General features: G+C 34.2%; 1 protein-coding gene across 1 annotated transcript; it reads left to right on the top strand.

Moving 5' to 3' along the window:
• Window positions 1–11826: 11826 nt before the first annotated feature.
• On the top strand, window positions 11827–60665 carry LOC128553183 (uncharacterized; the record flags this gene model as incomplete). The annotated part of the gene is given in 11 exon segments (XM_053534301.1): window positions 11827–12164; window positions 27128–27340; window positions 28664–28827; window positions 48076–48135; window positions 48948–49590; window positions 50923–51201; window positions 53006–53269; window positions 53798–54076; window positions 54835–55388; window positions 56083–56259; window positions 60549–60665. Coding segments are annotated over 10 exon segments (2580 nt in total), but the record flags the coding sequence as incomplete, so codon positions are not given.
• Between the last annotated feature and the right edge of the window lie 2868 nt (window positions 60666–63533).

Below are 63533 nucleotides of genomic sequence, written 5' to 3' on the forward strand. Positions count from 1 at the left end.
CTGCTTGGTTTGTAAATCTGTATTTAAAAAAACAAAGCAATATGAAGTACCCAATTTCCTTATCGAATCTTCAAAGTTTAGAGGGAATATTGCAGTTGTTTTGTCTACTTTATCCTGCAGTTGAATCACCGTCCACCATTTTGAAATATGGAAATTTACCAGGTCACTTAGGTCATTATGGGATTTCCTGTGTACAGTATTCTAAAAATACAACAGCAAACACGGATGGAAAACATTCTTTTAATATGATTGGTTGCTCTGGTATAAATTCATGTGACGTCATTTGCATTGTTTATAGGTTGGAATGTTGGGAAATCCCAAGACGGGTAACTTGTAGGCAAATAGGCTGACATAGAAGTGGGACGGGTATACCCGTCTTGTAGGCAGTGAAAGGGATAATGAATTAAAATGTGTTTATGTATTGTAATATGTGCTGGACTATTGTTCATATTAGACAATTGTGTATTTACCTAACCTTGTTTTTATCATACTTTCAGATCATGTGTTGGGATAAAGCAAGTCGTATCAGAAAGGTCTTACGGGAAACAGAATCAAAGTCTTGTCGTAGAGCGTATGATAGGAAAGTATAATGTACGGATAGAGAATCTTTTCATGAACAGAAACGACAATGATGAAGAAGATTGTTTCATACGCAGTATCCGTATGCTTCCAGATGGTAGCATTCTTCTTCCTGATTATAGTAACAGAAAGCTGAAGAAACTTGACAGTTCGTACAACGTCGTCAGTCACTGTCTTTGTAACAATAAGTACAATAGTTGGACTGCCATGTGTTATATTGGTGACGATAGAGCTGTTGTCGGTAATGAGACTGGTATAATTCAGTATGTGAATGTATCAGGCGAGATGAAGCTTGAGCATGAGGTACAGCTTGACCACAGATGTTACGGTCTGGCTTGTCATGGTGATACACTCTATGTCATAGGTGATAACCGTGTATATACCTATAATAGAGACTTTCAAGAGAAACATGTTCTTTCCAACATAAAACATACGTATTTGACCCATATTGCTGTCAGTGATGACGGTGAACGTATTTATATTACAATTGGTAATGGCGGTCTTGTAACAATAGATAACAAAGGAAACCATCTATTCACTTTGAAGTCTGATGTATGGAATAGTACATTAGATGTATGTGTTGTTGGTGATGGTACTGTACTTGTATTAGACAATATAGGACGTGTGCATCAGGTTGATTATAACGGTAAACAAGTACTGGGAACAATTGTTGATCAGTTAGAGAGTTTTCTTGCACCATCGTTCTGCTTTGAAAGACAACGATGTAGACTAATCCTACCGAAATACAGAGAACACTGTATATTAGTCTTCCAGCTACAGCATCACAGCAGTGATACAAAATAAATTGTACTGGATGCCAGAAAGATATTTGAAGTATTATTCATAGGTTTTAATTCTATCAAATGCATTCATTGTATTTAGAGTGAAGAGTACATACGGGTTGAACAAATTAACGCTTCTCTGAAGTTTAAAATCAAACAATATTACTAAATCCCTCACATAAAGTGTCTCCAGATTTGTGTTTATGTTTTAAAATTATAGACAATTCAATAATGAAACGATAATTTTAAAAGATGATTTAGTGACATGAAGTACATATATTTATTATTACCAAGCAGCCGTGTTGTCTGGCAACTATGACGAAAGACTCTAATGCGTTATTCACACAGTAAAATGGAATGTAAAGTAGCTTAATAAATTAAATATAGCTCTAATATATTACTTTTTTATATCTTTCAAATAGAGAATGTGACGTATGTGAATAGGGAAAAGTTACCTAAACATAAAAACACTATTGTACCCAAAGTTATACACAGGTAGTTAATTGTGTTTGATATTTTAGTATTAAAATAAAAGATTACAAGCAACTAGAGGCAATCAGTATTGCAGATTTATCAAATGGACATTATATCCTGAATGTAAATGATTGCGTTTTATTTCACTGGATATTCCACAGTGTTCTAGGTTGCAGATTGTCGTTGAAAAATACCACTCAAATATTTGCATTTCCATTTCCACATTTTCGGACGCAGTCGAACAATAAAATTGGCGGGTTCGTCTAAAATTAAGATATATTCTTAGGGATTGATGTTATACGGTCTTGTTCATTGTATTTCTTCATTCATTGCTTTGGCTCATGCATTATCAGTTAAATGTCCTAACCGGAAGGACACTTGCTATTGCATCCGCAAGGTCAGCTTTTAAGTAAAAATAGTGAGTATTCTCTCCCTTGATTATTAATTGTGTTAAAGCAATTCTGGCTGATTGGATTGACTCCCGTACATTAATATTTTTGACCAAAATCAATATCTATCAATCACCTATATACGGTGGTATCTTTAGGACATGCATTTATTTTTTCATAAGATTAAATTATCTCGTGAGCACGAGATAAGATGTCAAGCTCACAAGATAAGATATCGTGTGCTCGAGATAAGATGTTGAACGCATGAGAAAACTTGTCGTGCGCTCGAGATAACATATCGTACCTACGAGATAAGATGCTGTGTGCACGAGATAAGATGCCGTGCGCTCGAGATAAGATGTCGTGTGTACCAGATAAGAGGTCGTGCGACTGAGAAAGTATGTCGTGTGGACAACATAATTTAATCTTAAAATAGATAAAAGAAAACATGTCTTAAACATACTACCGTATCATCGTATACCACCGTAATGTATATATAGATTGTTTACTGACCTTGATATAGCTTTTGGCAAAATACATCTCGCGTGTTATCCCATAGAAATCAAAATAATCGTATACATTTAAGTTTTTTAAAGATATTATCTAGTGGCCGTTTTAGAGATAAATCAAGTTGCTTTGTTAATTCATATAGAAATATTATTTCTGTATTCATAAAAACATTATGTTAGCATATGATGTTAAGGGATTCACGTTTTCATGTAAGTTGTCATTCAGCTTTGGGCAATCATTAGACTTTTCTTAAATGTCTCGATTGATTTCGACGATCTGTAGATTTTAATCGAACATAACGCTTTGAATGCCTATCATGTTATATGTTATTATTATGATGTATGAATGACGTATGATAATCATGATGATGTATAATGTTTGTATGATAATAAGTTATGTATATTGATGTTTAGTATTGTGATGTATTGTCAATGTACATGTACTGATACACACACAGATCACCGAAGTGCTTCTTACCAAATAATACAAGTATATTGAACTGATTTGGTGTTCTTTGTTTCTTAACGATACAGTATGAGTTTAAAGGAAGGTGGTTTGCTCTATAAATATCATTTTATCAGTACATTTGCAATACCAACTAATTTATAAAAATATATTAGGAATTTCACAAACGCGTATGTTATTCTATTATCAGATAACTGTAAACTGCAAGGTTTATCCATAACAATTAATGTTTTTACATAAAGGAAGAATCTTTTAAATAATAACTGAATAAAGCTTTTGAGTTTTCCTACCGATATAAAAGTATCATAAAACTGTAGAAAAGTTCACGAAGATCCGGTCTTAAGCTTTCTAAAGTGTTGTTGACGATCCTGTTTTCTGAAGCCCAAATGAATTTGTTTTTGAGAGTTTGAAAGGTTGACAAAAAGCACGTCTTAGTACAGGAACTCGTATTGCATTAACAATTTTTGTAATACATCTAAAATGTCATTTATATATTTGATTGAGATAATTATATAGTTCAGTCCTGAAAGAAGCAAGCAAATGCAGTGAGGTGATATCCCCCGCCGAATAAGTCTTTTGTGAATGAGGGGACTATATTTTGAAAGATATTTAAGTTCCAGATATTAACAAGTTATGTACAAAAGGGTTTGTTGGTTCCTACTTTATACAAAATCAAAGGGGAAAACTCTGTCATTTAGTGATTTATATTTGTATTAAGTTCATGAAGATCCGTCGACGGGTTACCGTGTAATGCAGTAAAAAGCAGATTACCAACGCAAGAAACAGATGCAAATATCAGCCAATATATTATCATGATATAAATATTTTGCCGTCTTAAGATGACCATATTCCTAGAACAATCAACAATTTATCTATTAACTTCTAGTTTTGATTTTCGGGTTCTGAGTTTTGGCTTTCCAGGCTGCGAAATGTAATGTTAACAAAGCTCAATATTTTAATCATTGCAGAAAATTCCCTGATTATGGTAAAACAACAACATTATTACATACGCGCCGTCTATGTTGATTTGTTAGCAGCTGGATGGCAAAATGATATAATTTTATCGTGGTTCGATCTGTTTTTCAGTTGAGAATGCAGTTAGGCGTTGCAAACAACTATTGACAGGATCGGTGAGAGTGTAATTTGACGTGAAAATGTTGACATCATATTACCGTATGACGCCCTGTTCATTTATTATACCTGAATTTGATATTTTATGGCTAAAAGTAATAAATTCTGTCATCAATCTACTATTACTTTCATAATTTAGATACACATACATAAGGTGCTATATGTACGTAGCTCAGCTTGTGATGTCGTAATAAAAAGAAACTGTCTAATTTTCGTTTAAGAAATAAGGAACTTAGACAACAGGTGAGTATAAAACGGCAATGTTTCCAAAACGAATAACAAACTATTTAGAGAAAATTCTCTACAATGTGAATATGGCTGTGGTTTATTAAATATTCTTATATGACTACCTATGCTTAAATCATCACAGTGATATTATGTTGATGTCAGAATACAAGTTATATGACCCAGAGAAGTGCCTACGCCTTTAGTATCTTGAACAATGAAATGGGTCCAATCGCTAAGGTAAATATGACTTAGACTAGCTGACAAACGATGTAGAATGTCCTTTGTTAAAACGTATAGCTGGTGAGACCTAATATCTCATATATATAGAATTTTCTTCTGGCTACCTTGCTTACATGATTCATGTACCAATGATTCGTAAATGATTTCAATTATGAGGAGCTAGATAATTCCAGGGATCAGGCAAATCACTAAATGTTTCAAACTAACAATATTCAATTAATAATAATTATCTCAAACTCCTATAGGCCGAAGACCCTATACTTGACTGGTCTTTTTGTTGAAGTTCCCGTCAGTCAATGTCTTTGAAACAACAACATACGAGTCCTATCGCATAGATGCTCGGCCTTTGTCCTCTTAATTGAAGTTGCAACTCTATATGTTTGCCCTGACTCCTGGATGCCCAGCGCCTATATGCTATCACATGTAGCATTCAACTACCATATAAGTATAAACCGATGCCTTGGCTGTACTTCGCCAATAACGCTAAACCGTCTATAACCTTGAACTCTCCTACGATCTCAGTAGATTACCAAACTCTAGGTCTCTGTCTCAGCTTTCCGATGCTCAGCCTATATTTGCTATCGTCTATAGCATTCAACTACCTTTAAGGTAAAACTCCTATGCGCTGGCCCTATAGCTCGATACCTTGTTGAAATTCTGCAGCTCTTCTTTAGTCTATGAACTTCAAACGTCTTCTTTTTAATAATTTATCCGCCCTGACAGGGTAGTTGCAATAACCTCCTTATCAAGGTACTAGGATATTAAATTATAAGTTGAATCCTTGATGTGTCTTCTCCTATCACTGGATACCGAATGGTCTTTCTGTCATCCATCTACCTATTTATACCTTAGCAGACGTGAGCTTTGATTGGTATTATTTATAGAACTTGTTTCTGATTGGTTCAAATTTGAACATAGTATTTTACAACGAGTTCTTGCTCTAACAAATAGTTGGTTCGCTTTTACTTTTGTATGTAGCTTAATAATTATTTTATTATGTGTTTCTGGGATCCAGCTAACACTGTAATTAACCCAAATCGTCCATAAATGACCCAAATTCTATTATTAATAGCAATTCAACAATAATTATAGCAATGATAGCATGAAAAGGGAGTCTGTGCTTATGTTTTACGTTATCAATATATCAGATATACAAGTTATTCTAACAGTTGACGTCACCTCGACGTGATACTTAGCGCCATGTATGCATCTAGAAATATAGCTTTCAAATTTGATCAAATATGTTTTTTCAAAAACGAAATGTCACATTGCACAACTGTATTGAATACTTTATACACATATTGAGTTGGTCATATGCTTTGCAGAATAATTCGCCATCATTTTCGCCCTAATGTAACTCTTCCTCAAGACGTTTTACCATTTCCGGTCCTGGCGTGTATAATCAAAGGAACGTGATGACCTACCATTTGGCGCCATGCATGCGCGAAGTAACAGTTTTATCATACATGTATTTGAAATAAATTTTACAATATTTTAATGGCTTTTATATTCAATTGGTTATGTATGATGTTTATAGAACTAAGAATTCCTGCGGACAAGTAATTATTGTGTAAAATAAATAACTGCTTGAATCGAATTTCCTAGCTCCGTGTAGATGGCCGGGTCTAGAATTTTAATTAAGGTAACGGGAGACAGACAATTCATCCATCCATATTCAGCTCATATCTGCGGAAAAAGTAAATTGTTACGAGTCACTTTTCTACTCACCATTACTTTGGTCAGGTCATGTGCTTTAGAAATATACACATGGTTGCAGATAATGTGGTACATGTCACAAAAGGTGTGCATTTTGGGCTAATTTTGCCTCAAAATTTAGTGTCCTGAAACCGGAGTTTTACTCGTTTTTATCATAGAAACAACGAAATCGGCAGGTTGAAAACGTCACACGATGAAGTGCTAAGTATATGCAATAATCCGCTCTAAACTTCGTTGGCAATTCTCAAAATTGATGTTGTATGATTTTGTTTTGCGCTGGTATAAACACAGCTTTCTGGAGTTTTCAAGTTTACTATACCATGCGTCATTAGCGATTTTATAGATTGTGCGTAACATTTGCGCAGCTACTGCCAATATTATGATGCAAACGGTAATTATTGCAACACACTGAACATAATATTCTGATATGCATAAATTTAAAAGCCATCAATATATGCTTGAGAAATGTACAATCACATGTTTTAGAGTTGGTGGAAAAACACGCTCATCAAAACTGTTCCTTTCTAGCGCATTCATCAAACTGAAAAGGAATGAAATATTCCACGTGATGTCCGACAAAAATTGCTTTCTTTTCTGCTCTTTGATTTCTTTCCTGCTCTTATGAAACTTTTTTTCTCGTTTGTGTTTTTAAATCTTATGCCATTATTATGGGCAAGGCCGGACATTAAAAATAAAAGTTTTGCAAATCGAAAAGACAAAGGCGTCATTTGCGCCATACATTGCACTCAAAAAAGCCATCACAAATACTCCGCGCCCACAGATAGTTACTCTCTTTCATTCTCCCGTACGTTGTCTGACAGAGTCTGTTCTAAATATGTGCATGTGTATTCTTTCCTAATATCTGCACGAATGAAAAACAAAACATAAAGGATTTTATAACTGTATGCTAAAATATAACATATTTGTATATTAAAATTTAATGTAAATAAAAAAATGCCCGATTCGAAAAAGTATATTCATGCCATAAGTATCATTGAATAGACACTTAAATCCACAACCTAATCATCACTATCATCTTAATCACCTTCGGTTGTAGTATATCGTAAGCAGACACGATTAACATTAAATGTAAATAAAACGTCATCGTCATTCTCCTCCTCTTCCTCCTCCTCATCATCATGATAACGCCATTTTGATAGATAAAACAATCGTTAGCAAATAACAACAAGATTTGTTTTAGTAACAATAGGAATAATAAAATTGATAATCCTAACCATCATTATTACCAAAATCTCCTTTCACCATAATAATCATCGTGACCACCGATCGACCTCACCATTATCCGTATGTTCGGTTGTACCAACATCAGCAAAAACAGCAACAACACCATGATCGACAAAAATTATATACACACAAAATTCTAGGTTACTGATTTGTATTTTTGTAATTATATATTCTTATCTCTAAATGGGCTTAAAAGCAAACATCAAAATCGAGCAAAAAATGTGTTGCTGACATTTTTTTGAAGTGACCCGAAATTCTATCGAATCTCTGCAGCACGTTTTATATAACAAATAAAACAAGACACTAGTCAAACCCTCGCTGAAGGTCACCACCAAACAAATACTATTGCAAAAGGCCACAGAAAAAATGGACATTGTTTGAAACCTTTGACAAGAATTCAGCTGACCGTAACATAAAAAGTCTCCCGAATTCGTTCAAATGCGAAACTGCAAATGCAATGCTAGCTGTACGTACGGGTGAATACCAAAAGGAGGGGCCTCATCCCTCAAAGGGTACTGAAAAAGTAATCGGTTAACGAGTACTAGTAGTTTTTTATGCTGTAAAGGTAGGTGAGACGTTTGTTTGCAAGGATACTGAAACTTTACAACTGTACAGCGACTATTTTAACCTTTAACCCGCTGGCGGCAAGTGATTCTGCCTTTGTGACCAGTGCAGACCAAGATCAGACGGCCATCCGTGCAGACTAATCATTCACCATTCTATCAGTGAATTTTCAGTGAACACCCTATCGAAAAATAAAAGGTATTTCCGAAATTGAATGATGGACCAGTCCATTTTAGAAATTTAGCAGGGTAAAGATTAAAAGAACCGACGATTTATAAATGTCGCATTTTCTACTGCGATGGGTTTCGCGGCCTTCGAAAGTGTATTGAGCACGCATTGGGAGGTATTTTTAGAAAAGATGCACATTACCCTATATGTTGTTGACGGTAACTGCGTTACGACGTGCGCGGGTCCCCTCTATGTGCTCTAATTTAACTACATTTAGTATCATAATAATATCATTCTTAGTTGTTTTATGTGTATATTCCTAAATGCCGTATTAAATTACTGTGAAAACTTTGTGGATTAAAGTCAATTATTTTGCATGTTATTCCCAATATATAGGGGTATAGTTCGACCACGTTTTCGAGCCGTGACTAATTAATACAGGATAGTTGATTCGCCAAAAAAGGGTAGGAACGTATATGTATTACATAGTAAAGCGGTTTAAGGTATTATTGACTCTAAGCAAATGCATGGCCCAATGGATATGGCGTTGGCTTAAGTAACTTGCTTTTCGAGGTTCGAGTCTTGGTAAGTTCACGTGTTTTTAAATTATAATCGTTTGTTTCAATATACATTCCACGAGGAAATTAATTGTGCAGTTCATTGATTCGATTTGTTAATGGTGTGTTAGCCAGTCAAAAATATTTGACGTTTAAGATAGCGCATGTGAGGATTTGCAAACAGTTTCATCTTCAGATTGGTGTAGATGTATTGACCATGTACTCTCAGTTGAACAGAAAAACTGGGAGTAAGATATTGCTATAGACGATCTTTCAGCACCTGTGATCATCGAGCTTAACTCGTTCTTCTACTTCCCTTATTCATTGTATATGGAAAGCCGTAGTTCACCCCCGGAGTACTATTCATTTTTTTCTATACAATCATATATGGCTGTTCTTCTACTTCCCTTACTCATTGCCGTAGAAGGAGTATCCAGACTATATCGTGTTCTTCTCCGCCGATTTTATAAAAGGACGAAGAACAACCAACACCGGTATTGTACATCTCCCCATGATTTTCCGACGAAGCATCTAAACTATGCTGTGTTATCTGTCGGTTTTTGTAAGGAAACGAAGAATAACCAACCGCATGTTATACAATTCCCTCGTTTTTTCTCGATACCCCAAACTATGGTGTGTTCTTCTCCGTCGGTTGTTAAATAAAAAATTTAGGAAAGTAGTAGTTCACCCCCGGAGTACTATTCAGTTTTTAGCTCGACTATTCATAGAATAGTAGAGCTATTGGACTCGCCCATGCGTCGGTGTCCGCGTCGGCGTCGGCGTCCGCGTCCCGATTTGGTTAAGTGTTTGTATGTAAGCTGGTATCTCAGCAACCACTTGTGGGAATGGATTGAAACTTCACACACTTATTCACTGTGATAAACTGACTTACATTGCACAGGTTCAATAACTCTGTTTTGCTCTTTTACAAAATTATGCCCCTTTTTTGACTAAGAAATTTTTGGTTAAGGTTTTGTATGTAAGCTGGTCTCTCAGTAACCACTTGTGGGAATGGATTGAAACTTCACACACTTATTTATGTGATAAACTAACTTACATTGCACAGGTTCCATAACTCTATTTTGCTTTTTACAAAATTATGCTCCTTTTTCGACTTAGAATTTTTTGGTTAAGGTTTTGTATGTAAGCTGGTATCTCAGTTCTCACTAATGGGAATGGATTGAAACTTCACACACTTGTTCACTGTCATGATCTGACATGCACAAAGCAGGTCCCATAACTTTATTTTGCTTTTTTACAAAATTATGCCCCTTTTTCAACATAGAAATTTTTGGTTAAGTTTTTGTATGTAAGCTGGTATCTCAGTATCCACTAATGGGAAAGGATTGAAACTTCACACACTAGTTCACTGTCATGATATGACATGCAGTGCAAAGGATCAATAACTCAACTTTGCATTTTACAAAATTATGCCCCTTTTTCAACTTAGGAGTTTTTGGGTTAAATTCTTATATGTAAGCTGGTATCTCAGTACCCACTAATGGGAATGGATTGAAACTTCATACACTTGTCCACTGTCATGAGCTGATAAGCACTTTGCAGGTTCCATAACCCTATTTTACTTTTTTACTAAATTATGCCCCTTTTTCAACTTTCTTATTCATTCAAGCGACAAGGCTGTTAAATAGTCGAGCGTTGCTGTCCTCCGACAGCTCTTGTTTCTATATAACCTTATATGGTTGTTCTTCTACTTCTCTTATTCATTGTCGGAGAAGTAGTGTCCAGACAATATCGTGTTCTTCTCCACCGATTGTAAAAAAGACGAAGTACAACCAACACCGGTATTGTACATTTTCGACGAAGCATATAAACTATGCTGTGTTCTCCATCGATGTTTGTAAGGAAACGAAGAACAACCAACCGCATGTAATACAACTCCCGAACTATGTTGTGTTCTTCTCCGTCCGTTTTTAAATTAAAAATTGAGATGAAGAACAACTTTTCAGCGCGATACTTCTCTGTCTACTTCTCCAACAATGAATAAGGGAAGTAGAAGAACAGACAAATATGGTTATATAGAGAAATCTGAATAGTACTCCGGGGGTGAACTACGGCTTTCCATAATTGTATATGTTGTGGGAGAAGGTGACAGAGAAGTATCGCGTTGAAAAGTTGTTCTTTGTCTCAGTTTTTAATTTAACAACCGACGGAGAAGAACATAACATAGTTCAAAGTATCGAAACAAACTGAGTGAGTTGTATAACATGCGGTTAGTTGTTCATTATTTTCTTACAAAACTCGACAGAGAACACAGCATAGTTTAGATGCTTCGTCTAAAATGTACAATACCGGTGTTGTTTGTTTTTCGTCCTTTTTTACAATCGATAGAGAAGAACACGATATAGTCTGGATACTCCTTCTCCGGCAATGAATAAGGGAAGTAGACGAACAGCCATATATGGTTATATAGAGAAAACTGAATAGTACTCCGGGGGTTAACTACAGCTTTCCATAAAAATAAAATATAAAAAAGATGTATACGAGAAAACATATGGCCGTAATCTGGGCTTGAACTCGCACCTCGGGTTTTTTTAATTCTAACACTCTACCAATTGCGCCAGCGATATAATCAAGTTCATAGAAAACAAAACATACATATCAACTTACTGTATAGAGATTTTTCAGCAAGGTATGAACCGAATACCGATATAAAACAATTGAAAAAGTGTATCATTCCGTCACGGCTCAAAACACGCGGTTGAACTATAAAAGGCTCTTTTGATTACAATTGTAGTTAAAAGGAAAATCAATATTTTGAACACGCGATTTACGCAATCAGAAATCCTACAATGTGGCATTTTATTGACACTTTTAATAGTTGTAAATCGACAGTTTTCATAAAAAATATTATGTATGTTAAATGTTATTTTTGGAGACTTTATAAACTGAAATTTTGTGCGGACTTTAAGATTGATTTTCACACTCTTAAATAATATTTGATTTAAATACAATCAAGGAAAAGATATAATATTTTCGTAAATATTATCCTACGCAGTCAAGGATACCGGCCATTCGCAGGTGATCAGACGAAAATTGAGAAGTATTTGGATATGAAAACTAGTTTTTGATGGGGATGGAATTTTAGGCCAATTCCTGTAAGTTGCTGCTAATATTTTGATTTTTTTAATAATATGTTTTAGTTTAAACTTATTTTCTAATTGCTTTACGTTAAATCATTACAGGTTGTACCTGGTTTTCTCAACTTTAAACTTACCTGTTACATGTATCTACTTGCATTATGCATTGCCTTTCAGCAAACTAAATCGCAGAAAAAATAGTTAAAATAAAATAAATGAACGATTTCTAAGATATTCCCGAAACTATATTGCAAGCTGCAACACTGATAAGTGACTGCAGCATAACCTTCACACAACCAGATCAAATATGAACTATATATATAGGTATAAATAACAAAACCCATTATCAAGATAAAAAAAATATCAAACATATATAAGTCTACGGAGTAAAGGCCGTTGATATAATAAACTCGTGAAATATTTGGTGAAACATTTTTCTATGAATATAGACATATTTACATCAATATAACATATAACCGGTCTTAAAACCCAATTTGTTTTCCAAATAAGACCACATTTATGTGCCATTGTTAACCACTGTAAGTACTTGGAAAATATTTCAGAATCTGCTGTTTTGTTTTGAATATGGATGAAGTTTTGAATGAAAACAATAAATAATATAATTTTAGAGAGAAGATATCGGAAAGTCTATATATACACATATAAAAGGTCAGAACATGAAAGGCTGAGGTTTACCTCTATGCGGCCATTTACAGACTATTGTTCATACGCGTGTGATTCGGTCTAACATGATGGATCAAACCGTAGAACATGTTGTGACTGGAATTTTGTTTAGGAAATAGTACATTAGACAAATGTTCTGTACATATTTCTTACTGTACGTCTACGTCACAGGATAAGAATTTTAAAATGTTCGATAAGTTCGTGCTGTTCTGATGTGGGTGAACAATTAACGACATGCAACCCGTTTTGTATCTTTTCCAACAAAAATGTATCTTCGTTTATTTTACTATCTATAAACAATACCGGAGTCAAAACAAATACATGTGCGTATGCAATGCAATGCAATGCATAGACTATAAAACATATCATGTATTAAGAATTTATAAATGCAAATCTATTGAAACTTGATTATACAAAAACTCTTTTGTAAAAGTGAGGAACAAAATTTCTTTTTTTTTCAACTAATTTGTTTTTACAGCAGACATTTCCCTGACAGACTTAATAATTTTAATTTAGGCTGAGACAGTGATATGGAACTTAGCCCATAGGTTGTTTATATTGAGACCAAGGTTGGGACTGCATAAGGGTTCAGTAGAATTAAAGACAAGGTTACAATTACTTAAATAGTTAAAAAAAACAACAATTTCCTCTCAATAACTTAGTTTGGATTGATGTATTGAAATTAAACTTAACTTATAGGTAGATGATAGAAAATTGTATATGGATAAGTGATGTCAAGTTTAAGATGGTATGACTTAATAATAAATAAAGTATATCTTTAAAAAAAGATATTCGGTGTTGGTGGGGATTGCGTTGTTTACATTTAATTTAAAAAGGCATTACTGTTTTGACAGAATTATGAATTCGAGTATTAATTTCTGACATTTGTCGGTAGCTGTGCCGGTTATATCAATCACTTGTGTTTATTACTATAAGTTTCGATAGCCTAGTGGTAGAGCGTCCGCTTCGCGTGCAAGAGGTCACGGATTCGATCCCGGCCTTGTCATACAAAAGACGTGAAAAATGATACCAGTAGCTAGATGAGGCTCTATTACAGTACATAGCTCCCTTGCTTGGCATTAAAAGGGAAACTGGCCTCTTTTCTCATACCCTCTCGGTGATGGATTCAATCGGGAAGAAAATGTCGAGAGTAAGTAATATAATATACACAAATTTAGGATTCCAGTCATCATTCTGGTAAAATTCTGATACTGCGTGTATCAATACCTCCTGAGTGCAGTAATATTTTGTACTTCTCCGATAAACGACATGAATTCACTTATTTCCTGTCAAACTGATATTATTGGTTGAATAATTATAAATTGACAACTTATTGTGAGGCATGATCCGACCTTGTTTCATGCAATTGTTTTGCATTGTTAAACGGTCTATCAGTTGTTTTTTATTTTTGATGTTAAAGTTGTCAGGCTATCTTTCAGCTACTTTTTAATCACAGTTCATTGTTCTGTAACATTTCTAGGTATTGGAAGATAACCAGTCGCATTGTTAAATTGTTGTTTACTAAATTACATTCCAAAATGTTAGAACTCTTCTTATGTCATGCGGTTGTGTCAGTTAGTGAAATTGTAAGTCTAGCTTTCGCAGGGATTCTTTCTAAAAGTACGCAATGTCAGCCTGAGTTATTCAACAGTTCAATCAACAATCACCTGCTGTATTAAATTAAATCGATGTTTTCATGTAATGTCCATTGTTGACTTTGTAAAGCTCCATAAAAGTTTTTGTGAGTTGAAATTTTGACAGTTGTCAACCATCTTGGATTTTTGTACGTATGCACCGGGTGACTAAATCTCGTACAAGCGGACCGAAATCGCTTCATATTCTGCAGAAATAGTTAACTTTTATTGTCAAGTATTTTATATTTAATACTTGGCATGTAGTGTTGATTTGTAGCGTTCTATATTGTTTTATTATTTTATTTCTGTCCGACTTTGATTGTTTACACTAAAATTGTTTAGAAGTTAAGCTCCGCCTTATTTGCATATAAGGAAATGTTCGTATTCCGAATGACGTCATGCTCGGCCGAAGTGAGCTCGTAGCCTCAACTCGGTTACGGATCTGTCCGGGTATTTCCGACTTGGCCTTATTTAGATTTGGTAGTACATCCTCATTTGCATACCATGCATACCGAAAAGGTTAATTATTAGAACGCTAGAATCATCACTTTGCCTCCGTCTCTCGTAAAGTCAGGCTGTTTGTCAGTTTGTTCTTAGTCATTTTTTTATTTACGCTTCTAAAATCCATACGAATTATTCAAACTTTGAAACTGCACGGTACTTTTTATCATTAAATTTTACAGTTATATTTATTAGCAGTATTTGGCTGTTTTTCGCATAGAAAACTCTGTAATTTTAGAGTTTGGTTCTTGGTCCGCCTGCTACACGACTTTTGCCAGATATTTCATTACTGATTATTTTATTCAGTTTTAATTGATAATTATTGTTAAGGCTTCCCATAAATAAAAAGTTGTTTGAAGCCGAAAGGAACGTTGTCAGTAGAAATAAATTTGAATTTGGACGCTACCAGCCTTGTCTTAGGAGCTACCAGCCTACCAGTATAGGGTCCCGACCAGACCCTAGTTTAGTCAACATATCGCTTATCTCCAAAATGAATAACATTGTAGTATTGTAACTGGTGGACTAAATCCCCTGACAGTAATCTCCTTGCCCTTGGTCTGTTTAATTTAACATTTTTTTACCCTAACCCAAGTAAAGTACAGTACCGGGGCGGGGGCACTACATTATATTGGTTCTTCTAGTAGGTCAAAAGCTGGCTTAGAAAGCTACGCCTAAAAAATCATGGCGGCACATTGGATTAAGGCGTTGGTCTATGTTACCTTATTAATGGTGAACAGACTGGTGGGGGTCAACTCCCGGTCCAGGTCATACACATAATCATCAAATATGGTTTCTGGTTTACAGTTTACACTTAGTTAGGATTGACTTTATGCTACCAAACAAACCTGGTGTATAGCAAGCATATATGACGAACTGGCTTTGGAATGTTGTCACTGCTTCTTAAAATATAAAATTGGTTTCCGTTTTATTTCTTTAATTAGGGTACTTTATCTAAGACAAAAGTTGGGAATGTATATGAGGTCACTCTCATAAAGGTAAATGTTAATTCAAAAAAATTGTCTCCGCTCAATAACATTGTAGTTGCATAGTACTGTCACCAAACTTGGTGTGTAGATAGGCTAAAATGATATAAAAATTGGGATTCTATTTCGGTGCCTCGGTTGAAGGTCGCTGTTACTAAAATAGAAAAACGGTTTCCGCAAACGCCGATGACTTGGTTTTGTGGCGTTGCTACGTTTTTTTATTATACATTATTCATATTTATTACATCTTCAAGTTAATGTGATACATGAACATGTGTAATAACGAGAAGGTATTCATTAAACAAAACCGTTTACAGTGTTAAGAACATTACTTTTAACAATTTAATCTTAACAAGAAATATTATGAAAAGTAAACTCAACTGAACGCAGAGTTAAGAAGATGTACTGTTATAGAGCTTCATCTGGCGAACCAATAAAATACTAAAAACACATATGACTTGAAAGCATATTCATAGTCCCACCGGAAACCCATTTTGGTGACTCCTCCAGGAGACTGATGAAGACAGTGCACGATACAGGATACGATCCAATTCCAAGGTGTTTCCAAGATGGTTTTATGCGCCACCCATAAACTGGACTATTATCTCAATGTTAGTAAATTTAGTTGGAGGAGTAAGAGCTCGAAGTCATGAATACTTGTTTAGTTGTGAAAGAGTGTTACCACTTCACCACCGCTCTATAATGTGCCTGAGGAAAAGACACTGATAGGTAGTTTCGGCAATTAAAAGGACTTTACTTATGCATTTTTATATCATAATCACATAACATACATCCTACTAAAGATATCAAATAAAATGCTTATTGAAAATATTACAAGACTTTTAGTAAGGAATGCCACCAGATAAACCGATGACCTGCTTATAAGTAGATATAGAACGAAGGCTATATTGTTGCATTTCAAGATATTTTGTCATTAAGTCCGGTTCGGACGGCGCCTATGCATATTTTATGAAACCCGTTTATCAAAAAGATGTTGATTACAGTCTATCAAAACCCTTTCAAACCTCACTTAAAATTCTGGCAAAAAGTTGCCCCAAAAATAACACGAAATTCTTAAATATCAGTTCATATATAAAGTAGGTTTTTTTCCACGAAAACATATGTCTGCCACTACTTACTATGTACAAAAGGTAAAATGCCCCAAATGAAGGGCCATAACTCCAGAGAAAATCAATGAACCGTAATATTTCAACAATAAATTATACATCAAGGCTTGGCAGCGGTAAATCGTGTGCAGTTTGGAGGAATTCCAACTTAGAGAACATAGTAGTACAGATCGAAGGAATTGACAATCAAGGGTCATGACTCCGCCGAGAATGATTTTTCCAGATCATAACAAAAATATGTACAACTATGCTTCACACTAATCACTTGTGGAGTTTGGTGAAATTCAGCCTAATTGTATACAACTAGTAGTGTCAGCATTTGTAAAATATGACAAAACAAAAATCGTAACAATTCTTAAAGGCAATACACCAGAGCATGGTGATGATATGTATAACTAAGCCTGGCAATTACAACTTATATAAGGTTTAGTGGAAATCTGCCCGATGGTTTAAGAGAAGTTGCAAAATATCATAAAATTTGAAAACAAAGGGCCATAAGAGAAGTGACCAACACATCATAGCATTTGATGAATGAGGGGCAATAACTCAGCTAAAAATAATCAAACTGGAAAATGCGCATAATATGCATACTGCATAATTTTTATCGAATGATATATCATCTAGCTCTTCACCTTCAGATATTGACAACTGTATACAAAATTTTGAATCTATTTTTAGTGATGTAGCTTCTCCTTTTATTAAATTGGTAAAAGTAGGTAAAGAAACAAATGAGTTGTTGAAGCACGATACAACAGTGCACGTCTATACTGGAACATGTTAAAATAGTCCACCGGGATAAAACAATCAAATATACCATTGTCGGCTTTTGAGCAGTATTTCAAAATTGTAAATAATCCAACTGACCAGAAGAAGACATTATCCGGTTTGTAAATCGCCATGCAAAAATGAGTTTACGGTAATGTTTCGTCAAATTTCCATAGTCAATTAATGAATTAAAAACTAATAAAAATGGCGGACCAAATTTAATTATGATCAATTAATTTTTATGCATGGCAAACATATTCTAGTACCTGTTTTGTATTCTTTGTTTAACAAAATATTTGACCTGAACAATGGTCAGAAGGGTATGTTATACCCTTTCATAAAAAGGGGAGCATGAATAATGTAGAAAAATTATCGCGGTATTACTTTTGGTCCGAGAGCTCACGGACTTTTATTGCAACAATTGCGGCCAAAAGAAGTTTATACATTTTTGGAAACAATATTTCATATCCTCCATGAAAACCCATTTCTTAAGTGTCAAAGCCGTGCCTATCTATATTTTGTTCACTTATGTTTGTGATAGGGGAGGTAAAACTCACTTGTTATAATTCAGGGATAGGTTTACGACTACCAGATTGTTCACTGTTTTATTACAGTAACTATCTTATTGTCAGTAAATGTATATATGTCAACCAATGTCAGCACAAAGAAATTCATCAAAAAGGAATGAAGGGCAAACTTGATATTTAAGGTCAAAGGTCAAATTTATGTACAAATCACAAAAATTGACATATTTGAAATTTATTTTTATTCTTAAAAATTTGTTTGTTATCATAAGTCACTCAGTTTTACTTATGTAATGTGTATATACCAGCCAAAGTCAGAAATGCAAGTCTTATTGCAAAACGTCAAAGTTAACCCTGATAATTGAAGGTCAAAGTTCATTTTCATGAAAAAAATGTGAAAAATGTTACCTTTACTTTTTTAATCTGTTTAATATGTATTCACGTTATTAGTCACTGAAGTTAATTCGTTTTAATGTCTGTATGCCAGGCAAAGTCAGCAGTGCAGATGTAACCCCAAAACTGCCAAGGGTAAAGCTTATATCAAAGGTCAAAGGTCAAATTTGTTTGAAAAATTGCATGAATAGCTTCCTGTTTGAAATATATATGCTATTTCTAATCATTATTAGTAATTGCTCGTGATTTATTTCAATGTATATATGTCCCACAATGTCAGTAATAAAGATATCGTCTGAAGTCAGACAAGTTCAAATGTGATATTAAGGGTCAAAGGTCATTTTCAAGTAAAAGAATGAAAAAATGGCTCTTTAACTTTTCTTCTTGTTGATAATATTTCGTCGATATTAGTCAACGATATCAGTTCATTTTAATGTATAAATATTAGGCGATGTCTAGTATGCACACATAATTTCAAAGCATTCAAGGTCAACCATAATATCAAAGATCAAAGGTCAAAAAAGTGAGTAAAATGTTGCAGTAATATCACCTGTTTGTAATGATTTTTATTGTTTAAGAGTATTTGTTTTGTCATTTTAGTAACTGATCGTTGTTCATTTTACTGTATATATGTCAGACGATGTTATGGAAGAGATAATAAGTCAAGGTCAAACCTGGTATTGGAGGTCAGGGGTCACTTTTGTATAAAAAATCACAAAATTTACCATACTTACTCATTACTTTGATCAAAAATAGCTTGTTGTTATAATTCATTGTTAGCAATTTACTTAATGTATAAATGTCAAGCAAGGTCAGCAATGTAGGTCTTATTCTTATAAGTCAAAGGCAAACCTATTATCAAAGGTCAAATTTGTGTAAGAATTCGCAAAATAACTAGAAGTTTGAAATGATTTTTCTTTATTGTGTAGGTTATTTTTGCCACTACTAGTAAAACTAATCAGTTTATTCATTTTAAAGTATATACAACTGACAGTATTACTGTTGAAATTATAATGAAAAATAAGTCAAGGTCAAACCTGACATTAAAGATCATAGGTCATTTTTCATGTAAAAATTCAAAATACAGCATTTTTAATTTCTTCTTTGTTACAAATTATCTTGTCACTTTGTTCATTGAAAATAATTTTATCTTATGTTCATTTGTAAATCAATGTCGGCAATGCAGATCTGATTTCAAAAACACTGATTGGTAAAGCTTATATCAAAGGTAAAAGGTGAAATTTGCGCGAAAGATCGCAAAAAAGCATTTTTGCAATAATTTTCATTGTTTAAAGGTATTTTGTCATTATTAATATCTTATGGTTATTCCTTGAAGTTTCATACATGTATATATATGGGTCAATATCAACAATGAAGATATCATAAGACATGAGTCTAGATCAGCCCTGATGTTAAAGTTTAAAATTCATTTTTGGGTAATAAATTCAAAAGATAGCACTGTAACTTTATTTCTTTGTTCAAACATAACTTGTTATAACTTGATGTTAATTCATTTTAATGTAAGCCTTTACTTACTTACTTCCTTACGGCCATCCATCTTCTTATGGCCGTTTTATATCTTATGATTAGATGCGGCAATGAACTGCACCGTATTCTGTAGGTCGCTGGCATCTCTCCACGGCTTGGTCTCAAATGGGATGTTTGTTGGCCAAACTTTCTGGCGTGCTTCTTCCAGATAGAATCAGCTCTGCAGAATGTGAAACGGTGTTTGTTCCTCTGATCCGCACTGACATTTAGCTTTCTCTGCAACTCCCAGCTTCTTCATATGTTTTCTCAGGCCACAGAGTCTGAGCTTCTCTGTATGAAGTTGGTGGTTGGGGCTGTATTTGCCTGGTTGCTGTCTTTGCAAGTTTGTGCGCAGCTTCATTTCCAGATATGCCAACATGTGCAGGAATCGATTGAAATTTTACATTGTTGCTCTCAGGCAGGAGATTGATGTTTTTCAACAGCTGTCTGATTAATTTGTCTGATGGACCTGCTGAGAGAGCCTGAAGAGCTTACTTGGGGTCTGTTAGGAATATATTGTCCCTTTTATCCTCGCTCATACAGTTCGAGTGTCGCCGATGTGAGGGCTTGTATCTGGATCTGTTGTTGGAGCATCTTTGCCGACTGGATGAGAGAGTATGAAGGAGGAGCTGTCTGAAAATTTGATGTAGGCACCACTCCCAGCTTTCTGAACTGCCTTTTCCACTGATCCATCGGGTTATTCTTGGATCCAGAAGTGTGCTAGATAGCGGTTATTGATCATTTCTAGCGTAAGAGATTGTTGGTAACCCTGATGTTGCTTTCCCTTTTCTTCTACTTCTAGCACATCCAATCTAAACTTGGGAGCACATTGTCTGGGAACCCATTCATTGGGCTCGAGCGGCTCTGCATCTGTGTCCAGTGCTGCTGTTTTCCCTTTTTGCAGTCCTTTGACGATGTGGTTAAGACTCTGTCTTTTCAGTCTGTTCTTGGTTCTGCTCAGTTTTGAGTGGAGTGGGTGGGATGGTAGTCTATTTGCCTTTTCTGCATGCACAAAAGCTTTGTACTCTCGTCTTGTCTCTTATGGCTCAGGGTTGGCTGTCTTTCCCCTTTATTTTATTGGAGTTGTTTTCATTGCCCCGGGATTATCCCCAGACATGAAATTTAACCTTGTCCAGTTTATCTTTACTGGTTTTGGAAGCAGGTACCAATGATGTTGATGCGTACTCTGCTATTGGAGGATCTTTGCATTTACTCCCCAACTTGTTCCAGCCAGTTTTTTTAAGGCCCTCTGTTTTGACCTTTAATGTCAGATTTGACCTTGACTAATTTTTCATTATTATTTAAAGAATGATATCATCGGTTATATATACTTTAAAATGAATAATAATTAGTTAATAGTTCTGAAATGCCCTGAATTAATAATGAAAAGTCATTGCAAAAATACTGTTTTTTGGCGAATTGTCACGCAAATTTGACCTTTGACCTTTGATAATAGGTTTGGCTTTGCCTTATTTGGATAGGACCTACATTCCTGTCCTTGCTTGACATGTATACATTAAAATAAATTGCTAACAGAAAATTCTAACAAGCGCTATTATTTTTTAACAAAGTAATGAGTAATTATGCTACAATTTGATCTTTCACACAAAACTGACCCATGACCTTTAATACTAGGTTCGACCTTGACTTATTTTCTCTTCCATGACATCGTCTGACATATATACAGTAAAATGAACAACGATCAGTTACTAAAATGACAAAACAAATACTTTTAAACAATTAAAATTATTACAAACAGGTGATATTATTGCAACATTTTACTCACTTTTTTTACCTTTGACCTTTGAAATTATGGTTGACCTTGAATGTTTTGAAATAATATGTGCATACCAGACAACATCTACTTTTTATATATCAAAATGAACTTATATTGTTGATTAATATCGACAAAATATCATTAACAAGAAGAAAAGTTAAAGAGCTATTTTTTCATACTTTTACTTGAAAATGACCTTTGACCCTTAATATCACATTTGAACTTGTCTAATTTTAGATGATATCTTTATTACTGACATTGTGGGACATATATACACTAAAATAAATCACGAGCAATTACATATAATGATTAGAAATAGCTGTTATATTTCAAATAGGATACTATTCATGCATTTTTTCACACAAATTTGACCTCTGACCTTTGATATAAGCTTTACCATTGGCAGTTTTGGGGTTACCTTTGCACTGCTGACTTTGTCTGACATACAGACATTAAAACGAATTAACTTCAGTGATTAACAACGTGAATACATATTAAAAACGTCAGAAAAAGTACATGTAACATTCTTCATATTTTTGCATGAAAATGAACTTTGACCTTCAATTATCAGGGTTGACCTCGACGTTTTGCAAAAAGATTTGCATTTCTGACTTTGGCTGATATATACACATTACATATACAGTGTAACTTCCGAAAACCGGACCTTCTGAAAACCGGGAACCTTTGAAAACCACACGAAACTCAAAGTCCCGTTTTTTCTGTTCTTATTTCTATATATTTTTAACTTCTGAAAACCGGAACTTCCGAATTCTGAAAACCGGACGAGTTTTGAAGCACGGTTTATATTTTAACACTAAGACTGACTTCCGAAAACCGAACAACAAAATTTTTGCTGGATTAAAAGTGTCACCTGATAATCCAAAAACGCTGTCAACATGTTCTTTTGTTTATCTATTAGCGGCGCGTGTTTATTTTGACATGCTATATAATCACAATGATCACTTGATGCTAAAGTAAGGAAGTATTAGCGAATATTTTCATTTGTATTCAATTTATGAAAACATGAAGAATTAAATATCTTACGTGTTAAAAACTTTCTTAATGTTTGAAAGAAAGAAAGTTAGGTGCTTTAACTGATTTAGTTACATTGATTAAACTATGCATTATCAACATTAATTAAAATTTAATGCTGACAACTCAGGACTCCAAAGATGGTAAAATGTAAGTGGAAAATGTTTGCGTAAATGCTATTACTAAAGTTATGTTGTTTCTATTTATATTTGTTATTTATGTATTTATTATCCTTAATGTTTGTAATTAATTATTAATTAATTAATTTCTTTATGTGAAATTGTAAAATTAAAAAGTATAGTAATCTCCTTCATCCTACGTATAAGAAAACATAACTCTTTGTGCACCATATCCACTTTGCCTACATACTTCCAAACTTCTGAATTCCGGAAACTTCCAAAAACCGATCTTTTAGGCAGGTCCGGAGGTCGTTCGGTTTTCGGAAGTTACAGTGTATAAAGCTGAGTGACTTATGACAACAAACTAATTTTTAAGAATAAAAATAAATTTCAAATATGTCAATTTTTGTGATTTGTACATAAATTTGACCTTTGACCTTAAATATCAAGTTTGCCCTTCATTTCTTTTTGATGAATTTCTGTTTGCTGACATTGGTTGACATATATATATTTACTGACAATCATATAGCTACTGTAATTAAACAGTGAAAAAACTGGTAGTCGTAAACTTTACCCTATCCCCTGAATTTTTACAAGTGAGTTTTACCTCCCCTATCACAAACATAAGTGAACAAAATATAGATAGGCACGGCCTTGACACTTAAGAAATGGGTTTTCATGGAGGATATGAAATATTGTTTCCAAAAATGTATAAACTTCTTTTGGCCTCAATTGTTGCAATAAAAGTCCGTGAGCTCTCGGACCATTTGCTAAGCTGTATTGGAAAACTTTTTACTCGATTAATAAAGCTCGGGCGGAATATTACAACGTCTATATCAAAGCTCACGCGGGTTTCAGTGTAGATAACATATTTGTATTAGATGGTTTAATTGCACATGTTTTTGAATCAGGGGAAGCAAAGATTATTTGTGGACAATACTAAGGCCTTTGATTATGTCGTAAGGGAAAACTTATGGTACAAATTAATACAATTAAGTTTAAAAGCTAAAATTTTAGGCATAGTTAAATTTATTTATACATCAGTAAAATCTAGAGTTAAACATTGTAATAAGTTAAGTGAAGAATATATTTGCATGCTAGGCGTCAGACAAGGGGAGTGTTTATCTCCCTGTTTATTTTCCATGTTCATTAACGACTAAGCAGGTGTATCTATAAATAGTGATGCTAGTTGTATAGATGTTAGTATGTTTAAGATATTTCTATTGCTTTATGCAGATGATATAGTGGTATTTGCTAATTCAGCAGAAGAATTACAAAATAATATTAACCTACTACATAATCATTGTAGGACTTGGAAACTTAAGGTCAATGTTGAAAAGACAAAAGTAATGATTTTCAGAAAAGGTGGAGTTATTTCTAGAAATACGGAACTTTTATATGATGGCCAGCCTATAGAAATTGTTCACAATTTTTGTTATTTAGGGATTATATTTACTTCTGGTGGTTCACTTATCATAGCCCAAAATACGCTTTCTGGTTTTCTTTAATGAAACATTTACTGTGTTCATGCTTGGATATTTCAAGGTGTGGGAAATTCAGATCTGTTCTTGTGTTTGGATAATCAACGACTAAGTAACCAGTTTATTCAAAATTGGAATTCAAGTCTAAATAATTCAAGTAGAGCTTTATTGTACAGACACATTTCATCGTTTAGATTTCATCTTAGTTGTTTCAATACTAATAAATTTTGCCCGTCAATTACGCATTTACGAGTTTTCTCTCATAGGTTACAGATTGAGGCCGGAAGATGGGTTAGACCAGTTAGTATTCCTGTAGATGATAGAAAAATGTATTGTAGACGAGTACCACTTTGTATTAGAGTTTCAAATATTTAATGACTTAAGAAAACAATTCATACCAAAAAGTTACTGGCACAGACCGAATATGTTCAAAATCGTAGAACTTCTAAATTCAGAAAATCAAAATATAGTACAAAATTTAGGAAAATTGATACATAATGCATTTGAAATTTGAAAAAAAAAACATGTAGAACATTACAATTTCAAAACATTTTTCCTTCATCTTCATTATAAACATTTAGGAATGACTTTTGTTTTAAGCATCGGTTGTGTGCAAGCTAAGAAACTCTTGGAAGGATATTTAAATAAAACCTGGTAAAAGTTGTAACTGCTATAGGACAATGCGGTCCTGCGTGTTTTATTTAGAGTGGTTGAGGAATGCAGGATTTATGACCCTTTGCAATAATATATACAGTACAGTCATAGTGATTCCATTCGATTCTTATCCGTTCGGAGTTATATCTCAGAACTGGTTTGTAGATTCTAAAAACACACAGTAAAAATGTTAAATGCTGTAAATGAATGCGACCCTGAACGTATTAGTTGTATTGCTTAAAAAAAAATGATTTATGGTCCTCTGCACTAAATCTGGAGCCATTTCCCAGACATAATTTAATGGCTTTCAACGTATGTAAGAAATGTTAACTGCTGTAGAGCAATGCGGCCCTGCAAGTTTCAGACAGATTGGTTGAACGAGATTTATTTTATTTCCCTTAATGCTTATTTTACATTTATTACATAAATAATGTTTTAATTCCATTTTCTGTCAGTCCGGAGTCATATCTCGGGCATGCTTTGAAGGATTTAAATAAAACCTCGTGATAATAATATTAATTGTTATTGGAAAATACGGTTCTGCAAGAATCAGAGATAGTGCTTCAGGAACACATGAGTGAAGGTCCTTAGTAGTTATGCAATGTTCATTATATAGGGTATTTCTTCACAAATTTAGTGGAATTTTAAGCTCCATTCTTTTACGGGAATTTGTGACCAAGCTTAGTAAACTTGGAAACGAAACGGATGTATGGTTTAGGACAACATTTCTTATTTTCCTGAACCTGCAAACATATGTTTGTTTTATTAAATACAGTGTAACTCTACCTTTGATTGGTTTTCATTTACTTTCACTGTTGTACGTATTTCCAAATGTTTGGCCGAGCAATCGTTTTGCAACTGTCATTTTATGAAATATCAATTGATGATTTGCAGCGAAAAGAGTAAGTGCAGGTCACAAGATGTTTGATTTCTTTTAATTATTACCTTTATTGCTGTCAAGTGTGTTTATGACAGTAACTTTGCAAATGCTACCAAGACTTAAATAGAGAATATTGCATGAGTGTTAATTCATATTGAATTTATTAAACGAGTTGAATAAAATAATAAATAAATAAATTTTATCAATTTTATTCAACGAGTTTAATAAATTTAATGTGGAGAGTTACGAATGAAATATTCTTTTTATCACATGTTAGCTTTTCCTGTCAAAACATCAAAAATTCTACTTTCTTTTATTATATAAACAAGTCAATTTGACCAACGTCTCCTATATACTATAAACGACGTCGACGTCAAAGCTTTATTTACACTAGTGTATTATCATTTTTAAGTTATGGCTTAATTACACTCCCGCGACGTCAAACATGTGATAATAGACAATTACTATATTTTAAGATGGCAATAAGACGATGCACACAGCAGAAGAACAGTTCATTTTATTACAATGTTTGAATCATCCCCATCAAAATTTGCAATAACTTTGTAACAATTGAAATGAATTGAAAGAAAAAAGTAAACAATGATAGCTTACAATGACAGGATGTGTAAAATGCAAGAACTTTAGTACAACAATTGCTAAATAATTTGATTTTCTCCGTCCGGAGTAAATGTATTTTTGTTTTCAAGTCCACTGAACGGATTACACAACTTGCATTTGATTTGAACTACAATGCAGTGAAATGCAAAGGACATTAAATATCTTAGTTGTTGCAGAAATGACTCCCGTTTAGTACATTTCTGCCTATCCTACAGTTTTCAGATTCATGCAAAAGCGTAGATTTTACAGAATACATTTTATTGCTAATCATTACTGTTTAAGGTGAATCCGCACAACCTAGAGACAGTGGCATAAGGCTTCCGATAACAGTATCTTCGCCGGCTGGGATAAAGCATCTGATATCATTGTGCGGCAGCGAAAAGATAGCAAATAGTACAGACTCTATTGCAGACGCTTTGTCGAAACATTTAGATGACACAATAACACTGAAAATGTCAACAGATATGAAAGAGTTAGGCATCATTTTTGATGAAGGTTTGTCAGATTCATTTACAGTTTAGAGTATTGAATTTTACCTGATTACCTAAATCAATTCTTCGTTTTTTGTACTTTAAGCTTTACTACTTTACGTTCTCCATAAGCTAGATTATAAAAGATTGTACACCTACTGTCTTGTCTTTCTAAATGAATGTTAGGATATAACTTATAAACTAATAAATGAAGACATATTTGACTCATATTATTTTGCTAATAATGTATCTGATACAATTTTACCAAATCTTAAGCTCTATTTAGCATTATACTTGTTTTTATTATCATTTGTTCAAATAAGAGGTAAGCATCTCGGCCTAAGTCAGCAACGTCTTGTGACATCACATTTGTTTTCATGGTATACTACAAAAAATAAACTACAGTTAGAAAAATAGAATGACTTTTGAAAAATCGAAATATCAATTTTTATGGAAATATCAGGAAAATATATTTCTTCTGGAAATCATTACATAAGATATTCATATTTGTATTGTGAGTTTGTTATGATCAGTCTGTAACTATTTTATTCAATAATTCAAACGTTTTCGTCAGTGTTTCCCCCGATGATATATTTGCATTATTTAATATTTGCTTTGATTTATATTCGTTCTTGTGAAGATATTTTCAACATAACTGCCCTGGCAAAAACGCTGTTTATGTATGACTATTATAATCGATTGATGTCAAATTTTAAGGAAACTTTACATAAACGTTATGAAAGAAACTAGTGGAGTAATATTAATTTTCTAGAACAAGTTTTGATTTTCTTACATATACAGATAAAGATGTTATTGCATTTAAAACGTCAAAATGTAACCTGGTCCGAAACCGCGTTACAATGAAAATGTTGAATTACGTAAATCAAACAATTTTTATCAGTACAGTTAGTAGCGGAAAGGGACAGTAAATATAATGCAGGTAGATGCTTAAGATTTCAGTAAACGTGTGTTACACTTAATTCTAATATGCATGTTTCTGTTAAAACGCGCTTACGCTAAAATGACGTCACGTTAACGTGCGATGACGTCAATGTTTTTGTTGCGACCAAGAAAGAGCGCTTCTATATTTATCTACTGTTTTAGATTATGGGCATATTTGAATCGAAATGATATATAGCAAATTCGTGTTTTACCTACACTTAATACACTTAAAATATGTTATACTTCGCCAGAAAAATTCACTTGGGTTACGCCCTCGTGAAATTATTCCGCGGACGTATAACCTATTTCCATGTATTAATAACGTTAAAATACGGTTTTCTACACTTTAATTCTTAAATGCAGCTATACATTAATTCTTAAATGCAGCATTTACAAATTTGAATAGATAAGTCGAGTTCAGACAGTTGTAGCGATTGCTCCACGACGGAAAGCAATGTTCAAAATAGCTACGAGCTGATTCAGCCCGATGTTTCCGAAGAAAGCCTTGAAGGAATGAGTCCTGGGATTATCCCCAAAGATTCGACAGGACAGCAGTTAGATGATAAGAAGGTAAAACAGCCTTTTCTGGCTAATTTTGTTTTTGTACAAGCAATGTTAGTGCCAAACATTTACTGAAAATTGCAAACCAGTTGATAACCAGTTGATTATCGAAATTATATTTCCGGCAACTATTGAAGTGCTGGGCTCGATATATAGAAACAACGCCACTAATCTGCACTTATTCTAAAAAAGGGTATTTAAATGATTCATAGTTAATCTCTTTTTACTAAATTAATTGTGTCAAAACGATTAAATGATAAACACAAAAAATAAAATAAGATAAGCTTGCCAACAATATAGGTTGAAGGTCAGTAACTCAAATTCTTCTTTGTTTCATATAAAAACGATAACTTCAGATCGTATTTACGTATCTTTATAGAACATCACTTTTTCTTGCCTACCAAGCGGGGAAAGTATACATTTGTCTAAGCACGCGCCATGAATAGATATGATTGTCTTTCCCTAAAGGAAAAAACCTTGTCTAAAATAGCGTGCACTTAGGTGACGTCACATAGTACTGATACTTGTATGACGTCATACACATATATATAATTTCAAGCAATACCCAAATTTATTTGTCTCAATAATCTATTTTGAACGTCATACGCAAGAAAAATTATCTAACATGTATCTACGTAAGACGGCTGTTTTCACAACCCTCGGGACAGCTTGGATAAAATCTTGCTGACGCTCGGTTTTCCATTCCACACTGTAACTCGGGTAGGGAAAACCCCGTCTTACACAGGCAGGCATGTAAGATCCTTATAATCCTACACCTATTTTTCATGAAAGTTCTAACATAAATTAACGAAAGAAACGAAAAGAAAATAGGGGATTGAGTAGTTCCTAGTGAAATGCCGGTCAGTTGTGATCTACTACCGTAAAAATGGCGCATATTTGCTCTTGTCCGCACAAAGAATTCCTATTTTCGGTTTCGATCTGCAAAACTTGCCGTGTGGGGTGTATAAACCGTCTCATTTCAAGTAGAATGTATTCTAGCAATGAACAAGTGTGATTTAAGGATGTACGAGCGTTTTTTTCAGGATATCCGCCATTTTGAAAAATGTTTCTTCGAATATTGCTTTCTAACAAAAGTTTTGCCAAAAGTTAATGCTAAATAATTAAAATATGGCTAAAAATGTACCATTTAACCAAATTTATTATGCTTTTTGCGAAAAAATTTGTTCACCCTTATTTTTGGCTGGCATTTGCCTAAAATTAACGTAAGATTTACAATGGGGTAGGGGAAGGTAATTTCAAATATCTATTAAAGTAGATCAGGTTTAGTTTTGATATTTTTCTGACTGATACATATAATGTTAAGCTATAAATAAAATAAAAGTTTTCAAGATAGCACTTTATATTATCTAGAAAATATAAATTAAAACAAAAAGAACAAAAAATATCAAAATTCACCACTTTTTAGCAGTTTTTTTTTTTACTAAATCTCTTAGATGCACGGTGACCCCAACCTTTTTCTTTCCATTTTGAAGCATTTTTGTGTGTAATGCTGCAAAATATTTTGAAAATCTTAATGTCAGAATTTTTTTGTAGATCCAAATACGTTTTTTCCATTGAAAATAATGTGGGTGGGGTAATTATGTCAACATGCATTTTACACTAGATTATTGAAATATTAATTAAACAGTGAAAACAATTACATATACTTTACAAATATACGAAACTATACTGGGATTAGAATATAATTTAGACCGCCAAGCCAAATTGAAAAGAAAAACGTTTGTTTTTAATGTAAAATGCTTTTTTCAGTCGGAAAAAAGGCAATAACTTTGCATCCAGGGCGTTCACCTAGTGGAAGATTTTTGACAACAATTATCCTCATCAGAAGCAATGTTACCGTGAAAGATTGATTCGAGTACTGACGAGTAAAAAGATCCTATTATCTTATTTGTAGAAAAAACAACCTGTTTGATTTTACAGATTGATCTCAGTGTAGAGTTTTCTATTATATATTTATGCATTAATCACATTAAGGAAACTGGAAATACTTTTGTTTAGACTATATCTAAATAAACCAAGTTTATTGTAAACTGTTAAAACCTTAATACATTGCACACGCTGTCTACATATCGAGTGAATTATTAGCATGTAAAAATAACATGAAGATCTCAGAATAATTGTTTTTAATTATGAAGTAGGATATTATCAGGTTTAAGATGAAAAGAATTCTAACGTACGAACTACCTTCGCTTATCAGTTTTCAAAGTCATTAAATTCGCAAAAAAATACAAATATTTGACGTGTTATTTAAAGGCGAATTGAATACCTTTTTTTTACATTTCATTGGGAACCGGCAATATAAAAATATAGAATGTAGCATATCTCGATAACAATGTGCAATTATAACCTTACTAATTTCAACTTTATTCATGGCCTGCCACAAAAGCAAACAAACTCAAGCCTAGCGGAGCCTTGTGTACAAAATCAATGCGAAATTCCTTTGAAAAAAAGGAATAAAACGAAGAAAATGATAGAAGATTTGGTTGGAGTCTGTTTACGAAATGGAATGAAATGTGCTACTCCGTCCCGCTAGAAATATAGAATGAAGTTCAAAATCACAGAGGACAAGTAACTGATAGTCCCGGTTATGAATTGTTCGTTTGCATTTTCTGTCAATATTTGCAGAATTCATACAGTCTTACATTCAGCCCTTTATTGACATTATGACTTCATTAGTAAATTATATATCATTATGCATATAGAAAGTGACAAATAAGATTTATTACCCTTAACTGCGATTCGGCTTGTCTTTATCTAATTGTACACATTGTATGCATTTGAATTAAACAATATAAATAGCTCATCAAATTCACTTATAAGGTTTGAATTTAATACTCAAATTTCTGAACTACGCAAAACGTATCAAATATCCTCGCATAATAACGCCTAGCGTCCCTTTCAAGGATGATACTATGCCCTTTCTTGAAACGTAGCGAAATTATATGGCTTCTAATTTTCTGTCATGTATGTTTCGTTTGTACGTAGTTATAGTTATATCTGAACAAACATGTATGAGGTCGGAGAATGGAAAGCGGACATCGGAAAGCAGAGTAAAAATAGAGTTTTCTCAAAAGATATTTACATTAATAATTTTACAGTATAAACTCTACAGACCAACATCTGATTATATATCCAAAATTTATTTTATGCTAACTGATGAAATACTGTGTTTTATCAGTGAGATATAATCCATATCACTCACTGCGTATCACTCACTGTATATATAGCTTTGCCGATCTACTTGTATATTGAGTATGAGTTTTAAATTATTTCCTTAAATAAGGATGAAAATTATTGTAGCCGCACTTTGTTTTTTATAGTATATTTCTCGATTCAAATTATTTTACTTAATCTGAATTTCATAATGTTATGCACGCGGCAAGAAGTAAAATAAAACTTTATGTCGTGTGCGTCTTTCACGTACCAACACGTCTGACGTCATGTTCGTTTACGCGCGTCTGTTTCCCGCGCTAAGATTAAAGTTTGTTGAAAAATGCATATCTCAACATAATAAAGCATAAAATAAAAAGAAAATTATATAACAGTGTTAGAACATATTAAACATCTTAAGTTTCAATGTGGCCTTCTGTAGATTAATACAACATTTCAACACAAAAAAAAGAGATAAAAACTCATTATCTAATTACAATAAAATGACAGAATTTAAGTGATAAACATTTGAATTCAACATTCACTCTTGACAAACACTCCATTTAATTTGAAAAATATTTATACTTGTATATCAATCATAAAAAAGAAAAAAACTCAAATCACTCAAAGAAACATTCACCCACACAAAAGAAAATAAAAACAAATAGCAATGGCAGAAAAAATAGTTGCAGTTATTCAGATCCTAATAGATATTTTTTATATTTGTTTTTTGAAAGAAGAAAGTGAATTCACACAACGAATATTCTGTGGAATGATATTACATACTTTAGCACTATTATAGCCAAATGACCTTTTCATATAATTTGTATGATATTTAGATATTAAAATATTATTATGTACAACTGGTCTTAGGCCATAAATTTCATTGCTGGAAAATGTTAAAATATCAGATATGTAAAACAATTCTAGCAACTCTTCCTTGAAGTGCAAAAATCTTATTTAACCTTTACTGCCTGTATACCAAACTGTTCAGCAGTAATTTAAAACAGACAAAATGTATGCGTTGTAGAATATTTTTTTTCATATCCTTTGTTAAAAAATAAACAATCCTTTTCAAGAGTGCAATTTTTTAGTTAACTTTTAAACATACTTTATCTATTTGCATAGCCCACGAGAGTGTATTGTCAATATAAATTCCTAAAACTTTTTGAACTTTTACATTTTCTGTGACAGATCTGCCGATAGTTAAGTTAAGTTCAAATTGCTGCAGTTGCGTTTCTTGTGTTTTGTACATACAGTCGAGTCCACTTAATACGAACTCGCTTGATACGAATTTTCGGCTACAACGAACAAAATCCGGATTCCCCGGCTGAATCCTTCTATTTCTTTTTAAAATTATTTCGGTAATAGCGAACTCGCTTCATACGAATTTTCGGGAGATACGAACACATTTTGGAAGTCCCAATGAGCTAAAATGTCATAAGTTTCCATTTTTTGATACGAACTAATTTTAGAAGTCGGCGGCCAGTTTTTGCTTCGCGTGATTTTTTAACAGTTTGAATCTGTAAAGTGCTTATAATTAATTGAAGTAATTATCACCTGTAATCGATAAATACATAATAAAGAGATTAAGATTATGTATGCAGTTATTTTATTCATTACAATCGAGTCCAAGTAATAATGTTTTCAGCAATTGAGCGATAATCACTTTCATTAATACACCTGTCCATAAAAATATAATTTCATTGTATGTTTTAGAGCCATGTAGTGTAGTTCTGATATCATAATGGCTACGCCTAAGTCTGGCATAAGAAGAAAAGCAATTTCTTTCAAATATTGTTCAGAATTAGAGGAATTTGGGATTCAGGAACTAAATAATAGTAAAATTCAACCAAAATTTACCAGTTTTTTTTTCAAGTAAAAGATTGAAATACCATGTGTAAAGTACCTGTTGCAAAAATGCATTGACGTATACACGTTACTGTATTCCTATGTATCTATATGTGCTAGATCTATATGTGCTATAACACTTGATGATTCAATACATTTGTACATTAAATTTTATTTTCATACATTTTACGTGTTTAAGTTATGAATTTTGTTGAGTTACTTTATTGTATATACTAACCTGAATACACTCACATAATCAGTTTAAAACTCCCAATGAACATCTACTCACTACTGTTTTTTAATTCATCGGAAGCTATTCACTGGTGATACTGCCCAACTTGCTCGGGCAAATTATCCGGGTGTCATACATTCGTTAATACGAATTTCGTTTGATACGAACACATTTCCCAGGTTCCGAAGAGTTCGTATAAAGCGAGTTTGACTGTATTTACATATATTTTGTTTTTCATGGATGTAACAGCATGTTGATTGAAAAACACCATTTTTCAATCTTATTTAAGTTTTCTTGGAGTTTATTTTCATCAATTTTCATATCATAATCAGATTCATATATTGTCGAGTCGTCAACGTATAGATCAATATAACCTTTGTTTGTTGATAATGCTATGTCATTGATATAAAGTAAAAAATAAAGGGGACCGAGAATTGAACCTTGTGGAACGCCGGAAGTAACGGTTATTTATTCGGATCTGAAGTTACCAACTTTGATCAACTGTTTCCTGTTAGATAAATACGACTGGAATAATTTAATTGTACTATCTGAAAATTTATACAATCTTAGTTTATGTAGTAAAATAGTGTGCTCAACATTCAAATGTTTTCCTTATTTCCTTAAGTCAAGAAATACAGCACCTACATACTTTCCAGAATCTACGTCTTTTAACCAGGCATCTATTAATCGCGTAGGAGCTGTATGGCATGAATGATTGGATCTAAATCCTGACTGAGTTTCGTGTATGGTATTAGATTTTTTGAAAAAAAAGGATTGTATTTGAATCGCTATGTCTTTCAAATATTTTAGATACTGCCGATAAAATTGAGATAGGGCGATAGTTGTTTGGATCTTCTTTGTTTCCTTGTTTCAATACTGGAACAACAAATGCATCTTTTAAAGAATCGGGCCACATTTATAATAAAGGTATGTTTATGTATATACGCAGGTCCATATAATCGTGCACTTACATATTTACGCGTACACGTATAAAAATTACACGCGGACGTACTGATTTATGAGTGCACGTATAAATATATACACGTGCATGTGTGCAAGAGTGCACATACACGCGTGCACGCATTTTTAATACGTGCTCACATAATTTGAAATATGCGCGAACGCAAAGCAGACTTTCGACCCAAATGGTATATACCATTGATAACTAACACGACTAAGCACTGTTGAAAGCGGGAGTAAATTATTTTTCAAAAGGAATATGTGACAACACTTGTGAGTTAACTTGTGCTATAACTAGTCTGAATACATTGGACTGCGCATGCGTGTCTTAAGTTCCTGTATGGAAATACATTTATACAAAGCAAACAGTTGAAAACATTTGTATTTACGGTAAATGCCACAGTTGCCTATATGTATTATAGGGAAATATGTTCCTACGGACAGAATTTCTTTAAACTTCGGGTACTGACTGAGAATCAAGTTTAAAACGGAAATATGTATTAAAATCATAGGTACCCTGGCTTGATCATGAATTATCTGCCCTTGAAAATCAGAAAATACTAAAAAAATCCATTTTTCAAGCTTAGGGCAGATGATGTAAGATCAAGGCAAGAGAACTGTGTATTTTAATTTTTGTTTCTGTTTCAGACTGCATTTGCAGTCAGTATACAAAGTTAAAAGAAATTCGGTCCATTGGAAAGACCAGGACTTTGCGTTATCATTTTGTCATGTTCATAGTTAATTAAGAACATTTGCAACAGTCTTTATATTAACATGGGGAAACTTTTTCTTACAGAAAGAATTTCTTCTTTAAACTTTTTTTACTGATAGAGAATCAAATCAAAAACAAAAATACGAAATACAACAAACCATAGGAACCCATCCTTGGTCATGAATTATCTGCCCTTGAGAGTCGGAAAATACTGAAAAAAATCTACTTTCAAGGGCAGATAATTCAAGATCAAGCCTGGGTACATTTTGTTGTACCTATGATCTTTGATACATATTTCCGTTTTAAACTTGATTCTCAGTCAGTACACAAAGTTTAAAGAAATTCTGCCCGTAGGAACATTTTTCCCTATATACATATAGGCACCTGTGGCATTTACCTTAATATCTCTGCTTTGCTTTCGAACTTTACTGCCCAAAACACACGCATTAGTCAAGTTGTATATCTACGTTGCTTACTTCAAGCTGAAGGTGCCTTGTATATGACTTCTACTTGACGTCAAATTGTGACGAAGCCTGAACGATTCAACCAAAATCGACACCTGTATGAGAGTGGATCAAACTTACGTGGGATTATATTGTACTTTTAAAACCTATAAAGAAAATTCAGGAACTTCAGTATGGCAGAATATTGAAATAATATCTAAAACGTTTTAAGTTAATACCGGTATATTAATTGTTTATTAATATATTTTAATTGCATGAAATATTAACTGCAATTATTACAAAATAGCACCGAACCAGCGCAAAACAAACTTAATTTATTGCTTTTTGACACGTGTAAATATCTCAAACGTAGGTATCATACTTTAAAATATTGGTAAAAATGTCGTCACCGGAATTGACGAAAACTCGCGCGGAATTTTGTAAATTTATAGGCATTGAAAAATGATCATTGAAACTTATATAAATGCACGTGTCGGCAGATATCTTGTTTCTAAATCAAGAGATTTTCCAACGGACTGGTATTGGTTGCAGGCTATCGTTGGCTCTGGAAATATATCATCTAGGAGTTTGTAAGACGAGCTGCCACAAATTCAGAGCCACGACACCAGAGAATATCATTTAACCATAATATTTCAACTATACTGGTATACACAACTAGGCTTGGTAGGCTTTTGTGCCATGCTAATTTTCAAATGCTAAAATGTCGTGCGCAGGAGACAGGATGTCGCGCGCACGAGATAAGATGTCGTGCGCTCGAGATAAGATGTTGTATGCACGAGATAATATGTCGTGCGCTCGAGATAAGATGCCGTGCGCAAGAGATAATATGTTGTGCACACGAGATAATATGTCATGCGCTCGAGATAAGATGTCGTGTGCTCGAGATAAGTTATCGTGCGGACGAGATAATATGTTGTGCACACGAGATAAAATGTCGTGCACTCGAGATAAGATGCCACGCGCACGAGAAAAGATATCGAGAGCACTAGATAAGGTGTCGTGCGCTCGAGATAATTTAATATTAAACAAAATAAATGCATGTCCTTAATATACCACCATAAGAACGCACGCATTGCGTTTTAATTTACTGAATAAGTTTAGGATTAGGTTTAACCTAGATTTTTTGTGTGCATTCAATGCATGTGTACGCTTAATGTTGGAGAATTAATCCCTTCTAATAACACTCGAACAACACTTTCGTAGACACTCTTGTAAATAAGGTTAATGAATGTGACAGATGCATATGGAGAGACAAGTAATAAAGTCATTTACTACCATAAAATAACATTTTAAAGACATGTCGAAAAAGGCATACACAGAAGGCCATGAGCCTATCTCATTAAACTGGCTCCCGTCCCTATGTTTGTTCTTATTTACATATATCAGTTTTCTTCATTACGAGGGAAGTAACTCCAGAGGGTTGTTTCTACATTGACATTCTTTATTGCCCCTGGCTCCAAACATAGGGACTGGTGAAAGTTGGCTACCAGTGTCTCACAAATTTGTGAGACAAATTCCTAATAATTTCTTTCAGTGACAATCGGCTGCTATTACTCTGACGTGTTACCTAAGGGTTTCATGTGCTAACCATCATTTAATGAGCCGCAGCTAATTTACCGATTTATGGCCTGCCCTCAGCTTGTATTGGCTTATCAGACAACAGGAATGTGCTTTTACATATTTTTTAGTGGAGTTGTGATCTTATAATGAAGAATTAGATAATTTTAAACTTCACTTTTAATGGTGAAATGGCTGAAGCTATACTTAAAAGTTTAAAATATGAACAAATAAGACAAGAGCATGTTGTAAAAGAATGTGTAAAAGGACATTATGTTTTATTCTCTTGACCAACTGGCAGTGGCAAAAGCTTAACTTTTGAAACTGCTCCATTTGCATTTGTTTTTTCTCCATTATAGCAGCACACAATGTACCATTATTGCTGAGACACATCTTGCATTGGCCAAAGTATGGCCCGTTTTGGACTTAGAAAGTCCTGGTTAAAGTTTTGTGTGCAAGTTCCCATCTCCAAAACTAATGATTGTATGTATTGAATTGAAACTTCACATGCTTCTTCAGGATAATAAAACTAGGTGATAGCATCAAGTTCCATAACTCTGACATGCATTTTGGCTGAATTATGCCCCACTTCAGACTTAAAAAATCCTGGTTAAAATAAATTTTGCATGCAAGTTCCCATCTCCAAAAACGAATGCAGATGCAAGATTGAAACTCTATAGGTATTTTAAAAAATTTAATATAGGGTAATATTCTTGCTTCTGGCAAAACAATTTGTTATTTTAATAAAAGAAACATCAACTATTGGTAAACAATTATAAAATACAAAATAAAAATGTCAATATCATTTTTTCGAGGGTTCCTCAAGTAAACAGATTTAATGAGACAGAATTCTAACTTCAACACTGAAAAAATAAGGTCGAATCCTGTGTTTCTGTTTTGAATTTTGCTTACTTCATTCAACAAGAGGGCCATGATGGCCCTATATCGCTCACCTGTTATCACTGCACTTGAGGACAAGAAGGTCCTCAGAAAAAAAATCTAAGTCCAAAGGACAGGAACAACAAAGGGAAGAAATTTAACCAAAAAGAAAAAAAAAGCTTACAAGGTATAGATGTGTTAAAGTACACCTAAAAATTGGAGGTACCATCCATGTTGTAGCACAGAAAACTGGTCTCTTGTTTTCCCTATGGCCAATAATAAAAAAGTTACTAAAAATAAGCTATTTATAGTAACGTAAAAAGGAAGTAATTAAAAAAAAATATTGTAAGTGGACAAAAGAAGGATCTGCCAAATAAATCTATTGACATAAATGAAATTTCAGATCAGTATCTTCAGTAGTTATGGAGATATAACAATTTTAATTTGAAATAAAGGGAGGTAATTTGACATAAAATCAGTCCATAGTTATTTACCCTGATTGTCTCAGTCCAACTAATAACAATAATGAAATTTCAAATAAGTCCTGTAAGAACTTACTGATATAAATCCATTTTGATTCCAATCAGGGGAGGTAATCAGATATAAAATAACTCTGGAACCTAAGATTGGATGTGATTTGTCATGGAATCCAAGATTTATTGTTGTTGAAGATATTTTGGAAGTTTGTTTCAAATAAAAGCATAAATGAAGTCTCTATATCGCTGCAAAAGCCAAAATAGCCAATTTTGGACCTTTAAGGGGCCATAACTCTGGAACCCATGATGGAATCTGGCCAGTTGAAGAAAAGAAGCAAGAACTTGTGGTGATACAAGTTGTGTGCAAGTTTGGTTAAAATCAAATCATAAATGAAGCAGCTATTGTGCAGACAAGGTCAAAATAGCTAATTTTGGCCCTTTCAGGGGCAATAACTCTGGAACCCATTAAGGGATCTGGCCAGTTCAAGAAAGGAACCGTGATCTTATGGTGATACAAGTTTTTGGCAAGTTTGGGAAAAATAAAATCATAAATGAAGCTGCTATTGTGCAGACAAGGTCAAAATATCTAATTCTGGCCCTTTCAGGGGCCATCACTCTGGAACCCATGATGGAATCTGGCCAGTTCAAGAAAAGAACCGAGATCTTATGGTGATACAAGTTGTGTGCAAGTTTGGTTAAAATCAAATATTAAATGAAGCTGCTATTGTGCAGACAAGGTCAAAATAGCTAATTCTGTCCCTTTCAGGGGCCATAACTCTGGAACCCATAATGGGATCTGGCCAGTTCAAGAAAGGAACCGTGATCTTATGGTGATACAAGTTTTTTGCAAGTTTGGGAAAAATAAAATCATAAATGAAACCACTATCGTGCAGACAAGAAATTGTTGACGGACGTACGGACGGACGGACTGACGATGGACGACGGGTGATCACAAAAGCTCACCTTGTCACTATGTGACAGGTGAGCTAAAAATAACCTTGGGACAGACGTAAAACCTACCTAAATTTCTTCCACGATATGTAATCTAGAGAGTGAAAGCAAAATAGAGAACTTTTACCGCATGTAACGCAATATTTTTAAAGATGTGTAACTCTGCCCCTTCTGTTTAAGTAGTAAATTCACTTTGAACAGCTTGAAATCGCTTATCAAATTAATTTTTTCTCTCCATTTTTGTACAATACATCAATTATATGTCTTGAAAGAAGTAAAAACTTACTACAAAAAAGGAAAATAAGGGGAAAAAATTCGGTCCCAGTAGGGCTTGAACCCACACCCACCTAAGAATTGCAGTAAAAGTAGATTTATGGTAGAAATTAAATACTCTTCAAAACGGAGGTAGAATTGCAGTAAAAGTAGGTTTATGGTAGAAATTGAATACTCTTCAAAAAGGAGGTACTCTATTACGCTTCTAATCCCTTAAGAATAACGCCCAAACACACAGACCAAAAAAAAATATTATTAACAATATTTATAATTTAAACGCTTTATAATACACAGTTCATCACAGAACTGATTTCACAGTTCATCACAGAACTGATTTAAAGCTTTGTGTAAAATTTCATTAACCTTAGAACTTTAAACTATGAACTCCTTTAAAAGTGAAAATAATCTACTGACTTGGTGTCATCTAGAACTGGCCTCACTGACGACAAAAACAGATTTCAAGGCGCTAAGCACTTTTAAGCTCACCAGCACCTTTTTTTCTTTGTTTAATAAAAAAATCATTTAAAATACAAACTTTTCTCCAGTGAAACAATATTATTACCCAACAGTCGGTCAGTTATGTACCAGTACAAGTCTGTTTTTTCATTAAAGAAGTGCTTTCTTTTCTGTTTTCTTTCATTTCTCCACATAAAAATACATTTTGAACTTTTTTATGTACAGGTTAATTTTACCATAACAGTAAACACTTTCTGCAGCTGGTGTTTCCTTATTTAACATTTAATAAAATCTAAAAATTCATAAAAAAGATCTTGAGTTTATGTCACCTCCAAATAATTATCCACATACAATATTTCACACTTACATTTACTAGTAAACTGTTGAATCATGGATGGTCTCAAGATCATACTCTTCTAGAAAATAACAATTGATATTTTCTCAAATGACCCTTATCAAATTGGTAATTAAGGAGAACTTGTCATTACATTGGATAGTTAATTACTTTACAATTGATAGGGTTCTCAGTAGTTAACAGTTCACAGGGTTAATCTAGGGTTACATTGGCAAACTTTCACCAGGCTGTATGGTTCAGCCATCAGATAAAATTGTGCTATTTTAGAGGCTTAAAATTTTCTAATAAAATGTTTCCTGTATTTATATAAAAAATAACCATGCAGCCAGGGAGCCAGGCTACTATCTCATAAAAGAAGGTAATTATTAGTTTAAACATATTTATTTCGTAATGTACATTTAAGAATGACAACTGACATGACTACACACAATAGGAAAAGGATTGGAACGATAGAATTAACTAAAATAGTTCCTCTCCTTACAGATAAATTACATACAATAATGGCAGGCATTAAAGTCGAGTGACTTATCAGGCCGAACATACTTGGCATACTAACTGTTGTCAAATCGCCTTGATGCTATAATGAAGCGATGTACAGCGTCAAATATCAACTTGTTTTGTTGCAAGCTTAAGTTATCATCGCCGTAGAGAAGATTCTTGAGCGTGATGTCCGCTAGAGGTCTTATGCTGTCAAAGAGTTCTATTCTGATATCGGAGAAGTTGGGACAAAGGCATAGGTAATAGTATGTAGTTTCAATGGCACCACATGCGCAGAGAGGCGAATGAATAATGTTTTTTGAGAATAAATCTTGGTTGAGACCGCTACAGTCAGTTCTAAGACGAGTATGAAGAACCTGTGCTCGCCGGGCACCATAATTAACAGTGAGTTGGGTTTGGGTTTATTAGTGTTTAGGTAGGACTTGAAGGAGTCTAAATGTCTGATCTCTTTGGCCTCGTTGGGTAGAGCATTCCAGCTGTCAATTGCAGAGGGGAGAAAGGAATTAATGTATTGGACAGTTCTACCACGGATATTGAGAAGATCGGCATCATTTCTCAGCCTCATTTGTGTAGCCTGACCTACCGTATCCGGAACAAGGGACCACAAGTAGTCAGGAACAAGTCCATTTACCATCTTAAAGAAAAGAACAAGTTTATGTTTGTGTCGCCTTTCCCACAGGGGCCTCCCATCCAGTTTCTTGCTGTAAGTTACGAATTGAGCATAGTTTGGTGCAACCAGTAACAATACGGGCAGCCTCGTTTTGAATTTTCTCCAGATCATCTTTTTCGTATTGGCTACAGTTGTCCCAAACTACATCTGCATATTCCATTATTGGGCGAATGAACGAAAGGTAAATGACTTCGAGTGATTTTCTATCTAAAAGGTATCTCAATCGTTTCATGATGTTGATTCTGGTCCAGGCCTTAGCTTTGATCAAATCAATCTGTTGATGCCATTTGCAATCATTGGAAATCACTACCCCGAGATGTTTGTGACTGTCGACGGAGGGGATTGTAGAATTGGTCATGCTGATGGAGGGATGAAAGGGTTTCATCCTTTTACGAGAGATGACAAGAGATTCTGATTTTGCTGGATTAAAATTGACAAGACATGTGTCGGCCCATTCCGTAATCCTGTTTACGTCAGATTGTAGCTGAGTAGCGGTCGCAAGAGGGGATTCTACGATCATAAACAGACTGGTGTCGTCTGCGAAAAGGTTTATATTAGATTCGATATCAGTGACACTGTCATTGATATATACAAGGAAACCTAAGGGACCAATAGTGGACCCTTGAGGGACACCGGCTTGTATTTTAGCGATGCTTGAGGACGCTCTAGGAATAACGACCCGTTGACACCTGTTAGAAAGATAGTTGGAGAACCAACGCAGTAGATTTCCACGGATACCCGCGCGCTCAAGCTTGTAGAGAAGACCGCGATGCCAAACCTTATCAAAAGCCTTGCTAATATCAAAAAAATATAACCCTGACTTCTAGTCCTTTATCGAGAGCACTGCAAAATGTATTGTAGAGATAGGCCAATTGATTCGCAGTAGAGTCACCTGGCATGAAACCAGATTGGCAACAAGTAAAGAAATTAGTGTCATGGAAGAAATTAAACAGATGTTTGAATATGATTTTTTCGAAGACTTTCTCAATAGTATCAAGAAGTGAAATGGGGCGATAGTTGGATGGTAAAGATGGGTCACCTTTTTTAAATATGGCACACACATTCGACAGTTTCCACACTGAGGGCATTGTCGAAGAGCTCAAAGAGGCATTGAAGAGATCGCAGAGGGGGGTGGAAAGCTGATCACAAGCTTCGACAAGAACTCGGTTGCTAATTCCGTCAGGACCAGACGCTTTGGCTACATCTAAGCACTTGATAGCATCGATAACTTCCGAGGGGTGTATTATAATTGAGTCCAGAATCTGTTCAGGCTCTTCAGTTGGTATAACTGGCAGCTGGCTGTTTGAGTCATCGATTTGGGATTGTTGGGCAAAGAATTGGTTCAGAACGTTGGCCTTTTCCTGGTCGTCAAAAACTAACTGGCCTGAGACTGGGTCATAAAGAGGTGGTATTGATGAGGGCATAGAAGGAGATATGAAAGATTTAAGAATTCTCCACCAATCACGAGATGAAAGATTACTAGTCTTTAGTTTTGAGGCAAGAGATTCGTAGTATAAGTTTTTGTGAAGACGTATGAGACCTACAACACCATTGCGGAGTTCTCGAAATTTTGTCCAATGGGCGTTTGAGTTTGAAAATTTAGCCTTTCGGTAAGCGCGTTTCCTCTGTCTAATTTTACGTTTGATGTCCATATTCATCCAGGGAGGTTCTCGGGGGTTGATAGAAATTTTCTTATTCGGGATACACTGGTGAGATATGTCAACAATAGCGGACGTGACATTGGAAGCATACACGTTTACATCATCGTTTTTCAGACCGTTCCAATCAGCTTCTGCAATTTTCCGTCTCAACAGGTCGAAATCGGCGTCCTTGTATCTCCAAATATGTCGCTGGAGATTTTGTGAAGTAGGTTTACGGAACTTGAACAATCCATAGATCGGGCAGTGGTATCGAACATTTTGTTGAAGGAAAGGGTCGCCGACACCCGAAAGAATTAGTGAAGACTTGTTAGAAACAAAGAGAAGATCAATGATAGTAGAAGAGTGTTCTGTGAAATTTGTCGGTTCTTCAATGCACTGATTCAGTCCGAACTCTTGACACAGCGAGTCAATTTTCCTATAACTACTATCGACCTGTGTGTTCAGATTAAAATCGCCTGTAATAATAATATCTCTAATTCCTGTATCAACAGCAAGTCCAATAGAGTTTTCAATGAGAGTAAGGTAGTTGACATTTGAGTTCGGTGGACGATAAAATATGCCAATTAATGCCTTTTTAGTGTTACACAGTCTCAGTTCCAACCAGATGCATTCAACATTGAGAATCTCTAGGTCCTGTCTTCTGAAGAAGTTTATATGATCTTTTACATATGCTATTACCCCGCCGTGGCTGTCGCCAAGACGGTCTTTACGAACTGGCTTGTGAAAACCTGGGAACAGTATTTCGTCAGTGGAAATAGAGTCATTTAACCAGGTTTCAGAAAAGGTCAATACATCAAAAGAGCTCAGGTCAGCTGCTAGTAGGTCAACCTTATGTTGCAGGCTTTGGACGTTATAATGGATTACCGATAGATGATTTGGCACTTTGAGAATTTCCATGAGCGAATCATCGCTAGAATTGGTTTCGGAAGATGAAGCTATTGATGTTGGTCCCGGATTTGGATGAACGTCCCCAGCAACTACTAAGAGCAAATAAATCCACGTGGTAAATGTAATAGTGAAAATACAAACACCTGCTGTAATGCTAAATTGCGTATTTGATCGGAATTTTTTTCCCGTGGTCAGGAGCCGATGTGGAAATCTGATGAGTAGCGCTGCATTACATGAGACAAGAATATTGGATTTTGTAGAGCATAAGTACTGAATGTTGCAAAAGTTTGCAAAAATTAGAAGTGAGCTGAGAAGAAGCGAAAACTTTGAGCAAGGGCGATAACATGGCATGACAAGGGTTATGTACGATTTACAAGGGACTACGAAATACCTACTAAGTACAGGAGAAACCGATAACCCGATGTCATGCCGAATGAACAAGCTACGGGTTTTGTGGTTGTATGCTGGCGTCCGAAAAGTCGTCTAACTTCACTATCCCCCGATAGTATGCAAGCAAGAAAAGAAAAAGTAATAAAGATGAGAAGCATTTGTGCTACAAGCGTAGGCGTGGGGCAGTGTTGCCGAAGGTAAAAAATACTTTCACGCTTAAGTAGTTAATTCGCGAATGATATTTTAGTTCAGTAAAAACATAATTACAAGCGCACATCACGTGCTAATATGTATAATTTTGTTGAACTTGATGAGCCATCTGTATTATATAAACTAAATACGAAAGTGCATCTAATCAAAGAGTAGAAACAGGAACAATGTTATTGCATATCGGCTAGTGTATAGTAAACAAGCGCGTAGAAGGCAATTATTGAAAACAGGCTTGGTTCCAGGGCCGGTTCAGAGTGCCCGTGCCCACCCACTCCCCTCAGTCGGCTGAGAGGTGAACTGTACTCGTACTCATCAAAGTTGCACTCAAAATGCGCACAGTTCATATCTTTATTTCAAAACTTTTTAGGACGGAAGTTGGGGGTACCTCTTCCCGTATAAACTCCACTCTATGCACCTTGTCGATGATAAGCTGGTACCATTAATCAAATATTTCTGGATCCGGGCCTGGAAAGCACCCTAGGTAGAAAATGAGTCTTCTTGCACGTTTCAATGTTAGACGTGCTGTACTACATCGCGTTCATTTTGTATCGATTCTTCCATGAGTGATACTTCTGTAACTGCACAACGATAATCGATAAATACATGTATATCTTAATGTATAATCATAAAAAAGCAAATTGTATTCTTTCTTTTAATGTTTCCAACTACCCTTTACATAAATACACTATTAGACTATTTCATTATCTGGAATGTCAAACAGCAAACTTTGAAAGTACAGTGACAGTAGGCAGTACCATGCGGACATTTCGGCGTGCAAATTTAAAATCGCAGCTGAATTATTAAAACCATGTAAAACAAAAATATATAATCGTAGCGGGTAATTTGCAAAACTAAAAATAAGGTTGAATTGTTGTCATAACAGTGTCAATAACATAAAATAATTATAACATATTTATTTCAATTTGTATTCATTTTGCATATTTACTACGGCAGGAATACGTTTGAAACTCAGTTTGACTTTTAACATTACAAATGTACCACTGATTCCAATTTATACAACTAAAAAGTAAAAATAACGGCGTAGAGATTATATAAAGATCGGATATATGCCACTCTGTTCTTCATTTATATACGCTGGCAAGCACTCCAGGAAAATACAATTGGGATCATGTATATGTTTATTTAACAGGAAACGTATAAAACTATATTTAAATTTTCGTGTGACAAGTCCTGCTTTAAATAAGATAATAATTTCGTGAAATCGTCAACAAATGTAGAAATTCTCCATATACAGTAACTCCTAAAGAAAGTTTGTATCTTTTAGCGTCAACGGTTTGTAGCTTTTAGCGAGCCTAAAAATGTTGTATCGTTTAGCGTTAGTTTTGTATCTTATAGCGAGACTCGATTTTGTATCATTTAGCGTTGGTTGTATCATTTGGCGTCAGTTTTGTATCATTTAACGTCAGTTGTATCATATAGCGAAGTTGTATCATTTAGCGTTTCCACACCCCCACATTGAACGTACGCAGGCACTGCATGTACTCTATTAAACCTATGTTAAAGCTAACGCTAACCTTTAGTCACAATATTGTACATGCAACAGAGGCGATTTAATGCTGGCGCTAAGTTTTGACCATTCCTAAAAAGTACCTAATACCTTATCGAGAATTGGTGTTAGCCTCTGTATTGTGTTCATACGGCTATTCCATGTGGCGTATGGTCCCCAGTTAAAATAATGGAAGCCACTCTCTTACCTCATTAGGGAAAAACATACCATGTATAAGTATATTGTAAATGAAATTAATTTCTTACTAAATGCAATTTTTGTGGTACTAGGCCACATTTATAATAAAGGTATGCCGAGTGCTATCTAGATGTTATTGTTTGGACAGTCACCTTGAGCTGGTGTAATAATTCAAACTTAACCAGCGTTTAGTCTTAGGGATATAGCAACATCCGTTAGCCCGAGGCATGTCCTGTATCTAGAGTGATTAAAATGTTTGGTGCATTAACTTGGTGGAAGATAAAAGTTTATACTTTGAGTAGTCTGCGTGTGCTTGTAAGTGCCACAGAACATAATGATGCTTCCGTGCATTTTCGACGTCGGCTTGTTTTGAACAAGTGCTTCTTTGGGGGATACCTGTTTTCTATTAGTTGATCTTTTTTATTGTTTTCTGTAGACCATTATTTAATGAATTTTTGTTTTCCAGTATTGTAATTAAGAGATATGCATAATATCACACGATATTATTTTTATCTAACGAATTCATATCTGACCCCTAGGAAAACCTTTATGTCATATATTAAAAGTTGTAACTACGTTTCTTTTTGTTACTTAGTGTAATTTTTTATTTTTTTAATTTTTCTACACAATGTGAAAACATTTGATAGAGGTTAAAAGAGTTTGCAATATGTTACGAAAACATCATATTTCCTCAATGCTACAGCATTCATAAAGTATTTTATTTTCATACCATTCGATGAAAATTAAAAAGTAAATCTGACGAAAAACTTAAATGTCCCCTAAATATTAGTAAAATGTGTCACCTGCCGCTGATAGATATGCATCTTTAACCAGACAATTGTTTTTATATAGAGAGAAGAATACCTATAATGTCAATATTCTATCATATATGTTACAGGTCACGACACTGTATGATGAAACTTCTGATGGTAGCTTACTGAAGAAAAAGACGGCAATGGTAAATTTTTTTATCCGTGTCTCTTTTTGTTTTATTCCGGTTCAATTTAGATTTTTGTAACCTCAAAGAAAGTTTTTCAAATAAAACACAGAAAACATAATGGGGGAGAATATTAAAATTAGTTATAATATAATAATATTAAAGTTCTACTGGGTTTTATTACGAAATTAGCTTGAGAAATGAATAAAATTATCCGATAATATAACTTATTTATGAACTATAGTGGTTGGATATACATGTAGGTATAATTTTGATGTGAAATTCGACATCCAGTAATTTGCAGTCAAAATAGTGGTCTGTTCTTGACAGTTTGTCTCTCGACACAGATAAATTCACACTTATTATAGGTAAATGGGAAGAGAAATTCGTGCTTTACAAGCAGCTTTTGTAGTTGTGGTCTTTATTCGGAGATGATTTTTAACACAGTTTTGACAATTTGATAACTCATTAAATAGAGTTCAGTCCCCAACAATAAAACAATTTAAACCTAGGTTCCGTACGTGCGTCTGTCAGAGAAAATGTAGCATTCAGGAACCAAAACCCTTTCGCCAGTCGTTACAGAATTAATCGTATTATTTATTTCCCCGTCTTTGGAGCATACATCGAAATAAAATGGAGAGAATTCTTTACACTGATAAGCTCCTCTTACTTATATGCATATGATTTGTTTTTACAAATGATTTGCTCTTGTTTTGGCACTTTTTACGCAAGCTCTTTGCTTCGGTCGGATATTGCAATGTCCAGCATGGCTTTTATTTCAATATTGAGGCTGTAGTAACGAAATTGCAGTCATTTCCACGAATTTCTTACAGAGCGAAGAGGATATAACAAGAGGCCATGAACTTTATTTGAGACATCTTTTACTATTGGAACAAGCTGCTCCTGAATCTTTAAAGGCCATTATAGAAAGAGAAGTCAGTAAACGCGGTAAAAGCCTAGCTTATCTATTAGCTGAGCGCAAAGACACATTCAACAAGTATCACAATGCAGAATTTCGTCAGTTGTTTAAAGGTGAAGAGGTCAATACAGACATTGATTCTTTGGACATACTCGTGCTTTGTACTATAGTACTGGTCTTATTTGAATCACATTTAGCTACTGTTGAGCTTGAAGCAATAAAAGTCATAAAAGACCAAAGGAATGACTTAGAAAATGATGCCCACTCTGCTTCAATCAACTACAAAACATTTGAGGAAAAATGGGTTCCGTTACATTTGGCATTGCTAGAGCTTATCAAGGGTATCCATGACAAGAAAAGAACATTTGAATGCACTCGAATGATTCATTCATTTAAATCAGAACATATTAGAGTTCGTTTAGATCTAATACAAAGAATAAAACAGACAAATGATGTCAAACTGCATCTTCAGATGGTCATGCAAGACAAAGTAGCTCCAAACATACATGGCGATACGGACGAAACTTGCGACAAAGACGAAGAAAACGAGGCAGATGGTTGGTGCTTTAATCCAAATTTGTTGAAATTATGGCCATGCCTCTATTAGTATTTCTTCAGCGGCGAATCTTCTAAAGCAAACATGATTTCTTCTAGAATCTGTTCAAGTAGAAAACACAAACATTTCTCCACAAGTATCAATTATGATTATAATAATATGTCATTGGTTGCATATGTAGACGGGAATATGCGGTTCGAGGGTAGATGTTTTAGGCTTTTAGCCCTAACGAGGCTCTGCCGAGTTACCGCAAACCAATTACCCGAGAGCTGGATATTCTCATTTGCATGTACAATCAGTGGCAGATTACTTTTATCACATACCGCGTTTTACCAAATTTTAGAATAAAAAGCCAAACGAAATATTTTATTTGTGGTACTCTTTCTTACGGTTTCCTAATTTAACGTCCTTAAACAGACATATTGACGTTTCAGTGACGCACAGCAACACAGTTTCGATTTAGTTTTATCGTTGGTAACGTAACGTTATGCCACCCCCACCCCCAACCCCCCAAAAAATAATTTAATTTAAACTGAGAAATATATTTTAATAGACTTAAGGTATATGTCTTTTATCGCATTTTACATAAACAATATACAATCTTTGCATAGGTCTTTTATTGTCGCATTATTATGAGAGTCATTTGGTATGGGATGCCAGATGGGTGGTCATGGGTAAAATGGAAGAAAACGTCAGTTCGATGCGCAAGAAAGTGACGTCTAGAATTCTCAAGAAAATACAAGTCCCTAAAGAATCTGTACTAATAATATCTGTCATGTGTTTACAAATCGGACCGAAATATCCGTCCAGAGGGCACGTGTGCACTGGGCGGTAACTGGACTTGCCGAATAACGTTTCGTGCACGGTGTGACACCGGACTGGCGTTTTCGGTGCTTATACCCATGCCATCAAAACCCATCTTGCAGCCCCATGCCAGATAACTCTCGTGCTGTGCACCTTGATAGTTTCTCTCCGTTCATTATATGATATTGCTCGATTCAAAATACGTTATTTTGCGGTAAGAACATACCGTTGCGCTACAAACGATAAAACTAAAGTGTAACTTTGTTATTGTGCGTCAATGAAACGTCATAATGTCACTTCTACTTACGGAGTTTAATTTCCCGCGCGTTGTGTACTTACTCTACTATATGAAAGAGTGCTACAAAGAAAGTATTTCTATTTGCTCAATTGATATTTAGCACCGAAGACCCGAACAAAAATGCGATTTCATTGCTAAGAGATACAAATCATAGACAATAGTTCCATATGACATTTATCTTGTTGTATAATAGATACCGTTTAGATATTACGTGTAATTCATTGAAAACAGGAAAAACTATATTGATAGACAAGGCTTTACATGTAGCAACAGTGAAGGAAGATGTCAGAGAGAATATGGATATTGTTCTGATTTGTACGGTTAGTCTACCCACGAATAAAGTTGTCTGGCGACATAACGGCAGAGATATTAAACAACACACTAGACATCATGTATCGGTGCAGGAACTAGAACACAAACTGACCATCAGGAATGCCAAGTTTGAAGATAATGGTGAATATACAGTTGACTTCAGAGATGTCGCATCAAGTACAACATTGGCCTTAAAAGGTAACTATACCGCCAGAATATGGATATTGTTTTATCGCTAAAAGTGACGGTAAGTATATAAGTATGTAAGAAATCAAACAATCAACGAATCCTGTCTTCTTTCTACCATCGTATTAAGGACTGACTCAATTAATGTTTTCGAAAATGAAACGGTACCGTGATACCCTCCTATTGTTAAAATACACAGGAAAAAAAATTATACTTGTTCCTGGACTGAACGACAAATATTCTGTTCGGACGAACTTATTTGATCCGCAATAGGAATAAGCACCAAGAATCGGAACATATTTCCTAGCTATGTAATAACACCAAATCGTATAGATTGCATAATGAATGTTTATGAGTGATATACTCGGCAAACTATACAATACTACCATTAATTTACAGCAAACAATGCAACTGTGTATTTAAAGTGTATCACAAGATTATTTCTTAAAGAAAAATTGCTATTCGTGTTGAATGGAAACGTCGCCAAGTCTTTTTTGATATATTGCCATTCATCACCGACTTTATTAAACGGGTCCATATTACGTCAGGAGCATTGTTTAAAACTTCTTTTTGCTTTTGAGGACAACGGAGTATTTGATAACTTGTTCTCAGTCCAATAAGCAATTGGAAAACTGAGAACCAGCTACCCTGTCGCATTTAGCAAAAGAAAATTCGTCTAAATGAGTGTCGTTTGCTGTGAATTTTTAGCCGCGGTATATGACCTGTTCTAACTGTTTATCAGGCTAGCTCTGTGAAAAATATAGGAATGCCGCTTTTTGCAGAAAATCATCGGAATCAAAATATAAATTCCTGTCACAAATTGCTATTATAGTAATTGTTATTGTTTTTATTAATTTGCCCAAAAGTGCATTTACCTTTAATACGGATACTGATCAGAATAAGGTGATTGTCTCAGATCTTTCACTCTCTGTTGTGTTGAACAGTAGCACACTGAATTGCCACTGACGGGCCTTTTACAAAAATCTTACTTTGTTGTTTTATTAACATACACGTATAAGCATTGGCCAGATTGGAGTAGGTACATGAAACATTCATTGTCAACATAATGGAACCTGACTGTTCTAAATACCTGTATCTGTTTTGCTTATCTAAATACTCATATATGGTTAAAATATATGGATGTGTTATAACTAAATATTCTTTTCTTCAGTACTCAATACGTAGCCATACATGCGATAAATCTGATACAAGGAACGGTATGCAATACTGGGTTTAAAGATGGCACATCCGCATACCAATAATGAGACAGTCTGTAGGCTTTGCCTGTGATTTGCAACCGATTTAGTATCTATGGATTCTCGCTTTAGTTTCACCTTACACAGTCCACCGACCAGCGGTTTGTCAAGTCTTTATGACAACCAGTATATAAGATTAGAATAACGTTCAGATCCTATATAGAACAATGAAAACATAACAGAGTTATATTAGTTATATTAGTTAATATTAGTAGCATCTCCTAGATCTCTCGGATTTTTCACACTAAGTAACATTATAAACTAGAAAACAAAACAATTCAGTTTTTCTATGGTCAAAATGTTACATGTGTTTAAGCAGTTTCTCTAGCCAAATTCCTGTTAAACACAACAATAAAATAATCATACTGAAATTCTTATGATTTACAAAACTATATAAGAAATACAAACACTTATTTACGCTCTAACAAAAAAATGATATAGTGAATATTTTAAAGAGTTTAATGATTCGTTTTCGGGAGTATGCAGATTTAAAACACACGTGTACTGAGAACTGAATAACATAATACATTATAAAATTATGATTATATTTTGTATTTCAGACAATCCAGTATTTACAGAAATGCTTCAGGACAGATGTGTCTTTCTCGGCGAACCAGCAATTCTAACGTGCCGACTCAATGCTTCTGAGAAAGCAGTCACGTGGCGACATGATTACAAACCAGTAGAAGAAACAGACACCGTAATTTTAGTTAACAAAGAATGCGCCCACTGGCTAGCAATTTCAAATGCAAAGTTGGCAGATGCAGGGCATTATTCTTGTACATGTGGTGACTCTTCAACATCCGCATTCCTGAAAATTTCAGGTAAAAGTTTCTGATTGTGTAAGGAAAGTGCATGTGTGTCTTGTTAATTGATTGTTAGTTGAGAGATATTCGCTCTTTTAGGTCATATAAGTCCTTGCAGTACTTTGCTCTAACACTGCAACAGTACTATAATAACCGGCTACCTTTTATTTCTATAAAATTTAGGAATGCACTTTTTGGTTTTATCTGCTACTATATATCTACTTCTTGTAGTTTTAAATCCTTCTTCAAACAAAAGTGCGGCAAGACATTGTGAATAAAATGTATAATTATCCTGCAAAATAGACAACTGTTGTTAAAGCCTTGTTCATATTTGTAAAATGTAGCAATGTTCATAATGAAAATAAGCATATATATTTCTTGTTTGTTAAAAAGCAATGGAACACTCAAACATATCTAGAGTTTCATGTTATATCAAACGCGATGACGTAAAAGACGTAAAAATGATCATTCCGTCATACCTATATTATCATTATAATTTCATTTTTGTTTGACGTATGTTAGTATAAATTGCAATATACTACGCAGATAAACCATTGAAAATAACCAAGAGTCTGCATGTAGCTACAGCAGAAGCAGATGTCAGAGAGAATATGGATGTTGTTTTAATGTGCGAGGTCAACCGACACACAAATAACGTTGTCTGGCGACATAACAGCCAAGTGATTAAACCATGTAATAGACGAGTTGTTTCCGTAGATGACTTAGAACACAAACTGTCAGTCCGGAATGCAAAGTTTCAAGATGAGGGTGATTACACAGTTGACTTTGCTGATAACACATCAAGTGTACAATTGACAATTAAAGGTAATCATAATGATATACTTATCGTGAAACAGGTATTTTCTCAGATGTTAATATCATTGTGTTATGTAAATGTGTACAGTTGATAAATTTCAATCGTCTATTAACTACATGTACTTGTTAATTGCATATAGTCGTAAATGGAAATACCATATTATTGTAATATATAGAAAATATGAGCTAGTATGTTTCAAAACTAAATATTGATAATCACCGATTGCTCATACTGTCGGCGGTATCCATCATGGCACCGTGACAAATATGTTCTGCTGTCACGTTTTGATACATGTATAGTGTTTTCTGTATGACATTCCTAACCTGGATAATCAAACGTTTCCTCCATTTCTCAATATTCTCTGCGGAGGGTTGAGCCTTGAGCTAATTTTGCAGCTCTTTAAGTTAGCAAATGGCATCTTGACATGAAAAATGGGGATTATATATGCATTTGAAATCGAAAGTAGGATGTATTTTACGCGATTCGTTACTCGCCATAACATTCCATTTAGGTCATAAAAATAATGACATTGTACCGTCAAAAAACCCGATATTTCCTTCTTCTTTCAATATGAAACCTGTATAAAACTTTAGCACCTAAAGAATCTAATTACACTAAGTTTATTAAACTGCTATTGTAACAGTTCAATTAATTTGAATCTACCTTGTTGACAAGGCACAAGATTGTTTTCAAATAATGTCTCAGTTAAACTAAAAACATCATACTTCCTCTCCCTTAGTACTCATATTCTTAATTTATCTTTCAGGCAACCTTAATTTTTCGCACAAAAAACAACTAACAGAAGAACTGTATAGAAACTGGATCAGAGGTGCACTTGGTCTGAAATATTTGAAAATTGGTCTAGAGAGGTTTTCCGATACTACTGTAAATAAACATCACTGTGAAATGGTGGCACGGCTTCCGACCTCTGCAAACATCTGTACAAACTGTACAGAAGAATTGCTTCTCCCATCGCACGCAAAGAAGAATTGTCCAAATAAATCAAAGTGTCTTTGTTCGAAGAGCCCAAAGAAGAGGAAAATTTGTCCTAGTGGAGGATTTTGTAGTACATTCCATGATCAAATACTTTATGATCATCGATTCAACGATCCATTACTAAAAAACACGGACATACAAAAGTGGAGCAGTGATCCTTGGAGCATTGCTACATGTTATATCGGTACTACTGGCTACAAAGGCAAAACGTCAGCGAAAGATGTTGACTGTGCAGGATTGCTGAGCATATTCATCAACAACACCTTCTTCCACAGAAGTCTCGGTGACGTCGAAATAAATGGTGAAACAGATTTATTTAAACAGGTTAATGTAAATTAATATGTACTATAATTCGAAATATAACTGTTAATATGGTGTTCTAAATTGAAACATGTCATGGCGTGACATCGCATGACATTACATCTTAATATACATATTACTCAGCTGAATATGCATTTTGTTTACTTGGTTGTGTTCTATGTTTCCAAATAATCTTCCTAAAGATTTATTTACCAATCCCAACAGCACCCTAAAAGTGGAGGAGGCAGTAAAACACCACCCGCAATTTGATTCAGTATTGTTCTTTTTTCCGATCATTTGGGATTATAGAGTCCATTCAATCTATGGTTGCGGTAAAGCAAGGGGGCTAGAGGGTTGTTGCATTTTTCATTACCTCGCATAAATAGACTCTATAAAACCGAGTTTGTTTTTATTTCGCTTGATTGCACTGCATCTTCCAAAACAACAATCCGTATGGAAATGTGAGAACATGTACAAGTGTATGTAACGGTAAAAGGTATTTGTATTTTGTATTATAATTATAGCTCGTGAATCGGACTGATTCATATTGATGTATATCATTTCAATATATCTTCCCGTGTATTCCAAAAGAGTATTTTTGACGATCCTACACTGACATAAAATGTCAAATACACATTATTACGACGCAATCAATAGTTTCGAAATATTAATGTCAATTATGAATCCATTCATCTGTCTGCAACTAATATTGTTGTAGGCGAGGGAAGCACGTAATGATATTCTTCACAATGCGAACTATGAGCTGTCTGAAGGTCAACTCCGTGATTATATAGACTTGTTCATAAATGCACTTGAGATCAGAGACCTAAGTAATGGAAGAACCCCATTGTCCGATCAACGAGATGTTCAAGAGGCAATTAAAAACTTGAATGAGGTAAGTTTACCAGAAAGCAGTTTTTGTCGAGCCCGCTTGCGGAAGCGAAGACATAGTCATCCAAATGGCTGTTCGGTGTATGTGCGTGCGTGTGTGCATCCGTGCGTGCGTCCCTCCGTGCGTCCGTCCGGATTTGTTTGTCCGGACCATAACTTTGACATGCATGGAGCAGTCTTGGTTATATTTGGCTTGAATGTTAACCTCAGTAAGACGGAGTGTCGTGCGCAAACCCCAGGTTCCTATCTTAAAGGTCAAGGTCACATTTAGAGGTCAAATTTCAAATTCAATTCTTTGTCAGGAGCATTTCTTCTTCATGCATGGAGGGATTTTGATGTAACTTGGCAATATTGTTTACCATCATAAAGCAGAGTGTCATGCGCAAGAACCACGTCCTTAGATATATGGTCAATGTCACACTTAGAGGTCAAAGGATACAAGAATAATAACTTTGTCTGGAGAATTTTCTTCTTCATGCATGGGAGGATTTTGATGTAACTTGGCCCAATCGTTCACCATCATGAGCCGAAGTGTCATGCGCAAGAACCTAGAATTACTTCCCTTTGTTTTTACTTTAAATAGCTTATATTTTGACTATTTTATTACTGGAAGTAGGGAAAAATAAAGACCACTTTTCTGTAGTACAACATGCATGTTACGTCCAATTTCGAGGTGTATTTTGACCTATTTCTACTGGTAAGGATTTTTGTGTGGACTTAAATAGTTGTTTTTTTAAGATTTACTTCCCTTTGTTGTTATTATAAATAACTTATATTGTAACTTTTTGCAATCTTTTTTTCTATTTGGCATAAATGTTTGCATCAATGAGACAGAGTGTCGTGTGCAACTCGCAGTCCTTTTGACAGCTGGTGGGCTCGACATGTATCCCGTGGGCATCTAGTTAATAGAAACATGACCTTTATTTCATATAGGTCTGTGGTATCGAAGGTTAATAGTCCGTATAAGTTTAACAAACCACTTGTGAAAGTGTAAATAAAGCAAATAATGTGAGTTAGTTTGGAAAAGGTTTGTTATATTCAGCAACAAATTTATCCATTACACAGTTATCTTTATAAATCAGAGGTGGTAGACGAATTAAGGTATGCGAGATAAATTCCGACCTAATGACGAAAACCTATTTTTTACCAGTAAAGAAAGAACTTACTGTTGGTAGTAAACATTTTATTGGTTGATTTTCAGACCATATATAACAGTAGTTTAGCCGCGAGCTCTAATATTTTGAACCAGTTATCCGCATTATGATCTATACAGTTCAAAATGATTGATGAAATTACGGTTAATAAATGAACAGAATGTCAAACTTAGCAGTGTATCCTATCGCATCGTAATATTATATTAACCACAGGGAGGTTTAAAATATCTGACATTTTACTTTATATAGTGCTAGATGATACCTGAATGAATGTATTTTTTATTTGATGCACGTGAAGACAAGCGATTGATAAAAATGTTGTTGCACGACTAAATATAATATTACTGAGATGATACATTGACTTTGCTGTATAACTGACCTTGTGTTTTCTGCTTATTATCTGCAAACGTGTATGTAAATGATGATTTATTTGAAAGTTCTGCTGGTCGCTATCAACATAACGACGTTTTTCTGAACACAAAGACTGTACTAGCTTTCAATCTTTGTTCTTGTTTTCATTTGGTGTTGGAGATACAAAATGATTAATAGTTTGACAACCCAAAGCTCCAGCTATGATTGTATGCGCACCAAACAAAAATGCAAAAAGGACTTGATTCAATATATTTTCATTTTAAACGGAATCGGAATTGTCTTTTTGCAATGCTATAGTGTAATACACGTTTGTTTTTGTGTAAACCCTAGGGAAGATCGAAGACATAAAAACATGACGCGAAGACTAAATGTATTGTTTTCATCGGCGTTGAAGTTACGATTTCAGTTCAATTATTAATTACTAGTCTGTTGTTCTTGGAAACGGTTAACATGTTTTAAATATCCTTAACCGGGGCGCAAATCAACAACACTACAAAAGCATGTATTTTAAACTATCATTTTATTTCTCGGTATTAGAAACATGACATTTAACATATTTTTGCATAACGCTTAATAATTCGGTGCTTCAAAAATTGTAATTTTGCAAATGAGTTATTTTGTGAAATACTGAAATTTATCAGTGAAATAAAATTGATATTTTCATTAATTCAAACAATCATCTTTATTTTTATTGGTACGGAACTACACTTGAATGCGGAAGAATATCAATTATAAATAATAGAGAATTCCTTGCAAAATATACATTGTACTTCAGTAAAGATATAGATGTCTAGAAATACTGAGATGATCATAAATATATACATTCTGTCATGATAATAAGATGTAAAGGAAATCAGGAAACATAATAGAACTATTTACAGTATTTCTACAAAGATATCATGATGCGATGCACGTGACGTTGTGCGGACAACTGGATATAATTTTGTTAAAACCATTAAAAATACATAAAACAAATCGTGAACTCGTGAACACCATAATTTACAATATTGCATTATAGTGGTCACTCGGTGAAATATATTTCGATCTTACACTAAAACAAACAAATATCCTCTATTCATTTTGCGGATGAGTACGAAGGTATTGACCTGCAATCAAGATTTATATGAAATAGAGAAATAAAGCGAGAAAAAGCCTCCAGAAGAGACAGCGAGGAATCTTGTTTAGACACAGGCCTTTCTGGCCAACTTAGCCTAGCTCTTTGCGAATAGACAGTCTGATTCTTTAACGTGCCCGGTGTATAGCACAGATACACGCGGAGCCGTTTTTTCTTGGAAGAACCAGTACTGTCCCCAAAGTAAGGTGGGAGACTCTCAAAAGCAACTCTGAAATTTCAAGTGCTTTTTAAATCCCGGACATCTGGATTGACAATCAAGCGTGTTAGCACTAGAACCACCGCGCTGTATTAACAGAACTTGAATCGCTTTATTAAAACGCGATTTTTTTCTCCTGTTATACATACCCGGATTTAGTAAAGAAAGGTAATTTTTATGCAAGAATAATATATTGTGTCCTTCATGGAAGTTTTACCGGACGCAAACTTCTAAATACATGATGCAAAAATATATAATGGATTATAAGTATAAACATCTTACAAAAAGGTAACCACTAAATGTGCATTAATTATAAAGGTTTCAGGTATGGAATATATATGAGTAGTTCGATTTACTTACTGTAAGACTATCATGAAGTAAACCGAATTACGTTTGCCTATCAGTAGGACCGATTATTACGTAAGCAAGACACGCTTAACAAAAAGAACTTTTGTAACATTTCTATATCCAATTAAATTTATTAAGGTTATATTACTCTAAATATCAGATGTTTTGTGATAGTACCGCTCAAGCATATCCAAAATTATCCGCTATTTGACATTAGTATTACTGTACAAAGATAGTGAATACCTTTATCTCTATATAGCATGAATTTGTAAGAGCATAATATTTACAATAAGATAATAATTATTAACTTGGATATCAAATCGGTTATTGTAGTCGTTAGCGAAACTAATACCAAAAGGAGATTACTCATCTGTATAGTTCACTTTATAATTATTTTCAGCGGAATTGAGCAACACGCTTTAACTTTATTATTTGAAATTTTTACGTCCGCATGATTTTGCAGTTATTTCTTAGAAAATATATTCCATAAGCATTGCTAATACATGTCTGTGTTCTTTTATACCATCAAGGGATCTTCCAAGATATCCATTTTAAGACAAATCGGCACAATATGATTTAGTCATATGGCGACTTTTCCAACTTTTGATGATGGAGGAAAACTCAAGATTCCCATTCGGTCATTGTCTAAGGCATGTGCGGTCACCTGCAAGCACATTAATTTCTATTTATCAAATCGCACATGCGCGAGTTTTAAACTATACTTTCATAAACCGGGTCTCTTAATAAGGAATACACAAAATCTAAATGAAAAAAATATAAAAAATATTACAATATTACTACATCTTGTATAAAACATATATAATGCTGATACAGATGGCCATATTTTTAAGTTTTGACATCTGGGAATATGGTGCATGTAAACTTTGACTTCATTTTATTCCAAGTACGGTTTGGAGGGCGTAAAACATAGGACCGTGACCAAATAACAAATTTAGTCGTTATTTTCTCGTTTTCAATAAAACAAGATGCCTCAACATGCTTTCTGCATGGTCCTGTATCATATACGAGGGACAGTTTTATAATATGTAAACTATGAGATCTGTTTCTTTCTTGTTGTTTTTATACAGTTAAGGGACAAGCAGATCGAAGTACACGTTTCCGAAGATCTTAAAAAGGAGATAAGAGAACTACATGAGCATGCCATGAGTGAATTAGCGGATAATGTTCAAGAAGCAATAAAACAGGTACGCATAGAAAATAAGGCTTCGTTAAATTATATTTTAGATTAGAGCCATGAAGAAATATAATTATGGAGAGAATTTTCATTTATGCTAACTTTGTTAAATAATGAAAATAAAAACATCAATGTTAAGACATTTATATTTGACTTAATCATTATACAAAAGGTTTATTTGTTAAGATGATTACCTAATGAAAGATCTTAATACTTTAAACACGTTTCCTTCTATTTTAAACTGAAAATCTTTTTAAATATTGTATCACATGTTTAGATATACTTAGTTGCATTCTATGCTTCCAACGGATCTTTTTACAGATTTTATTAAGAAAAAGATCAATACTGGCTTATATAAATTCTATTTATTATAAAAAAAAAATGACACTACCTTTTCAGAGTCACATTGAATTACAGCAGTTAGAGGAAAAGTTGAAAAGTATGTATTAATCAGGTATTTTAAGAAATATAAATATACCCACTTTCTCCCTCTACTGTCAAATGTTTCACAAGCCATATGTTAACTATCTTCTTTCGGACTGCAATATTTTGAGAACTGGAGACCGTGTTTAACATTAAAATTCGTCTAAACATAACAGATACATGTTGAACAGTATAAATAATAAATGTTTCAGATACTGAGGAAGACCTTCAGCTGATGCGTGATCTCAGGTCAACACAGATGAAAAGTAAAGACTCAAGTAAGCACACTTAATTTTGTTTTTTAAACCTCTCTAGAACGATGGTATGAATAAAATCATCTTCTGAAGAAAATGTCTGTTTTATCGGGCTGTAGTCAATCCTCAGAGATGACGTGCATGGAGATTAGACTGTAAATATAAACGAGCATTTTTGTATTTTATTTATCCTGCCTTTTCTTACCACTGTGTGAGCTAAGGCGAGAATAACTTTTACTTACACTTTCTTGTCCTACATAATATTTACCGTTCTTTAAAAATCTCTAAGATTAAAAAAATTCCATCATATTTAAAACACCGAAAACATTAGCGAATTACTCATAAGACAAACTGAGTAATAGATTGAAATACAAATAAAGTGAAATTGTTCGATTTGTGGAGTTAGCAGGTGATATGTCCTAAAATATGGTTGAACCTTGCATACTTTAGTGCAACTGAAGATGTGCATTTCTTAAAGAACAATGCCAGAAGATAACTTATAGATATGGAAATAGAAAAAGTGGAAAACCACAGGCCGCCAAACACGACATTTACGAAAATGTTGCAGGCTCCGCTTGATTAAGCCTGTTCTTGAACGGTAGAGGTAAGCTACCGTCCACGCCCTCTAGTCCTGGGTTGAGCAGAACTCAACATTTACACATGTTATAAGTATCAGAATGAATATGATATATAGACCTCCGCAGATGTATTTATACGGTGGTGCAATAATACACAGAGTGCAATTCCACGAAAAGCGGCTTATGGTCCCCAGTAATAAACTCAAATCAGTTAACCATGGAGGTCAATGCGAACTGTTTTATGATGTTATCGTTCGGACATTTTAATGGTTAAAATAATTTGATCGTGTTCAGCAACGTATACAATCTAATCGCCCTTTTAAACTTACTGATAAGCTGGTAATGAAACCTTTAAACGTATGTAGAGCTCCTCAAAGCTATTTTATATTAGGAAACATTAGAGAAAAGACAACTTCGAGAATAATTTGTCTGTTAAGGGTTAAATCACCTAAAACCTAGTATCACAAATCGTAATTTTCGTTCTGATTTCAAGTAAAGACAATTGTTTCTATGAAATAGAAAACAGAGTAATATGAAAACGAGGTGACACGTGTAGAAAACTAAATAATATCGATTTACAATTCTTGCAGATATAGATTCCTTTTAGGTTAATATATACTGGAAAGATGCCCCATTTGCACCTTTCAAAATTCTTGTATTCTTTTTTTGTTGATATGAACAAAAGCTTAAATCTTCTATATAATCGATACATGCTTAGATCTTATTTCGAACTATATATATCTGTATATTTTGTAGTAGCATTTCAGTTGGTACAAAAATGTGAGGAGCGATTGGACTTGGTACATTCCATAACTATTTCCCAACATAGCTAGTAATTAGGGATGGGTATATAAAATATTCAGAACTAAGTATGTTGTAATAATTTGCATAATTCAAGGAAAGGTAGATAAAATTGTTAAGGTAATACTTGTATCGTGATGTTGCATATATGGTCCGTGGGCCAAGACCAAAAAAATTTGAAAGTCGTAACCCAGAAATTAGGCAAAGATTGAGCTATACCATGGTGTTATACTATCATTCAGGAAATGTTTAAGGGTGGATGTCGGTCTGAGCAACATGTCAGTAAATCTTACTGACAATTTTAAAAACGTTGGTGTCTAATGAATACAATTAAGCATTGTATAGGGATAACGCTGATTTGGATGGTGAAAAAGAAATTTATGTGACATTTCTTATAATAAATTTTATCTTTTAATGCCTGAAATAATCAATAATTTACTTTGGTTGTCAAATAATGCTACGTTATATATTACATGTATAAACCGAATAAAAAGGAAAAAATACGGGGTTGATGTACCCTACCCACCACATTAGTACATATTCTTACGTGGGAAATCTTAAGAACTTCTAATCCTTTAAATAGGAACAGAACCCTGATGTTAAAATAAAAAAAATGAATGAATACTTAACTAAAAAATCAGATACCTTTGCACTGTAATGTCAGTTGGCAAAACCTATGGTTCCTGTTTCATTTCTGGGCGATTTGCCTACTGACAGGCCTATTCTTTGCTAGTAGAAATGATGAAAGTATTGCAAAAGCTGATACGACCGCAAATTTTTCAAGGAAGTTCCCTATGGGGTACATCAAAAGGAAAGCAGATC

The sequence above is a fragment of the Mercenaria mercenaria genome, unplaced genomic scaffold (assembly GCF_021730395.1).
Source record: "Mercenaria mercenaria strain notata unplaced genomic scaffold, MADL_Memer_1 contig_3566, whole genome shotgun sequence".
Lineage (NCBI taxonomy): Eukaryota > Metazoa > Mollusca > Bivalvia > Venerida > Veneridae > Mercenaria > Mercenaria mercenaria.